This window comes from Coffea eugenioides, chromosome 1, assembly GCF_003713205.1.
Source record: "Coffea eugenioides isolate CCC68of chromosome 1, Ceug_1.0, whole genome shotgun sequence".
NCBI classification, from domain to species: domain Eukaryota; kingdom Viridiplantae; phylum Streptophyta; class Magnoliopsida; order Gentianales; family Rubiaceae; genus Coffea; species Coffea eugenioides.
This window is the reverse complement of record NC_040035.1, coordinates 41,296,935-41,357,882: the sequence shown is the minus strand read 5'-3', so window position 1 is coordinate 41,357,882 and position 60,948 is coordinate 41,296,935. Positions and strand designations below refer to the sequence as shown.

Sequence of the window (60,948 nt, the reverse complement as noted above, 5' to 3'; positions counted from 1 at the left end):
ATTTTTTTCTCATTTTTATTAGAAATTATAAATTTTGCTAAATTTGTTCAGGTAGACCCGACCCGGATCCGAGACCCGCGCGGATCAGGATCCGGAACATAGAATAAAAGACCCGTCTGGTAAACGGGTCGGATCCGGGTCCGGTATAGTAATTCGGGTCTGGGTCCGGAATAATGAATTCCGGCCCGGATCCAGCCCGTTGACAGCCCTATATCTGATGTGCACCATCATGGTACGACACCAAAAAGGATGCTTTCTGTAAATAAATATGGCTCTGTTTGGATTAGTTGTTTTTGGAGATATTTTTGAAAAATTTTACTGTAACAGAGTTTTTAGAATATATTTTGAGATATTTTTAAAAAATATTTTGAAATATTTAAAAGTAGTAGAGTTTTTAAAATATATTTTGAGATATTTTTTAAACATTAAAAAAAATTTAGACTACCTTTTAGAGTATTTTTAAAAATTTTTTATAGTATTAGAAAAATTAATTTTTGAAAAACTTAAGGATCCAAGGTTGCCGAACACGCAATTAGTTCCTTGTAAGATTGAGATTATATCAAGGTTGCAGAACTAAGAAATGATTATAAATGATTAGTTCCTTGGTTGAAAATGGTAGTTCTTTTGATCTTTTCCCTTTTAATCTATTTATTCCAGTTGTGGTTTACTTCAGAAACCACTTATAGCTTGTTGATACTACCATAGTCGGAATATATATATATACACACATATATATACCTGCAGTTCAAAGACTTTTATGCTTGTTAAACCGCTTGCCAAATTCTTGGATGACTCCTCAGAGTCTCAATTTTATGGCCTTTCAACAGTAGGGTAGGTACATAGGGATACAACTTTCAAAGAGTGACAAGATGTGTTGTATTTTTCGCACGTTAGTGGTTTAGTGTCAACCTTTGTGATATCAATAATTTTCACGTTTGGTACACTATATTGGAAAAATTCTACCAAAAAACCTTACTTAAAAACTCTTACCCCAGCAGTCAATAATTTAAACTTTTAAAACCTGTTTTTCAAAAAAAAAAAAAATGAAATTATCTAAGATTGATATCTCTTTTTATACATCTAACAATGAATTGTTACCTAACGATATGATACCCAAACGATATGATACCCAAACTCGGCAAATATGAAGATATGTCAGAATTTAAGAGGAGAATTGCGAGAACCCTACAGCATCCTCTAAGAAAACTACCAAAGTGCACTCAATAATATGGATATGTGCATTAATTATCAGAGCTCAGGGTACTTGACTACATATTTTGACCTTTTCATTTCCCAAAAGATCCAAATTTCCTATTAAAAAAAAAACTACCAAAAACATTTCAGAAATGTACGACTAATCAGAGGCAGCGACCATCCCAGCAACTACCTGAGCCAAAGGATAACTAGTAATAAACTGCTGAGACTTGGCCAGAACTTATTGAGTCATCACTTGAGGACTATGACACGTCTTGAAGTTGAAGGTGCCCAAGAAATCTGCTGAAAGGCCATTTTGCTGAAACTTTCATACCAGTCATCATGCACGCGTCTATACTCTAAATACACGCATATATACGATGCAAAATATCCAACTTATTATATAGTAGTACTCTCTCCCTTTGTTTATAACTGACGTTTAAGGTTTTATACATCAATTAAGAAAAGTTTTTCATTACTTAAATCTGTACACTACTTTCCTTTTGTACCCTTATTAATTGTCCAATTCACCCATGTTTTCTCTCACTAGAGTACTAAATGGTGCTGTTTTACTAGGCCAAAAGCAATGCAATAATTACTAGGAGTAGTAATTAAGAACCCTGTATTGGAAAAGAGAGATAAAAGGGTAAAATTATGAAAAAATAATTAATACTGTATGGGGATAATAAAACGACAGATAAAAGTACACTAGAGCAAATTTCTTAGACGTCAGTTATAAAAAAAGGGAGGGAGTATTAAAGATTGTGAGAGCATTTATTACCAAGAAAAAAAGTGGTCTTAGGGCTCGTGGTTATCAAATTCATTTATCAATCTTGGAAAATAAAGCTGGAAACTACCTCAAAAGTCTCCCAAGTTGTGGGTTTTCTTTTCCGTATTAATTTGGATAAGATCACTTACCAGAACTGGACAATTTGGCAATGTGCTGCCAAGTTTCATCACCTTCTTAGCCAGCCTCAGTCATCCAATATTGACTTCGTCCTATCAAGTAGCTACCGTTCGAGAATAGCTAAACGATAGCTATTTGTACACGTTTAAATCGTCCAATCACCTACAGTAAAAATTTTTTACACACGTCATTCCACTAAAATTTTTCAAAAATGTCATGAAAAAACGCTTGATCCATACAAAGCCAAAGACCACAAACGTCTAATCATGTATAATAAAAGTTTCTCATATACGTCGCTATGTTAAAATCATTCAAAAATTATCTTGAAAAACGCTTGATCCATACAAAGCCAAAGATCATAGTCTGTACCTAACTAATTTGTTGGATTTTACTTTGGAGTGCTACCGACTAGTTTGTTTTTTTGGGACACCATTTTGTTATGCTAAAATTGACTTTTGTGGACTTTGTAGCAAGTTATAAGATATAAAACCGGTGGTATGGCACTTGTGACTTCTCGCCCCTCAAGTGGTAAATGACGAAGACAGCTTTACACGCTCGACTAGAAGCCCAAAATAACCAAAATAACATGCACTATAGGTCCAAAGCATATTGACTTGTTTGTGTAAAATATAAGAGTTATTACTTACAACTCCATCCAGTGTAAAATGAAAGGGATCACAAGAAAAAAAAAAAAGAGGAAGAAGAATCCCAAAGTGAAGAGAGACTTCTAAGATAGAGAAAGACAAAATATATATATATATCATTATATACTTCAAAATACATCGGTGTTATATACTTTTTTTTAGTAAATATGTTTTATGATAGAATAATTTGCATTATTGAATCAGATATGCAAGTTATTTAATTATCCAACATGAATATAAATATAGTAACATATATACTCAGTGTTACAAATGAAACATATGACGAATCTTTGAAGTAATTCCTAAAAAAAGTTACAAAAATATTTGAATTTGTGGCACATGTTAAAAGGAAAAGATTCTTCATGAGTGACTTTCTTGGTTTGATACCGACTACTGGGGTTGCCCCACTGGCTACTAGCCAACAATTAGAGTCTCTTTCCTATCCAATTCAAGATTTGAATCCTATATTTGATAGTTGAGGATAAAAATGACGCGAAAAATTACGTATACTAATATTCATGTCCCAGAATATTTTAGTTTTAGGTAAACATTTTGCATAGTACTTTTTATTTATCTCACTTAATTATTCCCAATGAACTTGAATTCTAGAAGAAAAAAATCACATGAATATTTATTATAAAAAATTTTAAAAGTAAATTTCATTTTGTAAGCTTTAGCCTTTCGTTATCTCACTTGGCACCTTGGGAGACATTGGGAAGTTTGAACGTTATCTCAAAGTCAAATACGGCTTCTTTTAAGAGCCCCAACTCATTAATTCTCCCTAATTCCACTGTACCATAAGTAGTAGTACTACCACTATCTTATAACTATTTTATTTCAAATGTTAAACATGCCAGTGTTGACTCTCCCATTTTGATCAAATCAAACCACTTTTTCCATCCTCCATGAAGTGTACATATACCACCCCTCAATCTTCAATTCTTCATGCTTCTCGCTCCTGAAGCAGGAAACAACTACTCCTCATCTTTTCTCTCAAACAATTGAAGCTGGTATATAGAAATATAGAATAGAATATTTGCTTCCTTCAAAGTCCAATTTCAAGATTTTGATCAATATTCAACACTTAAAACCAAGACCGACCAATGAATATGTCTTCTAGCTGCTCCACTTCCGCCGCAGCGACCTCCGCCGACGGTGGCGGAGCCACCACGATCACCGCTGTCCATCCGGACATCATCCAAACACATATCTTGACTAGGCTTGATGGCCCAACTCTTGCTTCTACAAGCTGTGCTTCTTCAGATTTACACAGCCTTTGCACGGAGGAAAATCTTTGGAAGACAATTTGCAATTCGAACTGGCCGTCAACAGCCCATCCATGCATTCAGCAAGCAATAGCGAGCTTTCCTTCCGGCCACCGTTCGTTCTATTCGGATTCTTTCCCCAACCTCCACCACCACCACCGGCAGCCGCCGGCCCACCGCCGGCCCAAGTCCAATGATAGTAGTCTTGGTCACTCATCAGAATTGATTTCTGCTGTTGACATTCATTATGGCAATGAGCTTGTTTACTCCAAAGTCGCCGTGACGGAGACGTCCTCCGGCTGGTTCATGTGTTCACCCTTCAGGGTTGACCTGCTAGACCCCAAAGAGATAGTTCCGGCACTGGCGAAGTTCGACGGCGAGGACGACAAGTGCATGGCTAGAGTGGAGGAGAACATGAGGCTGAGCTGGATAGTCATCGACCCCGCGAAAAAACGGGCTGTTAACTTGTCGAGTTTGACTCCGGTGGATGTCCGGCGCCATTGGTTAACAGGAGAAATTCAGGCCTCTTACGCGACGGTGATGGCTACCGGAGGTTGCGGCGGCCGTGCTGGCAGAGAGTTTGTTATCTGTAAAGCTGTGGTTACTTGTGGAGGGAAGGAAGGAGGGGACTTGCAAGTGAGGGAGATAAGCATGCAGGTGGAGGACTTGGAGGGGAAAATAATTAGCGGGAAGGACACTTTGGTAATTTTACAGGAAGCCATGGATGGGAACAGGAGTAAAGGTGAAGCTGGAGAGGAGAAAAGGATGTATGAAGTGTTTTTGGAGCTTAGGAGAGAATGGAGGGAGAGAAGGCAAAACAGAGAAAGGAGGTTGGATATGGTGTGCATAGCCACTGGGGTTAGTATTTTCATGGCTTTCTGGGCGTTTGTTTTGTTTAGATGATGATTGATGATCATTATATTAGCCCTTAAATTTACTTTCGTGGACAGATTACTTTTTTAGGTTATAGGAAAATACATAGAAATATGTGGAGAGATTTTTCTCCTATTATATTTATTCTTTTTCAGATACGTGAAGATTAAGTGTCTATAGGAAATTAGAGAAGCAATGGTTCATTTCATTGCTATATGATATTTGTAAGGTTTATTCATCCATCCACTCCAAGAATAATGAAATATTTACAGTACGTACAGAAGTTCAAATAAGTTTAATGTCTAGATTCAATTTTGATTCTTTTTTACTTGTTATTGGTCCATTTCATTAATTGCTTGTTTTGAATCTTATGAAGATGCAAAGGCATAAAGGCATCAGAGAGGAGGATCCAAAGGATTGAATGGTAAAATTGAACAAGTTGATCTGCATAAGATATTTTCAAGTATACTGGGTACAGACCATAACCATTTTGGAGACTCAAATGGCAGAAACTCCAGTTTTAAATTTGATATTAATGTAATTACAATCAGAAAAAGTTCTTTGAATGGTAATGTTGCACTGACTTACAGTTTAAGCACACATTGGCTTCAGGTAATTAAAATTATTGCACTCTAGGATAGGATTGAAGTAAGGCTGATCACTTGAAACCATTTTAAAGCGATATGGTACATCCTTGAATGCTGTAGGTACACTCTTATCTAACCAATCTGCATTTTCATTCAAACATTATAGAATTCTAGAAACATTCCACGTACAATGAATCTCAAGAGATTTTAGTAGGCCAAATTCAATTTCTACGAAATAACCTTCCATTTCAGCCGCCAACCACAGGATTTGGCTTCTTGCCGGTGAATTTTCTCTTCGTTCCTCACAACGTACGTGTGAATGTATGATACGTAGACGCATGTCATGCATCCAGATATACATTATCAAAAATGGAGAATGGATAAAGAATCCGCTGGAAAGGAGCCAAATTCGCACAACTGTTTTCTTGCAAGAAAACAACAACATTAATTAAGATTGACAACAACAGCACTTCCCTTTTTCTTTACCAAAAGATGCAATCGAAGAGCAATAGCTAGATTCCCTTTTGAATCAAAAACCCTAGGATATCAGCATTCCTAAACCTACCCTACTACATTAGCAGCAGCTATTCTAATTTACAAGGTGCACTGTTCGACTTATGATGTACCTCCAATTTCGTTACATGAGTTCGGTCTCGAGATGGTTATTACAAATTTCTTTTATTATTTTTTAATCGCTTTTTTACCTCACCCACACGGTCACGAAAAAAAGTTGTCATTGGCTTGTAGAAGCAATTAAGAGCGGGATATTCACTATTAGTGCGCGAGGTCCTCTTAATTATTTGCATTGTTCCCCTAATGACATGATTTTAACTTATGTTTTACATTAACATTCCCACTTTGTCATTAACAAATGCAAGAAGGAAAACAGACGATCTGCCGGTTTGGCATGTTTTCGAAGAAATGTTCTCTAAATTTGCCTCATTTCTGGTGCTGCGTAGTGGAGGAGCTGTGCTTTTCGGCTAAGTGGTCCTAACATCATAAAACTTCAATTTGAATTTATTGAGAAATGCCTTTAAGTCAATATAATCAACTCAATAAGGGCTAATACAATGTCATTAGTACCATTTGTATTGATAAATCTGCCTAAAACTTCGAACAAAGGACCCACTAGACTTCAAATCTGGGATTTATATTTATTGCTTATATTGTTCCTCCATTTATTTGATCTTTCAGCAGATGTCTATGCTAGTAGATTCATTACAAAGCCCCCTGGTTGCACAGTGTCTATGCTAGTAGATTCATTACTTTTATTTCTTGACAATAGAAAATTCATTACTTGGGCCACCAAATATCTTGAAAGATTTCGTTCAGATTGTAATGTGAATTACAAGAATATATATTTTAGTTGAAGCTAATTTGACAACATAATAAATGAGTAATTTTTTATATATCGACAATGTGTACATTATTATCGTTGGATCTATGATATATGTAAAAAAAAAAAATTAGATTTCAAATTTAAATTTTACATAGTTGTCATTCATTCAACGCTGATAATGAATACACTGTTAGCATATACAAGATTAATCCATAATAAATTGCATAATTCTTGGCATAGAGAAAGTGCGTTTGTTACACATCTTGTTGTTATAGCTGTGTTATATTTACCATGCGATTAAGGTAACATTTGTTCTCATGGGATTAAGGTAACATTTGTTACACATTCTTGGCATAAATATGAAGCCTCCTTTGTTTCCCACGAGAAAAATGCAAAAAGTGATTGAAAAATCAACTAAAGATGCATGTTTTGATTTCATTTTCCAAAGACACATGCCATTCTCACCTACCCCTTCACGTTAAACACCGACCATATCACAGCTTCAATTGTCCCTAGAAAGAAAAAAGATTTACTACTACGTTAATACTAAGACCTTAAAAAAAATTTAAGTAAGTTGAGTCAATTACGTTATTATTTTCATCTTGTTTGTATTTAATTCGACATGCATCTTTCAGACTGGAGCCCAGATCTTATATTAATTTGATCATTGGCAAGATTAAACCAGGAACACAGACGTGATAAGTATTGCACAGATATATGTGCGTGATGTGATGATTGGCACAGGACTTTTCATCAAAGTCTAATTTGAACAGTACTTTGCTAACTTTAGGTTGACTTAATGGATTGTTAAGAATAACATTAGGAGGTAATAATCAAGAATATAATTGAAATCTACACAAAATAATGGCTGAGGCAATGAAGGGAAATAAGTTCATGAACTGTAGAATACTTCGTGCTTCATATGCATTTAAGAATTATGACATCCAATTTACCTGCAAATATGGCAAATCAAGCTAAACAAGTTGTATTTGTTCAATCCATTAATTATAGGTCATACATCCTTATGAGTTCTTAGCTCTAAAGTGGTGGATAGTTTCAGAACGAACAAGTATAGAATTCATTAGCCTGCAGTTCTGATTCGACTTCAAATCTTCTACGTTTTCCTTTCCTCTTGAAGGTTTTGGAATCTCGTCTTAAATTAAAAAAAACAAGATAGTCTAAATGGATCTAATTACGATGCAATCACTAACATGACTATAGGGACATTGTCAAAAACAAAATTATAGTCTGTCAAGTATTTCGACAAGCTATGTTATCTTTGGAAAATTACCCCAAGAATGTCTCTGCAACTTCCATGGACAAGAAACATGTTGGTTTAGCTGTTGCATATCCAAAAGCAAGCTTCTTATACTCAACACAATTGATCGAATATGAAAAATCCCTGACCACAATATTGCTAAATTCTTCAAAGAATCATTACAATCAATACTCAGGACAAACAAGATATTTGTACTCTGCTGCAAGTTTTTTACCTTAGAATAACTATTTTTCCTAAACGAAACCAAGGTTTAATCTCCATAAAAATTTTGCAGGATCAATGCCACGACCCAAAATTGGTCCCGTTTTAAGTGTACCCAACACCTGTGGCAACCAAGGAGAGAAGGGTTACTGTACATCCAGTCAATCCAAATCAGGGTCCATTTTATCCATACAACTCCACATGGCAAGATAGCATTGCTTAGCAGCCAATCCATGCAATCCATTACTCGCTCAAATCCACTTGTGTTGCAACATGTATTGCCAAATATCTGTAAATAACCATCCAAATTTCCCCACTATTTTTGCTTCATCAGATCAAACCCAAGCCTTTCCTCTATTGAAACCCAAGCACAGAAAACTATGGCTACCACATTTGCTACTGCCTCAACCGTGGCAGGCTTGGGAACATCTTCTTTGTCATCGCCTTCTCGGGCATCTTCACCAAAGAAAGTATGCTTGAACTCAGGTAAAACCCTGTTTATTTTTTACACTGACAATGTATTGCGTGACAGATGGTTCAATAACATGTTCGGATATACAAATTATAGCGTTTTCTAATTTTTTTTAGTGTATGATCTCTTTCTCTAGGCTTCCTAAAATCTCCCGTAACGACTAGGAATCCTTTGAGCCTAGCACAAATATCAGGAGGGAAGTTTACTTGGTAATCATCTCTAAGGCCAAAAATTCCATAACAATCATGTCTCTTAAGTACTATTATGCTGCTATGTAATTCATCAGGGTGATTTCCTTAATTTGGTTTTGCCTCATTAACGTGTCTTATACTAACTGATTGAAGCTTTGAGAGAGACTGGCTGAGGACAGACTTCAATGTGATTGGATTTGGATTAATTGGTTGGATTGCACCTTCCAGCATTCCAGTAATTAATGGGAAAAGCTTGACAGGGCTCCTCTTTGAGAGTATTGGAACTGAGCTGGCTCACTTCCCTACTGGTCCTCCTCTCACTTCTCCATTCTGGTAAGCATATAACCCATTTCCCAATTCAATTTTAGTTTTTCAACTACATAAGCTTCCCCATATGGAAATTACATCTGCCAAAACTGTAAGGCAAAAAAACGTAGTAAATAAATAACGGATCCTTTAAAAGAGTAGCAATGATCTTTCCATTCACTCGGATGGATCATTTACATATTGGGCTGATGGCTCCACCTCAAGTACTCCTTGGGCTCGGCTTTGTGAACAAAATAGGGCCTGCCAGGATAGAGTCCATTGATATTTTGTTAGATGAAATCTAGTTTTGATATGCTTCACTCAAATAATTGGGCGGTCGTCCATGTTCAGAAGCCTTGTTGACTTATGGTTACAGTACTTTTTCTTTTTCTTTTTTTTAATACTTTTTTTTTTTAAAGTAGTGATCCTTCCCTACCGAAATAAGTATAGAAAATTTAAATAGATTGATGAAATATACTCTCTAAATAATAATAGTCAAAATAGTCGACACTAAATTTGATGCCCTTGCTTTTGGCTTAGAATTGGATTCACTTGTGTACTAATTAATAACCATCTTGTTCTACATGCATGAACCCTGAATTTGGTCAAGAGACTCCGACAAAGTGATGGAATTTGTGTTAAAGTAAAGTAATAATTTGTCATAAACCAAGACGAGCAAACACCAACTAAGGTACTATAATTGATCCTTAGTTCATGAAGTCCAATGAATTAGAGACGTTGGATGTTGGGTTCAAATTCTTCTGCCATCTTTCTCGCTTCTTAAATCTCATCATTTTCCTACTAAAAAAAGCATTATAATCTCGAAGAACATTCAATCATTTGACAATATGCTCATGAAATATAAACACTAAGCGGTAAATTAATTGCTTAAGTTTTTAGGTAGAATCTACCTGAGGTATTATCTTCATAAATGTGCTACTTATTACTTTTCCAACATTAAGTGTGGTAACATCTTCATATAGTCCAACTTATGATGTAAGCAAAGCAACCGGACAACGGATTTCGGGCATGCCCTGCAAAGAGACTACAAGCATAAATATCATCAATTAACAGCCCTTGCTTGGCCCAAGTCCAAAAGTAGAACTTCGAAATTTGGGAATACTAAAATTATCTAGTGAGGTATGAATTTCAATTCCCAAAGCATATGGGGACTGTCTAATTTGGATAATCGAAGGCCACCGTTCAATTCGATCAACATGGAGGCAAATGATTAATTTCCACCTCTTGATCATACAAAATTTTCCATGTTAGATTGCCTAGATGAGGCAACTTGGAGAAATATTAAGTGCAAATCAACAAATAATTTTGCTTAAGTTTTTTATAGCACCATATGATTACAATCAACTCAATCTATATTAGTGGGATTACCATAATCAAAGTACATTCCAATAACATTACAATATGCCTTGCTCGCCAACTCTTTTTTTTTTCTAAATTTATTTCGGCAGAGGAGAGATGAGATTTAAAAAAACAAGAAGAGGACAAGGGGATTTGAACGTAAAACTTCTGATTTTTTAGATATAAACTTTAGCAATTAGACTAACGTCTCCTCAACCCTTGCTAGCCTACTTGGATAACTAGAGGATTTGATTATTTTGCTTAACTCATTATGTGATTAGTTCATTAGTTCATACTAATTAGATTATGTATATACTTTTCTTTCTCACTTGGGCATAATGTTTTTCTTGATGATCGGGCAGGTTGTGGATGGTCACTTGGCATTTGGGGTTGTTTATCACCCTTACTTTTGGACAAATTGGATTCAAGGGGAGGACTGAGGGCTATTTTGACAAATGATTTACATGTTATTAATGTGTATAATATGACCCATGAATTAAGTATCTAAAGTTTGCTTCTTTCTTTTAACTTTCATTTCTTTTAGTTCCCAAGTCTTGACTCCCTTTGTTAGTGAATATGAATTCGTGGTGTTTGTACTCTTGTGCCCATGTACATAATTATTTTTGCTGCAAAGTTCATTTTATTTCACTGTCAAAAAAAAAAGAAAAAGAAACTGAAGAATATATATGTTCCATGACAAAACGTTCAAAATCAAAAGAGCTGCTAAACTTTAGCTTTCCTCAGATATAACTAAAAAATTTCAAGGAAATGTCTTAATTAATGCCTATCAATCACCAAATAATTTTCTCCCACCAAAGTTATCAGCAAGTGGGCAACTGTAGTAAAATAAAATAGGAATTAAGAAAAAGGGTTATTATCACTTTACCCCCTTAACGTTTGGTGCCACTATCAATTTCCCCCTTAACGTTATCTTTTACTCACTTTACCCCCAAGACTAACGGTCAAACTTAACGGAGTTTGTTAATTGAAGTGAAAAGACATGTTTAACCCTTAAAATTATTATCACTTTACCCCTATAAACTATAGTCTCATTATCAATTCATCCCCTAAATTTATTTTTTAGACAATTTATCCTATCATTAAACCAACTTAGCAAGTTAAAAAAACTTGAGAAGCAAAAAGCCTCATCTTTGCATAATAAAAAGAATAAAAAGTTTAGAGTGGCTCTTATCCTTTTTAGTATCAAGAAAAAAAGTCAAAAAATTAATTTCTTTCTTCTTGACAATCTTATTAATATTGAAAAAAATAGAAAGATGGAAATGGGGAGGGGAGAGAGAGAGAGAGAGCTCAATTCTTTTTTAAAAAATTACAAATAAGAAAGAATTGAATACTTTTATTATTTTAAAGTTATTTCACTTTTCTGTTTACTACCAAATTCCAATCCTAATCTCGACAACCTTAAAGTAATACGATAATATTAGATTTTTCTTTATTTTCTTTCTTTGCAAAATCTAATTTTTTGTCTCCTTCTTTCCTGTGTCTTTTTCTTTTCTAAGTATTAATAAGTGTGAAAAAAAGAAATTTGAGAAAATTCTTTTATTTTTATGTATTTCGATCTCTTAAAGTGAAAAGAAAAGGAAGAATAACCATTCCAACTTTTTTATTTTTAATTATATATAAAAAAGGGCAAATATATTTAAATTTTTTGACCATACTAGTTACATTAACGATGAGGTAAAAAATGTCTAGAAAATAACGTTAGGAACTAAAGTGATTATATAACTATAATCTAAACGAATAAAGTGATAATAACAATGTAGTAATGCTATAAAATAAAAGGATATTTTTGTCCAAAATTTCTTAACATGTTGAGTTGAATTACTTATAGGGGTAAAGTGACTAAAAGATAACATTATGGGGTAAATTAATAGTAGTGATATAGTTTAAGGGGATAAAGTGATAATAATCCTAAGAAAAACAAAAACTTTCTATTTCCAGTTCCAGTTTTTAATTGAACTTCTAATTTTCAACTTGTAGATTTCCAATTCTTTTCCAATTTGTCTTTCTGACAGCTCCAAATATTTGAGATTTCATGGTTGTACATTCAATAGTCCCAACAATATCCTGATGGACCATACTGCTAACGTTCACAATGTTTTTACAAATCGATGCATATCTTTTATTGCTTTTGTCATTTTCTCAACGTCTATGTACATCTACTTTTGAGTGTTTCACCTTATGCATTATTGTGGTAGATTCGATGCAATTTCAATTGATCCAAAAGGGAGGCATCAGCTCCATGCTTAACCTGCAAAAGATCTTTACACAATCAGTCGGATAATTTTTTTATGCACTGTCAGTATATGTATAAGTAAATATAGATATATGTCACGTAATATAATTTCTAAGTAACATACATCTGCACCTGTTAGTAAGTGTAAAATTTTTTTTTCTCTATACCAACAGCATATAAAAACTTAATCCAAATCAAAATGTCTCAGAAAATTCTTATAATCGATCCTTGCTTCTTAATCATCGAATTGGGTGAAAATTAAGTAGATGTGGAACTACAACGTTTAAAGGATGAAAAAAAGAAGAAGAAGAAGCCCTTTCTCAGTTCATTCTCATCAATGTAGATCACTTCAATATTAAGTGTTAAAGAAACAACGTGAAAAAGAATTACAAATTCAGGAATTGTTCTTTTTATTGGTCATGAATCAGCTCAGTAGTAGTTGGGGAACTCTATTTACTGTAGACCACCCTACATTGTAATCACAATCAAGTTCTACAGTGTGATAATAAGAGATGGAAATAGGATGGTCCCTGCAAACACTCGTGGAAGAAAGTACGGATGTTTTGACAATTTTCATGCAGCACAAGGCAGGCTTGATTAAGTGATTAATTAGTACAGTTGAATCCAATTGTGGTCCATTGCTTCTTCACCAGCCCCTTTTTAAGCAAAACCAGAAAATGACACTTAGAAAAAGGCCTTAACTTCAATCATATGATATCGACCATGCTAACTACTTTGCGTCACTCTTCTATTTTCCATAAAGCTGTTGAAACTAGGGTGCTGATACGTACTATAGAAGAAACCCTCATGCCAATTTATATGTGAGATAAAAAGGTGATTAATCTCAGTACTCTGAATTTTTTTTTAAAGGAAGTTATTTGAACCGTTGAATTCTCATCTTAGGCTCGGCTGCCAAGCTGCTGCATCTGGCAAGATAGTTGTTAAAAAGCCATAGGAAAAAGAATGTAAGTGATACAAAAGAAAGAATCCTAGAAAGTCTCAAGAAATTACATCCATTCCTAAAATTATTCTTTGGACTGCACCCACACCTAGATTATTCTTGGGAATTTATTATCCTACCACCATAGTTTTAGTAGTTTTTTAACTTCAAAATGATATCCTACGAATCAAGCTAGGAAGATGACAAGTTAACAAGATTATAAACGTCTGGAAAAAGGTTTCAGCTAGCTAGTGCTTTCAATTACAACAAAGCATAAATCAAAGTTCTATTCAAAGGGAAGACAACTTAATCGGGAATAAAAAGAAAAGGAGAGAATCTTCACCTTTTACCAAAATTGACAGGGTACCTTGGCCTTTAATCATTTGATGATTCTTTTCTAGATCCCAAACATTGACCAAAGGCAATCAAAATTCAAATCCTAATAAAAGGTTTATTTCTTGCCGAATTAAGAAAGCAAAAAAGATGTTCTCTTCTCCCAGTGTTTTCCAATTACAATTTGTGATCATAATTGACCAAAAAAAAAGAAAAAAAGAAAAAGAACTTGTGATCATAATTTCTCAACGTTACTTCCCTAGTATATTCTAAATACAGCTTATCACACGTATCCCTTCCCTAGTAATATGCATGCATATTATTATATTTATATGATCATCTTGAGAAATTCTTCATAATGATGAACTGATCATGTGGTAGGGGCATCTTGGCGGGGTCCCAATATAACTATATCTTATCAGGACGTGGTTGTTTTTATACAATTTGGAAAAATATGATTCCTCAGTACAGCAGTGAAATCCCTGTAAGAAAAAAAATAGAAAATTTTTAGCCGTGAATGGGGCCCGACCTCGTGGCTGCAGGAATCCCTCCTGTTTCTCTGAGTTTTCCTCCCCTTTTGATTGATTGGAGGATATTATGATCCTCTGCAAATGTAACGTTAGCAGCTAAAATGTTGGCAAGATTTCTTCTTACATTCCTTACTTACCTTATACTAGTAATCTATTGGGATATTTGTGTATGATACCCCTTTGTCTACCTTAAATTGACTTGTACGTCTCGTTATTTTGGAAGACTTGAAAGAGGTTACTCATACTGCGAAGTAATCCCTATATTATTAGTAGCTAACATCAATTAAAACTCTATATGATAAACCCTCATTTTGCACCCTCATTCAATTGAATAAGTATTTACTAGTTTTCGATGTTTTTACTATAAGACATCTATTGATTGAAAACAGAACTCAAGATATGTAACAAATTTCTATTGATTGAAGACAGAGTTTGAGATATGTAGCAAACCTCATTTCCAGTTAGATTACGGACTTGAGAATAAACAAAAATTAAAGATTTTTTAAGTGCTCGGATTCCCATTTGGTCAGTAACGAATATGTAACCTATAGCACTCGAAGTAGAATTAGGGCAAGAAAACCATTTGGTTGGTCTTGAAACCTGAAATCTCAAAAGTAGAGGCCATGGTTTCAAAATGCAAGATACTTCAAAGGGCTGATTGCTAAAAAATCAGCAACTCCACTGTGCACCCCCATTCCTTCACACACAACGGCTTAAAATATGGACGATAGGAAGCAGAGCAGGCCAGAAATGCATGGAACCTAGTCAAATGTAGTAACCGTCCAGTTTATACAGCCACGTCCTTAATTGCTTCTTGCTCACGTGTATGCCACGTCCTTCTCTCTTGCTTTTTATCCCTGCACAACTACCGATCTCTGATCCTCCTAAATAAGACCTATCCCACTTAGCGACTTTTTCTGTTGGTATGAAAAGAGTGAAGAAGAGATCAGATTCACTAGCCCTTTAAGTTTAATTCCCTCCAACTTCTTGCATTGCTTTACATTACTTTTCCAACTCAGACTTGATCATCAATCTTCCTTACTTTCACAGTTTGCTTCATAACTTCCTTTCATTTCCATCCATTTCCTTTTGCCAGCTGCTATCTTTGTTTTTTTGTTTTTTGGCCCTGTCTCTCACTCTCTCAAACACACACTTTCATGTGTTCTTTTCCCTCTATGGAAGTTTGAAACAAAGCCCACTTTAGGCACTAAATTGGATACACTAGTACACTACCCCATCATCATTTCCCAAAAGACAAACTGGACTTGTTCTTCTTCTAACTAGTGTTCTTAAGGTGCAAAAAATCAAAAAGGGTAAGTTCAAATTTCTTTGGTTTTTGCTCTTTTTGACTGTAAAGCATGTTAGAACAATCTCTGACAGTTCTTCCACTTCCAAAACTGTTTCAAGAGTAGTTTTCTTTTCCTTTTTTTTCTTATTCTAAAGTGTTCAAAAGTGTATGATGGTGATATCTTGTGTGTTGCTTTAGATCTGCACAAGTTCAAAGTACTAGGAAATCTTATGATTGCTGTACTTAATGATTCCTGAGTTTGAACAAAAGTGATCATTTGGATTCATATAACTAGAGGAAGATTCTTGAGTCCGAGTACGGTTAAGGCTACCAGCCATATATAGATTAATATTGAGGTTTTACCACATAGAGAAGATAAATGCTGAGGAAAAACTTAAATGTGGATGGAGGACTTGTTGGAGGGCAGAGCAAGGTGAGAAAGAGGGGAAGTTCATCATCATCTTCGTCTTCATTAGTTCGAAATTATCGGTTGAAAAGGGCAATTTTGGTTGGAAAGAAAGCAGGTTCAAGCACTCCTGTTCCAACTTGGAAGATGAGTAGTAGTTCAAGATCACCTTCTCTGAAAAATGTCAAGAATATTCTGCTGGCACCAAAGGGTGGTGGCGGTGGTGGTGGTGATAGAGGGAAAGAATTGTCGGTGTCGGCTCGAAAACTGGCTGCTACCTTGTGGGAGATTAATGGGGTGGTTTCTACTGCTAAAATGAAAAGCCATGTGGAAGATAGAAAAAGTGAAATTGATCAAGGGGGTGATAGGAAAGATAGAATTTTGAAGTCATCCAAAGGCGGTTCAGTGCCATTTTATTGTTCTGATCCATCTTTTAGTCCTTTATCTGAGGTGGGGTGAAAGTTTTTTGACATATATATATATATACACACCATCAAATAATTCATGCATGAAAATCATGAAATCTTAGTCTGAATATATTTCTTGGTTTAGGTTCTGATAATTTTTCCTTATCCAACTTGCAGAAAATGGATCAGCCTAATGCGGGCTCTCATCGAAGAAGAGCTTCAGTTGGTTCTCAGAAACTTCTGCCATCTGACTGCAACTTGGGTGGCTTTACCTCTCTTCATAATGCCAGCTTAATGGAGGTAGTTCATACTTAATTGCCAGAAAACACGTGGGTTTCTCGTCAAAAAATTAATATGATGTGTACATTTAAGCTATGTATTTTCAGTTGCTACAGTTCAAACTGTTAATAGCATTTTCTATTTCTTTTTTAACCAGAGGATGTGTCTTTTCACTGGCTATTTGCCTAGTGTAATTGCAGCTTTTGCCTTGCAGCTTTATATTGCATTCATGGTACTTGTGGCTATTTGGACTGTTTAAAACATATCTTAGGAAATGGACAAACCCTTCTATTGGATCAGAGCGGCAGAGAACATGATTTGATTCTATTTTGGGTCCACCAGATACAAACATGTCTTGTGGCTTGTTTCTTGCCCATATGTGGTGTAACATCTTCATGTATGCGCATTAAGTGCAAACATTATGGATTGTCATTATCAAATTAGAGTTCAAGAATTTTGAGCAGTAATCATTAATGAATGTTCACAGCCTACAGTAATTTTATGTTTCCCCCCCCTTAACCTGTTTCTGTCTATAGTACGAGGGATATTGGTGATCAGATTCTTAGGTTATGCAGGTGGATCAGAATCAGTTACATGTTCATAGCCGAACTCCCCGCGGGAACAAAGTTAAGCACCGGTTGAAAGATTTACTAGGTGCTCTTACCACATCCAAGGATCTGTTGAATGTATTGAATCACATATGGCGTCTTGAAGAACAACCACCTGCTAGCTTGTCCCTGCTTTCAGCCTTAAAAGTTGAGCTCGAACGAGCTTATATTCAGGTTAATAAGGTGATTCATGAGCAAAAATCAAGTCAGCACGAGATTGATTTTCTGTTGCATCAGTTTCAGGAAGAGAGAGCCACTTGGAAAATGAAAGATAAAGAACGGATACGTAGTGCTGTTAAAGCAATTGCAGGGGAGCTTGAGATAGAGAAGAAGCTGAAGCGTCAAACAGAGAGACTGAACAAGAAACTAGGAAGAGAATTAGCAGACACAAAAAAAGCTTTGGCGAGGGCTAACAAGGAACTCGAAAGTGAGAAGAGGGCAAGAGAGATTTTAGAGCAAGTATGCGATGAATTAGCTAGAGGAATTGGAGAAGATAGAGCTGTTGTGGAAGGACTTAAAAAAGAATCTGCTAAAGTTCGTGAAGAGGTGGAAAAAGAGAGGGAAATGCTTCATCTGGCTGATGTGCTGCGAGAGGAAAGGGTCCAAATGAAACTTTTGGAAGCCAAGTATGAATTTGAAGAGAAAAATGCTGCTGTTGATGAATTGAGGACTGAGCTTGAGGCCTACTTAAAAACCAAGGTAGACGAAGAGCAAGAGGCCAGCTCTCCAAACTATGAAAGGATAAAGGAACTTCAGAAATATTTAAGAGAGACCCTTCCAGTTTCAAGTCAATATCAAGATCAAGAGAAGAATGATGTGGAAGTTGCGTACAAGGAGGAGGTAGAGGAAGCAGAAGATTCAGGTGATAGTGATCTTCACTCGATTGAATTGAACATGGATGATAATAGCAAGAGTCACAAATGGAGTGATGTTGTTCAAGATGGCTCGAAGAAGATGGCAATCAATGGTAAAACTACAGGAAGGAAGTCCACCTCTGAAAAGAGACAAAGGCAAAGCATTTCCATAGAAAGGCAAACTCCTGATGGGATTGAGTGGGAATTTTCTCCCACACGACACAGAAATTCTGATACGCTTGCAGGGGGGAAATTGTTCGAATTTCCTTCCAAAGCTTGGAAAAAAGAATGTGAAGATGAAATTGAGAGATACAACATGATCAAGGACCTTAGAGACCATATCGTTTCTGGTACAAGAATATCATCATCTCATGAAGTTGCTAGCCCCCAAAAAAAGTTGCCATCTCAAGATCCTAGCAGGGTGGTATCGGAAGCATTTGCAGTATTGCAACGAGCACTTTGAAAGCAAAGCTAAAGATCTGATTTCAACAGTATCAGAAAATGGCTTCGTTATGTTGTGGTTTACTTTTATTGCATAGTGCATATTTTCTACACGTACTTCATAGAGATGGGCAAATGTTCCTAATGATGGCTGCATTTGCCTCAATGAGTTGTTTAAAAAGTGAGGGAACTTGAATGGTAAACAAAGAATTTTGTGATCTGCAGGTTGTGTAAGATAAAAAAACTGTACAATACTTTTTTCTTTGTCAATGGCAATAAAGATGCTGAAGTTACAGCTTGGAATGTCTTCCCTTAGTCACTCCATTCCCATGTTTTGTTTTGAGTTATCAATCTGCACTAACTTGTGAGGTTGAAGAAATGACGTTGTTTCAGCATTTCACAATACACCTAATGAGCAGAAATATGCATTACACTCTCCAAACTTCGAAACATGATTTTAGTCTTTTTCTAATAAGGAGTTGCCACCAATCACATGCTTAACACTAAACCCGTACATATTTCTTCTAATTAATCATTACTAGAAAACCCATTCTTGGATTGTATATGCTCCACCCATGTGCACCATGCTTATCAAGAATCATAAGATGCCCCCTGAGACTCTGTACAGTGCTTGAAATATGATAGGGAGTAAATCTTGTATACACTGACGGTGTAAACACTATCACCGTTGGATCCATGACAGTGTATACACTGTCAGTATGGGAAAGATTAATCCATGTGATAATGCCTATATATACATCAAACTTTTTTTTGTTGCTCATTGCATTTGGGTACATGGAACATTGGTTGTTAAGAGTCAAATTATGTCACTTAGCTCAGAAAATGCACCCAATACAATTTACAATTTGATCAGACATGATGTATACGTAATGGAATGCAATGTGGGATGGTTATGCTGAATCTGAGCCTGGAAAAACAATGTACAAAGCACAAGAGTCGTCTTCTTGCCCCCACATTATTGAATCTATCATAGCATCAAATTGTTAATCCATTCGTACAATCCAGCATGGATTACATCAGGAAAAGCGTCTTGACTATGTTCTGTCTGACACAGTAGAAATAAAGTAGGGATCATGTCTCAATAATTCCCTCGCAATTATAAAACTTGTTTTGGACTATTTAGACCACATGCACTCATATAATTGCCAGCTATAGTTTGAAATTGGGGTTTGTGAGACATTCAAGATTCATACACAGAACCATCGATTGCATTGTGATAATAGGCATGTGTGGTTCTTATTATTTTAGGTGGTTGCCACCTCTATCTTTAGACTTTCAATGTTTTGGCCAGGGAATGTTGACAATGCCCTATTCTCACATAGTTCAAGGTACATTTGTCCCCAAAACCCAGTAGTTTAACAGTTAAAGAACATTAATCAGTTGACCTTCAAATCACTTGTTTCACAATTTATCTGTGTCCCATTTTTCTTCAATTCATTTTTATCTTTCTTTGGGGCAAGAGATGATATAATTTGGATAGGGGCTAAAGGCAGTCTTTCTGAACAATTACAAACTGTTCATAGGGCCATTACTATCACTGCAAGGCCAACAGAACAGTCATATTTTTAGCTGATACTAGAGTTATTTTAAACTGTTCATAAGGCCATTACTATCACCCAGGTAGCTGATACTAGAGCTATTTTTAGTTGCTCGTACACAGAACAGTCTTATTTTATTTCAAGGCCAACACTTGGGTAGACCGGGCAAAATTTGGGGCACCATGGTCTACCCAAGTTTTTGCCCCATTTCAAACCTTGGATAGAATCATAATTCCTTGACAGGTTTCTTCTGCAGCTTTCTGCAGGGCATTTAGGATCTGTAGTATACTGATCCTGGTCCCAAGAGAATCAAGACTATATCTAGTTGTGCTCTCAGTAGAAAAGAGGCAGCATCTATCATGTTGAAGTTGTCTGTCTATGAAAGAGACGGGGTGTGGGGGAGAAAGGGGGGAGGAGGGAGACTGCAAAAATCTTTGGACCACTATAATATGAGTCACTGATTTGCCAAAAATAAAGTATACAGGATAGTAGTCCCCTGTACCACTAAGAATCAGGTCGAACTCAAGCAGCATTACTGTAACCTGACAGTGATTAGTTGACAGGGATACTAACATGATTTTTGGTTAACCAGAATTTAATGTTATTGTCGCGCTTCCATAGATGGACAAAAATAAGCCAAACCATCAAACATCAGGGGGATGCAGACGGATATATTTACCAGGGACCACTTCAGATAAGCAGTGAAGTTGCCACCAAATCAAGAGGTAAACAAGTAGTTAATCTGCAATAAAACCATCGCTACTTCTGTGTGCCTTCCCCTTTTTCCGATTCTGAAGTGAAAGTTACTGGTCTTGTAGGATGGTCTCTAACGACTAGGCTAAGCACTTCAGGCCTTGAATAATGCCCAACTACATCGAAATCAAACTTTGCCCGCGCTATTGCTCCGAGATCTACGAATTGTGTAACCAAAGAAAAGGTGAGATTAATATGCTCCAAGTAAAAAACAAGAAGATTAGAAGAGAAAGCCACTACATCAAGATTTTGTAGTCACACTAAAGCTTTGTAGTATAACTGCAAGAAGAGAATGTGCGTTAAATGAGCTGAGCGCTTCACCAAAATAATCCAAACTACTTTATGATGTATGAATCAGAGGATATTCATGTTATTTACATGGCTAAGAGAACGGAAGACTTCTGCATAACAGGTAGCATTTCACCACTAGTAATACAAGCTTTGAGGAAGGGGAACATTAAACCTTTTGTCAGATACAAACATTTATTTCACAATGGGAAGCGGTCCTAAAGTTGTAGAGAAAGGGAAATTCAGCCACTGAAAAAGTATATAAGAAAGCAAATGTCACTTCACATAGTATGAAGGTTACTTGTTTGAGTTCACATACAGGGAAAACAAATGAAACCTAAAAAGGACACAAGGTGGTAAGAAATTCATATTCATTTTTACCCCACATAAAATAGAGCTTTTGCATTCGGTTAGAAGTTCAACAAACCATAACATACCCAGATCTGCAGAGATGAGTGCTTCCCCTTCATAGTTTGGTCCAGCAAGCACAGTCCCTGATGGTGAAATTATAACACTTCCACCAGCACAAACAACAGAGTCAGGATCTTCTTCAGTGCCTAAAAAGAGATATTCAGGCGGAGGTGGGTAATCTTTCCTTCGGCAGAACTGGTTGGCAGATAAAACAAAACATCCACCCTCAAGAGCAATATGAGTCATTGATGCTTGCCATACATCTCTCGAATCAGCAGTAGGTGCACAATATATTTCAATGCCTATAAGCAATGGAAGAACATCAGCAATCGCATCAACAATCCAACGGAAATGTGTTGATTAAGCAGGGGTAGAACTTGAACCAATCCCACAAAAGAAAACATTAGTGATTACAGTAGAAATTTGACAGATTAAGCTGTAGTCAATTATCTTTCACAAAAAATGTACATAGCATCACAAATTTCCAGTGGTTGTGATCAGATGTAAAATATTCCATTATTCCAATATCGTGGATTTAATAGTGAACCTGATGTTACTAGAGATAGCAGATGACACTAAACAAACATTTGGAACATCTAGTACAAGAAACAATCTAAGAATTTCAAATGCAAACAGAGAAATGATTAGATTCAAATTCGCGAAAGAGCAGTAGAAATTAACAGTCAATGACTATCATCTCAACTATGGAAGTCCAGAAGTAAAAGTTGCGGTGTACACCAACAACAGTAGTAGCGAAATGACATTTAATTGACCCATATGATAATAGGGCTTATTCAACCCACCTTACAAGTCCAGAGAATATCAGGACCAACTTTTAGATAAGAAATGACAAGAGTCCAAGTGGACTCCAAAAGAGGATTTTGTACAATGCATGCATCTGGAAAATTACTTGAAAAAGCACAACATGCCATGCTCATGTACACAAAAAGCTAGACAAATGAAATCCTTCAACTGCCGCATCTGCACAAGCTCATTTAACACCTCTCCCTCTCTCTCCCTCTCTCTCAATATGCTAACTGGAAAATTACTTGAAACAGATTGGAAGATGGATGTAATTTGAACCAAGTTCTCATTTTAATAAGAAAAAGAAAGAAAGAGAAAAGTATAATTTTAAAGAAATAAATGTACAATAGAATAACACGCTCAGCCTGGAAGATGTCGAAACATGACATTCAGTTTTTTACGTTATATTGCCGAAAGGATGATCCTAAACCACAAAAAGTTAGACAAGAAATCCTGACTGCACTGTAAGGACAGACATGCAAAGTGCCAGAAAGGATAAAATCTACTATTTTCTGTTTATACTAAGATTGAAAGGCAAATTACCTTTAGCATACATTGCCATCCTTAGTAGTGGCATTTTATTTTCCCAACATATTGCAGCACCTATTTTTCCAATTGGTGTCTCAAAAACTGGAATTGTAGATCCATCTCCAAATCCCCAGATTACTCTTTCCAAAGCTGTTGGCATGACTTTACGGTGCTTTCCAAGGTAACGACCTTGAGAGTCAAAAAACAGTACTGTACAGTAGAGTGTGTATCCCTCTCTCTCAATCACACCCATCACTAAATACACTTTATATTTTCCAGCCATGGCAGCCAAACGATCAACTTCAGGACCTGAATCACAAAAAACAAGTTCTATTAACATGAAGATAACCTAACTTCTATCTTATAGAACAATCACTAAGAAACTGACAGTCAAAAAGTATATAAGAACAAGAAACACAATCACAAACTTTATGCTTCTGAATCAATTTCCATAGAATTGTCCAATTTTGTCAATTAAGGCCACTACTTTAGTATCTCAATATTATCAACATAAGTTCTGTACGCAGAAATTGGTTCTTCCAAAAATAGCTTATTTTGGTAATGTCAGTCATCAAATTAATTCTCCTTACCTGTGGTTTCCCTCTGAAAAATATAAAACAACGAAATTGAAGAGTCAACATGCAAGAAAAAGACAAAGTTCTGTGTTTTTAATAATGTACTTGACACAATAATGGATCCAGTAAGATAGATCAAACCATCTAGCATCACTAGCAACATGGCTTGAGAGGATACTGGAACTTTTTGGTATATGGAGCCAATGTTAGGATTATGCAAAGAATGGTGGACCAAGAAGAGCAGAACAAATTCTTCTAATAGTATAGCAAAGCAAAATGACAGCCAAACAGAAAACGGAAGCAAACATGCTTCTTCAGCCCATGAATATGATCCAAACAAAATCAAGCTGAACTCGAAATAGGATGATTATTTTCTTATCAACCACCCTTTAGTCCTTGGAACAGAGTGGGCACTATGACTTGTTAAAAACATAACCAATTAGAGGCTCCAACCAAGTATCCCACAGCTCAACATGTGGCAATTAATATCCCTCAAACATGTTAAACTTGAATGCAAGATGCTTCTGCCACTATTAATCCTAAAATGGTCAGTTCTTGCAGCCACAATCCTGCAATCAAATGCCCCTCAGTGATATCTATCAGAAGTAACATATATCTCATTTAAGTGCTGGTGCACTTTGAAGTTATGAGTGCAGTATAGGTGAAAATTAGACTTTCCATGTCTTCTTGACAGCTATATTCCGCAGCACACAACAATATGAGGGCAAAATATACATTTATTTCCTCTAGCATTGATAAGAGTATCCCTTGCTCTTCACTTGTATCCCATCTACTAAAAGTAAATCCAGCATCATCAAGAAGGAGCATGAAGAATGCTCTTTTAACTCTTGACCAGAAAGAAAGTGCTGCTTACGACACTGCTTGTTAAAAAAATCAAATGCGCGCATTGAGGCAAAGGGAAGCAAGAAAGAAAAAACTGTCATCTCCTTTTTTATATCTTTTTATGTTTTTATCTTCTGTTGTTTTATTTCTTTATTCTAATCATCTGCTTGCAGAAGAAAAATAGGCATAAGCTCTTACCAGGCACATCTATGGCTGCAGCATGATATTTCCGGAAGTCTTCCTTACCCTTTGCTGTACGATTACCAACTGTAACACCAAAATTTGATCCACGAGGATAGCCACCAATAAACGCTTCAGGAAATACAACCAATTGGGCACCATAAGAGGCTGCTTCAGCGAGCAGCCTTTCAGATTTATCTGAAGATAGACAGAAAAATTGTAACTAATTACAAGTAAGATATGATGTCGCTCATTTAAAAAGATCTAAGCTTATGAAGCTTGCATCCTTTTCTAAGAGATTCTTGAATTGTATAACTAACTCTCTAATTCATGTACCAGTTCTGGAAGCTGAAAATCATAGCCAGTGACTGTTATAAAGGCCCCAGATAATGCCTTTCTTCTTCTTTTTATTTTTGAGCTATTGTGATTGAGAGTGCATATCCTATCACAACCAGTAAATACAAAAGTTCCCTCTGCAGCAATAATTATAAATGCAGAAATAAACTTTTCAGTTTGTATGGAAGTGTCATTCATCAAAATAACAGCTTTATTCATGGTAAGACTCAAGCTTATGCATGTGCAGACACACACCAAGCAGTACCATTCGCATTTGTCTATCTGTACTACTTCTAGAAAGCTATTGAGATCCTAATTTTACTAGGCAGTCACATTGATCATTTAGTCAGCGGATAAGAGAGATTGCTTTGTAAGCTGCTCTTTTGCCATGCTTTTCATCATTCTTCTGCAACATACAGGTATGTATGTGAGTGTGGGAAACTACATCCCTGTCATTTGCACAGTGCAGTTTAGAATGCTTGGTCCTGATACATGAGATTAATGTAGAAAAATGTTCTTAATTGTTCCCATGCATACTAAGTTGACAGAGGTTTCTCAAGTTTATATACAAATTTTCTGTCAATTATTGCAATGCTAGTTGACTTGTGACTTCCTATGGCCTCCAATCATCAACTTGAACCCAAAGAAGTAGCAGATGCAGCTTCCACTTTATTCAGTCCAGATGCTGAAGAATTTAAAAGATTTTAGATTATAAAACTTTAAAATGGGGACATACTTTCGTGCATACCAAAATCTGCAGGCAATTAATTAAATGCATTTGAATTATGTAATTCTCTGACAAGTATCAATCTGAGATCCAATATATCAGCATGCAGGATGTTGTAGGTTCAAATTATTGAGTTCTTCAACTAACAATGAGATTTTTTAGGGCCCTAAAGCACCCTATGCTGCTACACCAATCATTCAGGACTTCACAATACCCGGAGATTCGCTAAAACCCAAAAGAAGAAGGGGTCGATTATGAACAAATTTAGATACTTATCAAAAGGGTCACTCAGAAAACAAACTAAAACCCAAGATTTCAGTCACCATTAAAGCTCCAGATACAGTAGATATTCAAGAAACAAAACATACTTAGCAAAAGGGCCATTGAAAAAGCAGTAATTGGACTAACCCAGGGTGGCAGGGGTATCATAGAAAATGGTAGAGGCCTGGACCACGGTGGCACGAACAGAGGTTGCAGAGGAGTCAGCACCCATGTCCACTTCTGCAAACAAGGGTCCTTCATTGACCTGGGAATGGGAATTTGTGGGAATTAAAGCCATATTCTTTGGCCTTTTTCAGTTGTTTTTTCAGTGTCTTGATTGTCCAGAGAAACTGATTCTGCTGCTGATGTTGAAGATGATGATTTTAGTCCGGTGCTTTGCATATGGTACCTTGGACTAAACAAAATATTATCTTAGGCTTAGTTTGGGAGTTTAGGATAGAAAAGAAAAGAATGGAAAACTTAAGTTATGATAAAAGAGAAGAGAAGAGACTGTTATGTTATTTGGGAGTTTTAAAAATTAGTAGAATGATTTTAGATATAAAAGTTATTAAATATTTGTTCAAAACTTTTTTAAGAATAAAATAGGTATTTAAAAAAATTTAACAAGCTTCCTTAAACTTTCTTCTCATTTGTTTTTGGGAGGAAAAATTTTGACTATAATTCATCCTTTTAAGTCCTTCCATTTCTTTTCCTTTCTTTCCTACTAAATTCTTCCATTTTAACTTTCTCTTCTTTTTCTTTCTTTTCTGTCCAAATCCTCCACTCCCAGACGAAGCCTTAATTTGTTGTTGCTGTAATAAACTCTAGAGTTTTCTAGATTCTCTTTTTTACTTTTTATATTGATTGGGAAGTGATGGGACAAGGTATTAAGGTGTGCTTTGTGGTTTGGAGAAGGAAATGGAGTGACTAAGCAAAATCTGCCACGTGGCATACAATTTGAAGATTAAAAAGAGCATACTCCGGAGTGCAAATAAAAAGATCATGCTCTGGAGATTAAACAGCAATTTACTGTTTTTGAACTAAACGTGACTAGAAATTGTTAATTTATGTATTAAATGCGTCCTGTTGAAAAATTTGGAAACGAAATGTATCTTCCAACTCAAAGTTTAGAAATTGAAAGTGAATTTTTTGTATCTAACTATAGACAATTGTGCATCTGTACGGATTCCAATTATACCTAAGCAAATGGTAGCAAAAAGGTCTATCACCAGTTCACATCAATTACATTGCCAAACTAGTAGTATTTCATCATATTTCTAGAACCACCAACGGATAGCGATTAATGACGAGGGGCTGTTCTAAACGGAACTTCATTAGGCCTAGTTTGGGAGTTACGTAGAGGAATGAAACGAAGAGAAAGCTTTTGAGCTACAAAGAAAAGAGGAGAAGAAAGGAAAGACAATTTCCATCTTGAGTTTAGCAGCTTCCCAACAATAACCTGAAAATGATAATCAACTTTGATAGCGTTAAGTTAATGCGATAACTATTTTCAAACAACCAAATAACTTCCATGAAACTTCTAATAAGAAACATGGCTAGATAATGCAAATTTTAAGGTTCAAGATGATTAATTTCATCAGGAAATCCCCCAATCAGAAGTACCATCTATCTTCCACAAGTGGGTATAACTCTACTGATTGTCCAGAAATTTCAGCATACCTGGGATTCACAAAGATAAACTGTTGTATATTCTCCATCTAGAATTGTACGAGGTGAGGTCAAAAAGTACCTCATGCAACAATCCAGTTCAGAAAGACCATTAACAGGATAAGTTCTGAAATGCCAAATAAAGCAGCATTCCATGACATCTGTATAAGTGGTCTTGGAGTTGAGCTCCGATACAGACGGATGAGGATTCAAAGAAAATCCTTGCAGTTTCTAACAAAACACCCCAAACCACAGATGCAAAAGATGTTGTCAAGATAAAGTTCAGGTCTTTAGAACCTCCACCTTACCTAGGATTGTCATCAAAGCAATGACAAAATATCTGAAAGTGTGCACAAAAAGAATACCTAACCATCAGACAAGACCATTGCTGTATGAAGCAGGAGGTGAAGACAGAACAGGGCCAAGGGGATGATTACGGCTCCCACTAACAACAAAGCCATAAGGTATTGCTTAGCTTTTCTTCTTCTCTACTTGTTATATTTTTGCCCGACAAGCTACTTCCACATAGCAATAAAGGAACACAATTTAGCAGGGTTGATCAAGAAAGGAGCATTATGTATCCAAAAAAAGACATCTCACCGCTAGATAAGTAAAATCCAGCTCAAAGATAATTTAGCTGAAAAGCCAAAAACAAGGGACGAAACCATCAAGCAAATTTCTGAAAACTAAAATGTTCCAGATATATCTAAAATCTTACATGATTCGAGTTCTCAGTGACTCTAATCAGGAGGTTGATCTGCTTTGTGACCACATAATTCTGTTACATGATCAAAGCTGCTGACTTTTATACAAAACCCATCGTAGTTTCAACATTACGATATAGATCCTAGGAATAACATAGGTACATCTTTGCAGAAAGAAATATATCAGGATTAAAATACTCTTTAAATACTTAAACAGAACCATAACCAAACAAGAAGTGCGACAAGAGTACGGGGAGTTACTGGCAGAAACAAGCTAAATACATCATGAGGCAGCAGGGTAATCGTTACAGAATGTCGTTAAACTGCACAGCAGAAAAGAAGAGCGAAAGGAGAGAAAGATGAAGCAAATAGTTGGTAATACAGCTTATGATGTGTTTACCAAAATGCTACGTATAAGACAAAAATGAAAAACACTGGCATAAATGCTTGCTGACAATGGTGACACAGATTTCTGAAACTCTTATCCTAGTTTCTGCTTGAAAGATCAAGAGACAAGGAACTCGGGTGCAAGCTTTGTGCCAACTTTTATTCATCCACAATCACAAATAAGAATCTCGTATACAGACAACATATCAACAAGAATTACAAAAACAAGTTGCTAAACACCTCTTCCTGAACTGTATTTACACCATACGTTTTAATGTATTCCATTATAGGATAAATTAAAGTCGGAACAATTTGCAACTTTAGATTATTGTTAAATTGTCATCATTGAACCTTCATCTTCCTAAATCTATCAAGAAGGGATTCTATTGACTTTTGTATTTTGGAGCTTTCAGCTTGCCGGACTGCCTGAGATGCCAGGTGTAGACTTTGGACGCCACGCCCTAAACTGGCAATTGAAGGAGCGGCAGGAACAGATTCAACTGCACATTCTATTCCATCTCCATACATAAGCAATCCTGCACAAGTAGCAATACTACATCCAAAGGTAGCCCATGGCAGAAAGCCAACCGGCTGAACGTGCCGTTTCCTCATTATTTCATAGAATGCAGTTCTTGTGGCAGAAAGGCTAGTTTTCTCAACAGAAGCTATAATGCTATGAGCTACAGCACGAATTTTCTCAGCAGAAGCAGCTGCCTTCAGAAAAGACGTTTTGACTCCACTTGCCACTCCAGGTGCGATCACTTTTGAAGGACCAACACTTTTACCAAATGTAAGAGCAACAACCTTATAGGTTTGAGTCACCATAAGTTTAAGCGAAGCAGGAACATTGAAGGTCAAAATCTTGACCAAAGATGATGCTGGAACGACTTTGGAGAGGGAAGATGCTCCTAACACTGCTGTTGCACCTGCCCCAACTGCTAATATTGGTTTTGCTGAGAGCAACGCCTTCTTGTCGCTGAGTATTTTCCTGTCATTCTCACAATTAGTAACCAGCTGTTGAACCATGTTCTTAATTTCCACTGGAACAGGAGTATTCCAGTGTTTTCTCAAGCCTGCTAAGCCATTAGCATCAACTAGTGCTACAATTGATTTGAACTTTGTAGTCTGGCTTTGAAGAGCTTGTGCAATGAGTGCATGGGACTTTTCCTGAACTGGAAGCTCCGAAAACTCACATTTAGAGGGGAGAGGGTTCCCCAATTTGTTAATAGGGAGCCGAGCTGCATCATTCAAAGCAATCCGCAATCCCTCAACAGCAATCCGAAATACATGAACTTCTGAAAGGAGCTGGCCATCAACAGCTTCTCCCTTATTAATAGCAGAAAGCATCTTTTGAGCATGAGCTAGAGCACTGCCCATATATGGGATGTCAACAAAAATATCATGTAAATCAACGAGTAAGGGATAGATGGATTGTGAAAACTGTGGGGCCTCATAATCAACCCTGGGTTGAACATCTTCAGAACCCACCTTTAGAACAGAACTTAAGTTACTCAATTCTCTGGACAAGGACTTCACCATCCAGGATTGAACATCATTCATAGCAGAAAACCGCCTTAAACTCATTGACGCCATTGAGATCCCTTTCTGAGGAACCAAACTATTAGGTTGTATACCAAAGCCACGAAGACCAGTTCCCAACCCAACCTCCACCACCTCCTCCTCCTCGTTGTCCATCTCCGAAGAGCATTTACCATCACCACTACATTTCACAAAAGGTGACTCCAGCAAAAAGAATGCCGCACCAACTTCCTCAGCAGCCCTCTTAGCCGAGAAGAAATGACCATTAAAACTGACCCCGAAAATCTCCCTCAATACCAAACTCCCAGCCACATTCTCATACTTCTCCTTATTAATTTTATGCAAAAAACACCTCCTTAATACCTCAAATGCCGATGTTGGCAACAGAAACTCATTACCCCTCCTATCATCACTCTTAGCACTAAAATAACTATCTGGGCTACTACAAGCTTCAGATGCAATTTTCTCCATAGAAAACTCATTCCCCTCGATCGAGGGACCAACCTGGGCGAGCACGGCATCAGGTTTAACCACTTTAATAAGGCATTCAGCATCTAAAGCTGACCTTTCTGATAAATTCTGAACACAGAGAACATATATCACGGCCCCTGATTCAGGCTCTTGGATAGCATAAACAAACCTTTTTGTGCTTTCGGGTATTGGCAATTTCTTCACTAAACTATTTGAAACCCTCAAATCATCTTTCAAGATAGAAAAAGGCCATAAATTTTGCACATAACTCAACACAACCGTGGCCATAATCGAACAATAATCAACAAATTACAAAACCCTACATAATATTTTATCAACTAAACCAAAAACCCATCAAAACATCACTGAATTCAGCCAAACCCAGAAATAAACCGATCCAAGTTGGGATTTTTATGTAATCCAGTCAAGTTAAACACAATAATCTTTTTATGTATGAATCAAGAACTGCAAATACGGTGATCGTTTCTCTGTATTTTGACTTGTATACATTTTAAAAAAAATAATAACTATGGGTTTATTGAGTTATAATTTTACCTGATTCTGATGTACGAATGTGAATGAAGAGGTCTCTGGAGTTCGACTTGATGGGGTTGACGGAGTAAGGAAAACTTATTTACTAAGCCAAACAAAATCGATAAGAACACTAGTTTTTTTTTTTTTTTTTTGAAACTATAGTCTGTATGCAATTTCTTTTTTTTTATTATTATTATAAAGAATACTAGTTTATAGTCTTCATGAAAAATCAGGAAATACTTTAAAGTTTAAACTGAAAATGAAAACTAATACCTTAAGAAGATTAATTGGCCTTTCTTCTTTTTTTTTTTATTTTTCTTCTTTTTTGTGTGAATGATACTAGTATGGTTTTTGTTTCCTAGACAAAGGGTTAATTACAGAAAAAGAAGAAGAAGAAGTGAGTCCATTATAAAGTAGAGATTATTGCCCACCTCCGAGTAACATACACTTTAGCACAAAAATCATTTCCAACAAAGTAATCCACTCTTTAATTTATGCCTTTGTGGCACAATATAAAAGCCCTAATATTACTAGGAGCAAGATCCAATATATAATTGGTAAACTATCAATTGAATATTCATTAGAATTTGCAAAAAGGGATATGTTTTTGTGTTTTGACACAGAAAAAGGAACAGAGATACATGTTTGCGTTGGATAGCGTGTATTTAAACATATAGCGTTTAAACACAAGAAAAGTTCAATGATATTTCAAAATATTATATACTTAGGCTGAGTACTTTATGCGACCATTATGATCACAGTAATAGATTTTATACTGTGGAAACCTCAATAAAATTGAGATTTTAAGTATTTTAGAGTATTGAGCTCAATATTAACTTTTTTTTTTTTTTTTGTTTAAAGTTTGAGATCAAGATACAATGGCTTTAAAATGTGAGTGACCAAATGTAATAATTTCAGTGTTATACGGTTTTTTTTTTTGGTTTTGGGACTATAGCACCAAGGCCCAAGCCATAAATTCAACACCGTGTTTGGATAGTAAAAATTTACATTTTATTTACACCTTATTGACACACACTGATTTGCTTGTATAATCAACACATTTTCCAATCATCTTTTTATCTCACATATATCATATCAAAAAAGTGCTACAGTATTTTTTTTACAAAATTATCTCAAATAATTTACAATCCATAGAGTGATAATTACCTAATCTACTGCAAATAAAATCGTCATTAAATAAGGCAAGTGAAGTTTTCACTTTCCTGCTAGCATGAACTTCACTTTAAAAATAATTTCGGCACTCCTCCTAGCATGCAATAGGATTTTGGTGTGTAATTGTCATTTGTATAAAACAATAATATGTCAATTCATGATTTGAATATCATCCAGGTGAATGAAGTTAAAAAATTCTACCATTGTAATCCAATTCAATATAACCGCATAATTTGGTTTGCTTCTCCTTTCAGACAATTTCACGAAAAGCTTACCGTTCAGATTAAATTTACCAACTGGATGATGCAAATGAAGCCATGAAAAGCTTACCGTTCAGATTAAATCTGCCAACTGGACGATGTAAATAAAGCCACGAAAAGTTTAAAGTTCAGATAAAATCTGCCAACTGGATGATGTAAATGTAAATGAAGCCACAAAAAGCTTAATTGGAACAATGTCATTCTAGGCCAAAAAAAAAAAAAGAAACTCATAAATAGGGAAATAGGAAAATGCCCTTCTGTCATATTTTGAAAAAAAATTAGAGTAGGAAAAGGAAAAGTTACAGAATAACCCATTGTATTTTGAAAAACTCCATCAGAGAGAAGGAAAAGAGAGAAGTCGTGACACTAGCAAAGTCATCAAAGGAGCGAAAATTTGCAGCAAAGCTAAAATTTAACGAAATTTTGATTCCCTGATTTACTTGAATTCGTCAGCAGATAATTTGTTTTCGACTAAGAAAAATCACCTCCAAAACCTTGAGGCCTACAAAGTACGAACAGGAACAACTCAAATTTCGACATCATAGCTTCAAACATGGTATGCCCTTCTATAATTCTCTAAAATTTTCAATATTTTGCGAAAGAGTTTAGTTCTAAATATATACTATTTATTCATCAACAATTTTGAGTCTTGCGGATGAGGATCTTATATTTTCTTGTCTAAAAATGTATAAATATACTAGAGGTTGAAGTGATCACTATTTAAGAGTGGCGATAAGATCAAAGTTTTATGACACATAAATCATATGTTTGGAAAGTCTTTTTTTTTTTTCAAAAAATTTTTACAATTCTTCATGAACACATATTTCAATTATCTTTATTCCTCATATACATCAAATTATTACAATACATTCATCTACGAAAACTCTAGGAAATAGCAATTCAAACGGATATTTTGAAAAAATCATTATTTAATGAAGCTTAGTTAGTTTGTTTTAACCTTAGCTAGAAAAAACCATTCATCTATTAAACAAACCTTAGCCATTTTTTTTTTTTTTTTTTTTTTAATCAGCCGGTAGACGGAATTTGATTTAAATTCTCACGCCCGTCTTCCCTCCCGGCATACAACTCTTTCGACCCAAATGTCCGAGCCCATTTTCTCGGGCCTACAAAATCCGGTTCAAGGCTCCAACCTGGTCGACCCGGACATAGCCTTGAACGATCAAATACTTCCCGACCCGCTGCTAGAAACCGGTTGGTTTATCGACCCCGACCAGAAGGTCGACGACGCAGCATCAGCAGAGGAAAAGCCTGCCCCGGCGGAAACCAGTACCAAACCTTCAGCCACTCCTATGGCCTCTGTTGCTATAGAAGTAACTCCACTGTCACAACGGCGGCCGAGAAGACCAGTAGAGGAGATGGCGGAGCGGCCTGACTGGTTGCCGGACGATTGGAAGATAGAAGTGAGAGTCCGAACCTCCGGCGCCACTGCTGGAACATCTGACAGAGTAATTCTCTCTCTCTCTCTCTCCAGACAATATCTTTCACTTTTGTTTAGAAGCTATTATTAAATTTGTTTTTTTTTGGTTGTGTTTGTGTTTTAGGTGAAATGTAGTAGCTTTGTATCGATAATTGTATTGTGGATATTGAGGATGGAAATTTTTGCCTCCATAACATTGCAGTTAATTGCAATGGTCACTGTTGAGTTAATTTTTGGACTTCTCTCTCTCTCTCTCTCTTTGAACTTTAGTAGTAGTGTGTTATTTTTGGTGTTTTAGTTGACACAAGAACCTGCGAGAAATAAGGTGTAATCAGGAATCTTAGGACTCATCTGTAAGCCTTCATAACTGCAAATTTTGTGCTAGGCGGGCTCGCATCAATGACCTTTTTTTTTTGGTGTGTGTGTTTTGGTTGGGGGGGGGGGGGGGACTTTTCTTGGAGTAGTTAAGAGATGTGATTTTGGTGTTTTTTGCTAGTTAGCCATTAAGTGCATACTTCTTTATCTATTACCAATTATTGCTGATAAATTTTGTTCTTTGTGACCATCTGTGGTCACTGTCAATGTAGTTTATTATTTTAAATTCACACAAATGTTAATGACATTGCATATAACACTGCAAATTTTACCTAATTTTCCATTGAATGAAGCCAATTATTTTTATATTAGAACTTGGAAGAGTTTTAGTGGAATGCACTTGTGTTTTGCAGCTGCAAAGGTTGACCGCAATTTCTTGATATGTTTGATGCATAGCAGCATAGGAGATTGAAAGATAGTCAAACTTATTTTTCCTGTGAACTAAGTTCTTGTTAATGTTAAATCTGGTAGCAAAGGATTTATCCATTTCCTTCCACCTGTGCCTTTGTTTTTTTTTTTTTTAGTATTTTTAAACTCATAATATGAAGTGAAGCTATGAAACTCTGTTGTATACATCTAGTTCAAAATGCATACATTTTTTTCTCAACATTATCACTTTGCAATTTGCTGATTTTTGTGCTAATTTTGGTGCCTTTTATTACTATGGTGCTCAACCATTCTCAAAATCATTACTTAATGGGATTTTGCAAGATATCTCTGTTTAAAAAGCAGAGTTGATGGCATACTTACTACTAACTTACAAGGATGATCACAGTTACTTTAATCCAAAGACTTTCTTTGTGGTATCTTATAGAACCTAGGATGCAATCTCTCTTTGATACTCCCTTTCTTCCTGTATTTGGGTATATGTATGTAAGAAGTAGTTAAGGCCAACCAAAATGCTTTACAAGTGATTATATCTTTTTAAATAGCTGAATATCAACTGAAATGTCATTTGTTCTACAATCCTGTCAAGAAATCTTTGAAATCTATTTGATAAGAATGTAAGACAAACCATAAATAAATATATCTAGCTCAGTGGAATACTTGTAACCTTGTCATTTGAAGTAAAATACCTCAAATCTATTTGTGGAGGAAATTTATTATTGAAGCCATAAGTCCTTTAAACTTTTTGACTTCGAGGGGTTAAAAAGCTGCCACACTAAACTTAATGTGACTTTGGTAAAGCTGTTCTAGAATACTTGTGGATATCATTAAGCCATAGATTTATCTATTTCCAGAAGCTGAAGAAATCTCCTGAGTATTTGGTTTATTTGAACTTCTTTTTTTAAGGTAGTTCCTTTGGTTGAAAGCTTCTTGTTCTCCCCCTTTTGCCTTCATGTTTTTTTGTTTCTTCCCTTGCAAGTTTCTATCTAGGAGGTTAAATTGCACAAAAAATTTGTCTTCAGGTTTAGTTGTTGTTGCAATCTCTGGTTAGATGTAAAATGTGCCTAAGAAAAAGTGAAAGAAGACTCATACTTGAGTTCTTTGCTGAGACAACTACAATGTTCTTACTTGTGATAGTTGAAATTATTGAGATCTTGTTATATACATTTTTTTTTTAAATTTCTTGATGAGTTATGGATTATCCACAACTCGTTATTAACATTTTAGAGTCCCTTGCAAAATATGGGGTAAGTATGAGAATACTGATCGCAATAAAGAGAAAAATCACTCCCATTATGAGGTTACTGGATACTTTTCATCAGGCTTGCAAGATTTTAGGACACATTGAATATGATAAGATTGAAATAAGCATAAAAGTTGAAGTTGCATTATGGTAAGCATTAACTGAATAAATATGGTAAGAAGATGAAAGATGACTGATTTCTTTGTGAAAATTTTCTCATTGACTGTTTTTCTTTTTACACTCGCTTGTATACGTATGTTTTTCATGGTTATTGATGTGCTGTGATGGATGACAAGCAAAAATCATGAAGTCATTGTATTCCGACCGATATCCAGTCCTAGATTCTCTTTTTATTGCAACATAAATGCCCATTTATCGCATATCTTTAATTCACTGCATTGTGCTTGGTCCAAGAGTTGCCATTCTGATCCTGTAGCTGTCAATCAAACTCATCGCTTTCTGGAACCCATCTCTAAGTTTCTGATAGATTTAGAGCTTCACAACTCTCCAACATGGCTGACCGCTTTTCACACAGCTACCATTTTGTAGCACCTCCCTTGAATGATAAGGCCTTGATTGACCTCAATGCTTCTCCCGAGGAGCAGATCGAGTTACCTAGGGAAAAATCTCATGATGATAAAGAAAGTAATCTTAAACTAAACCAAGGTGGGTCTCATGAATTTGTCGGTCATGAATCTGTTGGTGATAATGGCATGTATAATGAAACTTTGTACCATGCTGAGGGGCAAATGAAGATTGGTTCTATGTTGGAAACTGCACCTGCAACTCTGATGTTGCAACAGCTAACAAAGATGGGTCCTCAAGCTAGGAAGGGTTGCACTGCATTGGTGGTGAGACCAGACTGGCTGCCGCTGGACTGGGGGTTCACATGGAAAGTCCGTACTGCCGGTAAAACTGCTGGCAACACTGACAAAGTAATTTCTTCTGTTAGTTGACTTCTATATGTAGATACATGTTATCTTTAGGTTGTTCATTTCTAATTCTGGTGGGTGTCGTCAAGTGAAAGTAGGAGATCAGTTCCACCTCATTGGTAACTGTTTAGGAGGACTTATATGTAAGTTCTGCTCAAGACTCTTTCTGTTTTTAACTGTTTAGCGATGTGAAGACTGGCTCTGCATCTAGAAAATAAATGACCTTGATCAAAATTTATAAAAGTTTTGAAAGGATATGCTTGTGATTTTCCCTCCAAAATTGATTAGAAAGGCAGGGTTATGGTTTTGGAGGTTGTCTTCTATATGGAATACTTCCACTGTTTTTTCCTAAGATAATTCTGATAGGGTTGTTGATGTGAGCTTTACGGTTTCCTTCCTTTCCTTTATTCTTTCTTGTCTTAGTAGTGGCTATCGTGTTTTTCTAGTTTCCCATCATTGGTGTTGAGAGTTTCTCCTGTTTGGCTATCGGCTTTACCTGTTAAATTATTTGCACATTCATTTTGGTCAATAATTCACGGTTGACATGAGCATTTCATTGTGGCAGCATGCAACTTTTGAAGGCCAAGTGACTTGGGTGGTTAAACGGTGTGTATTAAAATACTTTGGACATATAAATTGCATTAACAGTCATGCAACGGAAGAGGTTTATGGCATTAGATCTGCTATTGGTTTTTTTTAACATGCGATTTAGTAGTTAAAATTTGTGGGAATATTTGCTCAAAATCTTTGAATATGCTCTTAATCTTTTATTTGTGAGAAGATATTTTTCATGCAACGATAGATCCCCATGTGGTGTTCCTAGAAGATAGTAATGGTTTCACACGAATGCCTGCTGGGTGGCCAATTGCATACTCTTCTCATTTGTTTCTCTGAACATTGGCATATATCTCTGTGAATCCAGGCTATTTTAAAATGTTAGCTAGATTCAGCTAGTTATAGGCTGTTGATTGTTGTAGTCAATCTTGGTCAACCGCATCTGCAAATAAAGTTGTTTGTGTGTCTGCTATATTGAGTGAAGTATGGGTATTCTTATTTTTAGCAGTTTGATTGAGCACTCATAGTTTTTCTGCACTAAGTTAAGTGGAGTTTTTACATATTCATAGTTTTTCTGCAATAACATCTCAGGAGTTTGCATTGTAGGGGATGTCAATTTTGTTGTTGACTTTGTCATTAGTTTGTTTTACTGCCTTTCCTGGCGCTCTGATGATTCTGTACAAATATGCAAATTGTATTATGCCTATTCAGCAAAGTGCCTGGAAGTTGATCTATGGCGCTTTAATAATACCAATTTGTGGTTTTTATTGTGCAGTATTTCTTTTCGCCATCAGGGCTAAAATTCCGATCAAAGGTCGAGGTCCTCGAATTCCTGGAGACAGGAAGCAGGCGCAAGAAAAAGTTGAAATCTGATGCTAATGCTACGGTCAGGCATAAATGTTTGGTTTGGTGACAATCTTCCTTCAGTCATATTGATAGTATACCACAGCCCTCAAAACACTAAATTATCTCATCATAATTTGGCATACATGTGTGTGCTTTTATGAAGAAAATGAAACTGTTTGATTTGTTTTGCAGCCTTCTGATGGCCCTTCCGATCAAAGGAAAAAGACATCCAAGCAGGCTTCTGGTAACCCTTCAGATCACCAGAAAAAGAAATCCAAATCAAACATTAGAGACTTTTCTGATATGAACTTTGACTTCCGAAACCCACCACGGTCTCTCACGTGGGTTCAGGCAAATGATTGCCCTGATGATTGGCTACCTACTTTCAGCAATGCAACTGTACCCAAATCTGAAAGGACTGAATGGGGAAATGTTTATTCGCGTGTCACACAGCTAGACAAAACCAACGGTGCTTCTTGACGTATGCAGTGGACTGAAGTTTACACATGATTGTTTCTTCTTTGTTTAATGTTTTAGAACAAGTGCAGAAAACTGGCAGTGATCAACTACAGACCTTTCATTTTTCTTTTCTGCATTGAATTCTGGGGATAATCTTTGATACATTATTCAAAATTTTACTGCCTACTTGAAAGGCTGTTTGTGATTCATTACCTGTCACATTTGTTGCTGGTTTTCTTGGGGTTCTGCTTGTGGAATATTGTAGGGAAATATCGAGCTTCTGCTTTATGTTGAAAATGTGTCCTAAATTGCATGCTTGGTGTAAATATCTGACCTGTGGCAGTGACTGTTGGTGGCCCTTCCATGAAAGTAGAGAATGGAGATTTAGGGTTCTCCACCTTTTGCTAGGCAGAAACCAGACCGTAGACTGCAGGTTCATGCAGATAATTTAATCAGTACAGAATTCTCTAGGATTTAGGAATGCGTTTTACCTTGTGTTTATCCATTGTTTTGTTTTATGCAGGTGAAATCGATGGAGGATGCTCATCCCTTTCAGATGTTTTCTGCAAGCATCGGCCAATTATTGAATTTGGCACAAGAAGAAAACATTTGAGCATCCACATTTCTTTACATTTTAAATCTCTTTCTTTCACTTCTTTCTTTATTTTAGTATTTTTTTTTTCAATTAAGCCCTATTGGGCGAAGCATTTGTTTGACATTTGCACGTGAGCAAATAATAAACTAGTAGCAAAAAATAAACTAAATATCCAATAATTTTAATGACAGGAAAAAAAAAAGCGAACAATGTGTAATTAGAGTGAGATAAGAATTTAATGTAGGTTCTTGAGCTATTGCATTTTAATAAGGTTGGTTTTTTTTTCTCTCTTTTTTCTTATTTTTTCCTTTGGGAGATTTCATGTTGTATGGGCAGAAAGTTGAAATAAGAGAGCTTGAAGGTAATGCAAGTGTCTAAACTTTTACTTTTGGTAATGCTTGAGTAATGTCGAAATTCAAGAGACAAATGTCAAAATTCAAGAATTGAGTACTCAAAATGTCAAAAGTCAAAACGAAGAATCAATACTCCCTAATGATAAAGTGATTGAGTAGCAAGTTGATTAGCTCTTTTTTTTTTTTTTTTTGCCTATAACAATAACCATCTAATTTACTCTTACTAGTATAAATACCCGTGCTATGCACAGTAGATTATATTTTTGAAAAAAAATTACAATCTATAGAGAAATTTTAAAAAAAAAGTAAAATATAATAATCACGGGCATATGAAAGTATATTTAAAAAATGAAACTTTGTAACAATAGTTCAATATATGATAAAAACATCTCCATTATTTATAAACTATCACTTTGATAAATGTTGGATCCTGAAAAAAAAAATAGAAGTCTATATCATAGATTGAGTGACATAAGGGTCCAATTAAATATAATTGAATATTTAATTTGATAAGTAAATGAAATACTTACAAATATTTTGCCTCTGATTTGATAATCTTCTACGAAGGTGTAAACATTTTTCACACCAATCACCTCTGAGTACGAACGCCAGTATTGGGGATTTAATTAATTTTGTTGATTTTTGTGGAGTTCGTACTATAAATGAGAATTCACGATTTTTGCATGAATTAATGTGTTGGTCAAACAATGCACCTCTATTTTCCTGACAATTAAAAGCATACATAATTCAAAATTATATTTTGTTTTAGACAGTTTGTAAATAATATTATATAAAAATATATACATATAAATAATGTATACCTTTGTTTTTAAATCTCTAAGATAAGAAGCATCACAACGAAATATGAATCGTGCATGCTTGTCTTGAAGAGTGAGGTATAGGTTACCACTGGAATTTCTAACTTCTATGTTAACATTGTATCTGTTAAGAAGAAATTATGATGTATCATGCAAAAAATTATATTAAAATTTAAAATATATGAAAATAATTACCTGACAATAATGTCGACTACATTATAACAATGGATACACACCATTTTTGCAAAATGAGATTGACATGATTGTCCACAATTTTTGCATAACTCATGGAACATATTATCCATATTGATACTTTGAATGTAAGCAAGTATCCGAAAATATTTAACCTAAAACCATCCAAAGAATGTATAGATTACAATTATTAATTCGAAACTACATATAGATACTTGTTCATCACTTAATTAATTGAGAGGAATTGTATCGTAAGTAGAACTGTATATTCGAATATCCATATTCTCTTAGCATTTGATATCAACGATGCTTGGGACATTGTAAATTTGCATGACCGCAACCACGTCACTAATTTCTGAGCACATTTATCATTCTCAAACCTGCAAATTTTTCAAATACATATTCGTAAGGGTATGAAATATTATTAATAATTTAATATTTTGGTATTTGTAAAATTTACCAACTGTATAGGTATTGAGCAAAATCTAAGTAGTAATTGACATACAATTTGCTTGCTCGAATAGTATAAAGTGACGGTCCTGCACAATGTGCTATATTATTGATAAACTATAAAATAAAATAAAATAAAGTGAAAATAAATTGAATTACCTTTATAATTTCTCACACAAATACCACAGGCTAGCAAAATATTGTTTTTTATAACAGTTTGATGCAAGTGTTCACCATCATTAGTTGCAAATTTATCACATAAAGTCAACCGAACTACTGTCAAACTTCATTTAGAGAATTTTGGTAAGTATCAATCAAAATTTGCAGAATATAAAATATTTTAAAGATATTGAATCTATTAACTAACCTTTTGTCAAGTAAAAGTATGTCACACTTAGTTTTGTTATTGATAGATGTTTGATAGTGTGAACCAACAGATACAACTAAACCAATTACATTTGCAAAAGATCAAAAAGTATAAGTAATACCAGTTCAAATATGCAACTTAAATAGAAGTATGGTTAATGAAGAATGAAATACCTATCAATTGTAAATCATTGTCCATGTGTTGTTCTGTATCTCATAGTTTGACCAGATTAAACTTGAAACGGGGTATGGTTCCACAATCATCTAAAATATTCACTATCTTCATATCGTTTCCAAATGATAATTGGTACTGATGTGATGCAAGCCGATATTTAAGATTTGCCGGAATTACATATATATTTTGAAACCAGTATACCTTGCCTTCATAGAGATGATCTGTGAAAATGTTTATTGTAGTGGGAAAGTGGGTGAGGAGTGTTAGTTGGAGTAAGGTGTGTAAGGAGTATTGGTGGGAGTTAACTTCTTGTTTGAGGGAAACGTGGGAGTGTTAGTTGGAGTTAACTTCTTGTTTGAGGGAAACGTGAGGGGTGTAACGTGCCCATGATATTTTTTTACGAAATAAATTAAATGTAAAATGCTAGAAAAATAGAGTTGAGAGTGAGAAGGTTTGTGAAGGTTTGTTGCTAAAAATTCCTTCTCAAATTTATATAGATATAGATTCTACGAAAGACTCTAAGGGTGCGTTTGGTATCCCATAGAATTGGGGTTTAGAATTGGAATTGGAACCCCAATTCTAATTCTTGTATTTGGACGCTGCATTTTCCATAGAATTAGCATTGAATTCTAATTCCAAGAGGTTCCAATTCCACAATCTCAATTCTTTGCCGGACCAAAAGAATTATAATTCCAATTCCATAGCTGAATTCCTAATCGGGTCGACACGCGGGTCTTGTACGAGTAAAAACTCAAAAATGGGTCAACTATAAAATGGATGGAAAAAACGCAAACCTCTCTCCTTCCCTTTCAATTATCGATCGCCATATCAGAAGCTCTGATGGAGCATTCTTCGTCGCCGCCGCCTCCTCCTCCAATTACGTTGATAGAGGCACTTTTGCTGCCGCCTCCACCCTTCCATGCCCCACTCCCTGCCTTTTGCACAACTCAAGTTGAAATTATGGGGTTCCAATTAGTTTCTATCAGTTTTTTCCTTCCCCTCTTTGTGTTGACTTGTGCCTCCACCTCCGCTGGCCTGGTGTTGCCCACATTTGTCGTCACCGTGCATTCTCTCATGCTTCCTCTCCTGGATCGCTAATTCCTCTCTCCCTACTATTCCAGATTTTCCAGATAGATTTAGAGCTTACGAAGGTAACATCAAAATTTAATTTTTGCCAATTAAACATTTTTTTAGGGGTTTTTTTTTTATAATTTGTGGTATTGATTCTATACGGTTATTATTATTATATTAAGCTTATAATTTACACTGTTATGTGAACAAAAGAACAAGTTGGTCTTTGGTTTCGAGTGTCTTGTTTGTTTGAGTCTTAGTTAATTAGTCAAAGTTTGGCTTGGAACCTTTTCGGAATAATGCCTGAATGTTTAGGATTTGAGGGTACTTATGTACAAGTTAGCTGCTAAAATTTGTCAGTTTACCTTGCAATTAAATAAATGTAGAAAGTAGAAGGTGATGCTGATGTTGTGGAAAAAATCTATTATAGTGAATTATATCTCATCCAATATATTTGTGTGTTTACGTCTTTCAATTTGATTATTGTTGCTCTAAACATTTCTTTCTTTCTCTTACATGTGGAGTTGCAGAAGAAATTTATATTGATGTTTGTACTTCTAAGAATCAAGATTGCTTCTTTGAACTGTAAAATGATCTGCTTACCGCATTTCTTTGGGTACTTGGGCATTTTTTTATTGATTATGAGGCTTTTGGAAAAACCACCTTTGGTTGGAAGTAAACTAATAATACTACTAGTACTATCATTTTATTCATCTCTTGATTTTCTATCTCTTGCTTTTAGCTTGATTCCCAATACTAACTAGTAGTACTCCTTAATTGCCTCTGCTTCTGGCGTTTAAACATCTCCTATCCTAGTAATTCCTCAGCCTATCATGTTTAATTACAGGTTAGTGCCATCTTCTCGCTATTGATGGGACCATTAGCTTACACCAATATATAACTAAGTCCGGACTCCACAGATGGACAAGAATTTAAAAGAATAGTTTCACTAGCCATGCTTGTCAAGATAGATTTCTGGAGAATGCTAACATAGATCTAAATGACTAACTTGTAATACATTTATGATGCAGTTTAGAGTTATGCCATGATCCTCACACATGCACAGACAGGGAGAGGGGAAGTTGGCAGCCCTGTAATTCCAATGGTGTGAATATTGAATGCTGACCATATTTGCCAAGACAGAAACTGTTGTCTTGGAGACGAGCTTGGCCGTAGGTTTGTACACCACATTGCGTTTCCCGTCTGCTTTTAAGTCCTTAGCAGAGGGAGAAGAAACAGCAGCCCCGCATAGATTAGCCTGGAATCAGAAGACATGTAACAGTAAGATATCTACGTCTTGGGGGGAAAATGCAGGAGAAATTTCTAATTTTGTGATGAAATTTAAAAAAATTCTACAAAAGGGGTGATTTTGATTGGGTATTCCGTAGGGGGGGTCTTCGCATTTTGCGAATGCGAGCTCAATAGAGCTCACCCTGATATTTTTTTTTTTTTTTGGGCTCTCATTAAATTTTTTCCAGAAAATAGTAAGAGCTAAATAAAATTTTTCAAATAGCTCGCATTTGATAAATTTGACCTCCAAAAATTGTATTTATCAAATAAATTTTTGGGCCCTCAATAAATTTTTTTTATCAAATTCTAATTTTCCTTTGTTATTAATGAATCGTATTTATTTGTTGACACCGACGAATTTTAGTTATAAGAATCTAATAGTTAATAGTCATTAATATCTGTTACAATTTCAACTGTAATTTTAGAAATTTCATAACGCAATGTTATTTAAAAAAATTATATAAGTTATTTTTATGAAGTGCATGTTATTTATTTTCTTTGTTTTGCTGTTCGACAATTCCGAAATCTTTGTTTTGATGTTCGGCAGCTATGTTTCGATATTGCGTTCTGCTTCTCCCCCACTCTTTTTCTTCTTCGAAATTTTTTTGCGGTATGTAGTGCGAGGATGCGCTCAATGAGAGCTCGCATTCGCGGAATGCGTGAGCTCGCATTTTCAGAATGCGAGCTCAATGAGCTCGCATTTCCAGAATGCGAAGACCCTCTTTTGTGGAAACAAACCCAAGAACCGCCCTCGTTGTAGAATTCTTTTTTTTTTCCATCATAAACTGAGAATTCACCCAAAATGCAGTGAATGGGAGGAGAATTACACTCGATTGCTCGAAATGTGATTGAAAGGACATTTGGTTTGTTCAAGAAGCGATGGGCCATTTTGAGAGATGCATCTTTTTTTGATATCAATACTCATGTCATGATAATTAATGAATGCGCCATCTTCATAATCTTATTCGAGTAGAAGAACCAAATGATCCTTACTTGGATGAGGTTGATGCTGAGATGTGAAGAGTACAACATGAGATTGATGATGAAGAAGAAGATGAAATGGAAAATGAAGATGAGGAAGATGGAATGGAAGATAATGGTCCAAATAATGATGGTGGCATAAGAATGTCCATTCTGCTTGTAAACATGTGATTGTTGACTTTTACATTTTTGCTGGACTGATCGTGACCTATACTTTCTTTAGGTGGATTGTGAGGTAATTTGCTTTTATCATTTGAATCTTGCTTTCAGGTCTCTGAGTTTGCAACTTAAAGGTGCAAAACATGTTGTATATGGCTTGATGTTTGTTTGGTGTCGATAGACAACTAGACCCTTAAATATATCAACAAGTTGTGAGAATATAAGATCTTCAGCATTCTTTGCAAAAGGTCGAAAACGCTCTCTTGCAGGAACTGGAGCAACTTCACTTGTGCAACCATGAACCATGTGATTAATATCAGATTATTTCACTGAATTTACATATGGGTTTATGCATGCATAATATCTGTTTATGCATGTGGATTTGTGTACGTTTGGCAACACACCTTTCTACTGATAATTTTCTCTTTAAAAATCAACGAATTGCACAAGATGAGATATTTATGGTTTGTTGGTAACAAGTGATGCAGGTTTTTGTTCAAAACTGTTCTTGAAGTTTTGGGTCAAACGTGTCTGCATGAAAAGGCATGTTAATGTGGTCTTGTTAAGAGATACTTTAGACTTCATACTTTCTTGTTTTCATTTTGTGAATAGTTACTTTCTTGTTCATCATTATGCAGAAGCTTTACTTACATACACAATGAACTTTATCTTGTTGTCTTACATACCCCAATTAGTTTTTTATCTAATATAATTTAATTAAGAATAAAGGAAACAAGAGTAATACTATATTTTTTTTCTAGAAAAGGAACTAATTGGTTTTTTTCTTTAAAGCTTTAATAACAATTGGTTAAATGCAAGAAAAATAAATTATTAAAGGCACTAATTGATTTTTTCCTTGAAACTTTAGTAACAATTAGCTAAATGTTTAAAAAATTATTCCATATGAAAAAGAAAAAAAGAAAATTTTTATGTAAGCAAATGTTAGATGGAAACAATTCTAATTCTTAATGAATTCTTCTCGCATCCAAATTAACAAAGAATTTGGAATTCCAAATGAATTCTGTATCAATTCTATGCATTTCCCAAACAAAAGAATTCCAACGTTTTGGAATTCCAATTCCTAGAATTCTAATTCTACAAAATTGGAATTGAAATTCTATAGAATTAGATGTGAGCTCACTGAAAATGCGAGCTCACTGAGCTCGCATTCTGAAAATGCGAGCTCACTGAGCTCGCATTCCCGGAATGCGCTCACATTGAGCTCGCATCCTCGCACTACATACCGCCAAGACCCATTTCGAAAAAAAAAGAAGACAAAAGTGAGTGGGAGAAGCAGAACGCAATATCGAAACATAGCTGCCGAACATCAAAACAAAGATTTCGGAATTGTCGAACAGCAAAACAAAGAAAATAAATAACATGCACTTCATAAAAATAACTTATATAATTTTTTTAAATAACATTGCGTTATGAAATTTCTAAAATTACAGTTGAAATTGTAACAGATATTAATGACTATTAACTATTAGATTCTTATAACTAAAATTCGTCGGTGTCAACAAATAAATACGATTCATTAATAACAAAGGAAAATTAGAATTTGATAAAAAAAATTTATTTGATAAAAAAGGAAAAAAAGTTAGTATTTTATTCATAAAATATAGTCAATACCTTACATGTTAACAATTTCATTCTATTTTTTCATTGATATATGAAATAGAAAGAACTATGCATGTGTACTTTTTCCACCATTTAAATTATTATAATAAAATAACGTATTTTCAACCGTACAATTACCAATTTTTTTTAATATAAAAGAAATATGATTTTTTTTAGAACACATATTTGATGACTTTAGGCACGTGCAAGTTTTAAAATAAAAAAATTTATTCCTCTGCTAATTACAGATTTTAAATAACATTTCTTTAACATTTCTCCGAATTATAAGATTTTAGTAGAGCTTTTAAAATAAGATTTTACTACCGACAGCATTTTAGTAAAGGCAAATTCTACAAAACAAACAACATTTTCTGAAAAAGATACATTTTGGTGGGAGCTCGTAAATTTCATTTTAAATTTTTTTTCTAGCAAGTTTGAATTTAATTTTCTGAAAGTCATACTTATAAATGCGAAATCTAACAAAAAAATTAAATACAATTTTTGGAGGTCAAATTTATCAAATGCGAGCTATTTGAAAAATTTTATTTAGCTCTTACTATTTTCTGGAAAAAATTTAATGAGAGCCCAAAAAAAAAAAAAAATATCAGGGTGAGCTCTATTGAGCTCGCATTCGTGAGCAGAGCTCGCATTCGCAAAATGCGAAGACCCCCCCTACGGAATACCCAATCAAAATCACCCCTTTTGTAGAATTTTTTTAAAATTCATCACAAAATTAGAAATTTCTCCTGCATTTTCCCCCCAAGACGTAGATATCTTACTGTTACATGTCTTCTGATTCCAGGCTAATCTATGCGGGGCTGCTGTTTCTTCTCCCTCTGCTAAGGACTTAAAAGTAGACGGGAAACGCAATGTGGTGTACAAACCTACGGCCAAGCTCGTCTCCAAGACAACAGTTTCTGTCTTGGCAAATATGGTCAGCATTCAATATTCACACCATTGGAATTACAGGGCTGCCAACTTCCCCTCTCCCTGTCTGTGCATGTGTGAGGATCATGGCATAACTCTAAACTGCATCATAAATGTATTACAAGTTAGTCATTTAGATCTATGTTAGCATTCTCCAGAAATCTATCTTGACAAGCATGGCTAGTGAAACTATTCTTTTAAATTCTTGTCCATCTGTGGAGTCCGGACTTAGTTATATATTGGTGTAAGCTAATGGTCCCATCAATAGCGAGAAGATGGCACTAACCTGTAATTAAACATGATAGGCTGAGGAATTACTAGGATAGGAGATGTTTAAACGCCAGAAGCAGAGGCAATTAAGGAGTACTACTAGTTAGTATTGGGAATCAAGCTAAAAGCAAGAGATAGAAAATCAAGAGATGAATAAAATGATAGTACTAGTAGTATTATTAGTTTACTTCCAACCAAAGGTGGTTTTTCCAAAAGCCTCATAATCAATAAAAAAATGCCCAAGTACCCAAAGAAATGCGGTAAGCAGATCATTTTACAGTTCAAAGAAGCAATCTTGATTCTTAGAAGTACAAACATCAATATAAATTTCTTCTGCAACTCCACATGTAAGAGAAAGAAAGAAATGTTTAGAGCAACAATAATCAAATTGAAAGACGTAAACACACAAATATATTGGATGAGATATAATTCACTATAATAGATTTTTTCCACAACATCAGCATCACCTTCTACTTTCTACATTTATTTAATTGCAAGGTAAACTGACAAATTTTAGCAGCTAACTTGTACATAAGTACCCTCAAATCCTAAACATTCAGGCATTATTCCGAAAAGGTTCCAAGCCAAACTTTGACTAATTAACTAAGACTCAAACAAACAAGACACTCGAAACCAAAGACCAACTTGTTCTTTTGTTCACATAACAGTGTAAATTATAAGCTTAATATAATAATAATAACCGTATAGAATCAATACCACAAATTATAAAAAAAAAACCCCTAAAAAAATGTTTAATTGGCAAAAATTAAATTTTGATGTTACCTTCGTAAGCTCTAAATCTATCTGGAAAATCTGGAATAGTAGGGAGAGAGGAATTAGCGATCCAGGAGAGGAAGCATGAGAGAATGCACGGTGACGACAAATGTGGGCAACACCAGGCCAGCGGAGGTGGAGGCACAAGTCAACACAAAAAGGGGAAGGAAAAAACTGATAGAAACTAATTGGAACCCCATAATTTCAACTTGAGTTGTGCAAAAGGCAGGGAGTGGGGCATGGAAGGGTGGAGGCGGCAGCAAAAGTGCCTCTATCAACGTAATTGGAGGAGGAGGCGGCGGCGACGAAGAATGCTCCATCAGAGCTTCTGATATGGCGATCGATAATTGACTAGGAGGCATAAAACGCGCGTTGCGCGTTGGGATAAATATAAAACATGCCCTCTTAAATATATGGAGTCATAGAACAAAAATATTTGTCGGTTAATAATTTTATGTACGCAGTTAAACATAAATATACATGAATAAATAAAAGGTACAATCGCTTCACGAAAATAGTATGAATATTTATTTAGATTTAGATAAAGGTACTGCTGAGATTTAAAGCTAATATTTTTTTAGCTTGAAATTGAATTCTTGTCTTATCTTTACTCTATTGCTCGTTTAGCATGAGAATAAAGTTCAGCATTTTTCATGACATGTAGAAGCATAGAACATGATGATTTGCATATATCGTACGTCATAAGTCGTACGTTATAAGAGAAAAAAAGTACCGTTGAAAAAAGGGGAAGTGGAGGATTGCTAAAGAAGCTGTTAATGAGAGGGAGAAACGGCATTTGCAAGGAAACAGTTTCATAAGCTGAACTAATGCTAAAACTGAAGTGCGGAATCCAGTAACAGTGAAAATCGGTTTAATATTTTTTTGGTTAGAATACTACAGTGTGATTTTTGCCTTGCATATCTGTGTGTGAGAGATGATGGGTGTCTCTTTGTTACTTCTATTATATATAAATTCAAAAGAATACATTTCAATTGAATTAGAATTAAATTTTTTTATTACACCAAGAATACAGCAATTTTGGGAGGAGGAATAATCTAGATCATCTATGTTCAACACATAGAACTTACAAGGATAAAGCATTCATCGAAAGGAATATTCAAATCTTAAGTTGGTCATTGGAGAGAGAGAGAGAGTATGCTCTCTATAAGAGGTTTTAAGATTTTTGCAGAACTCAGAGCCAACGGCCTGCTTGTGCAGGTGACTTGGCAGGCAGAAACTTGGTCTTGAATTCAATAGAATGTTATAATCAACCTGCTTGTGCAGGTGACTTGGCAGGCAGAAACTTGGTCTTGAATTCAATAGAATGTTATAATCAACGTCATAACATAATCCAAAATATCATCTTCGGACGTAATTCCAGAATTGTAGGCGGTAGCAGATTACAAATTTGGAAATGTACATGAAAGCAAAATATGAATATGCCAAAATCAACTTCAATTCAATTTCTGCATGGCACAATTTGGCAATTTCATGGAACCCAACTTCCCGATAACATTCAACAATTCGCTCAATAGCCGACAATGATATATGGAAAAAATGTGTATTCATGTACAGCTTAAAAAAAGTAAGTGGAAACAATATATGAACCAAAAATAGATTGTGAAAAAATAGAATCTACACTCGTACAAACTACATATTTTGGTAATTATGAACTAAGCATTATTATTGGATTCCATTATGACATGACTATGAAAACTACCATCCATAAACCATTCCCAATTTGAAGAAAAGTCAGCTCATTTAAGCACCTTGTTCAAATCCACAAGAAAATTTTAGCGCCATCAACCTGCAAATTACATACAAACAATCTCAAATTTGAATGGAATCAACCATAATTAAAGCAAACTAAGGACTACATGTCATCATGCACCAAACTTAACAAAAAAATAATAACTACTATCACCTTTTCGGGCAAAAACATTATGCATTATTATCATTTTCATATCCAAAAATCTACCGTTACCAAACATACACCTCATTATAATATAATTCCTTTCCCCTTTAACCAACCCCTATAGCATTATGTAACTCACTGTTTACATTATCATCAAGTAAATAAAAAATAGCTCATTAATTGAAGTCAGCTCACTTGAGGAACAAACACTTGCATTACACAACTCTATCCCTCTTAAACTTGGCATCAGACCCCATCAATTTGCATAAACCATTATTCTAAGCAATTATTTCATGGTACCAGATATAGGCCATCAATGTACACAACTAACAAACGAAAAACTTGCATTTTTCATGTAAAAATGTGAATGTGGCATTTTTCTCAAGGGCTGAATTTTATCATACTCAACCTCACCATTTACTAGAACACTTATTATTCTTGCCTAAAATGTAATAGAAACACCTTTGGCGGTAGGGTAGGCAGATTATATAGTGTATTGCTGGCACAATAAAGTTCTGGTAACTTAACAACATTGTAAACCTGCTAATAAGTATTCATTAGCCAAAATGAGTCTCACTTTGAAAAATATTCCAGAATATTTTTTTTTTTACATGCATGTACCTTGGCTCTGCATTTTCTAGAAACTATTGCAATGGCAAAATGATAAGAAATGTCTTGCAAAGCTCATCTCATCTGATTCAAATAGGAAAAAGCAACAAATTCATTAAGATTAAATCTAATCTTTGGAAAATAAAAATTTTTCATAATGAAAAATGATGGAGAAGAAACCTCATTGGAAATGAAACTAAGTAAGGTCAGGTCTTCAACGATGGATGGAAGTGTACAGTTCATGTATGCTCAAGATCAGGAAGAATTAACGCCAAAGTTCCAGTATCAGGTATTTAAGGTGATATTTCAGCACAATGAATCCAAAAGAGATTGGTGATATCTTAAGGTGAAGTAAATTTCTAATCTTCGTAAGTAATATGGATTGGATTTTAACAACCTTGTGGATTATTCAACACTTCTACCAAAATATGGTTTAACGTAAATCTACCAAACTTGTTAGCATGGATTACACTTATGGACCACAAAACACAAGCCAGCTAGACAATAACATTACCTCCTTCACTATTCACAAACTCAACAAGGGCTTCTGCAGGTCGTGCACCTTCATACCTGAGAATAAAAATAGATTCATGAGGAATACAATTGTATGAACTCAAGGCATGTAAGTTATATTTACATAGAGTCAACACCAGGATAGATATCATTTCAACAGAGCAAGTAAGGAAAAACAAAGACCTTTTGAAAACTCCAGCATTTCACATAAACTAACTTTTTGGGCTCCAAAGAACCTTTTGGAAACCATTGGATATAGGGTAACCACAAACACTATATCTTATGCTCATTGCAGTTCACCTACAACAAATATAATTTGATAATAAGTTCAAAAATTAAACTTATTTTGCTATAATTCATAGCTAAATCGTTGATTAATCTTTTAAGTATTGACATTAAATCAGATGCAAAATAGAAGATTCACAATAGCTAAGACAGTTAAACTGATGTTGATGCCAACAAGCAACCAGATAGCAATGGACCTCAGGTTCCACTTTCTCAAGATTTCAGTGATGGAAATCAAATAGAACATATCCAGTTTGCAAGGATAAAAAGAAAAATGTAAGCACTTTTTCAACACGAAATAACCGTATAGTTTGTCTGAGAGAGTTTTGCCGTAGCATCTTGCTCTATATTAATGTAACTTCCAAGGATGGCAACTCCTAAGGTGATCAGAAAAAGCACAAAGATAGATGATTCAAACAATGACAAAACCCTTAATAATGTACAACTCCAAAATTCATTAAAACAAGCCCACCACGATAGCATGGCAAAAACCATGAATTTTGTATCATATATGAGTTCTCTACAGCAATGCAATAGTAACATTCCCAGAAGTTTCAAGCTTTAGATTGTACCAACTTTAGCTAAACTACTTAATAACCCATGGCAAATGTCCTAATTGATATAGCAACACTACGAACCTAGAGTAAAAATGAGACTTTTCCTACCATATCTGAAAGGGTCAATGGATCATAAAAGAGCTGAAAGGCTAACCTTTCCAATCAAAACAGATTTAACTTTCGTGAAACTTGCACCAACCTTCTCGTACTCTGGAGCAAGCTTCTTACAGTGCCCACACCTACAAATTCATCATGGGGAAAAGAAAAAGAAAAAGAAAAAACTTCTTTACATCTTCCCTTACAAGAATAGCTCAAAATCACTTCAAATCAGCAAACATAATGATGTCAAAAATCAATTTCGCATTCCAACATAGTAGTTTTCCATGCTAGTCCACCTATCTCCTAAATAGCATACACGGCAATAGACGAAAAACTGGCAGTGCACACGAATCCATACACAAATATACAATAGAGCAAAAGCACAACAAAGATCCGAATTCGACTATTACAACCAAAAGAAAAGAAAAGTCACGGATCTAAAAGCAATTAAACACATAGGACTCCAATTCATCAAAACCATCAAAAAACTTACATCCAATTCACCATGACCAAAAAAAACCTCTAAAAAATAACAAATGAATGAAATCACGGGCAATCATCTTGACCCACCTCTTTCTCAAAATTCTCTTCATAGGGTTGTTCGTCCCAGATGGTGTTGCACCCTGTTGTTGAAGCTGTTGAAGAAAAATCCCCTGAAAAATAAAAAGAATACAATCAGCCAAGATACAAAAAAAAAACCACTAAATGACCATCTCTTAAGCCATAGAATTTCAAGATGTTTTGGAAAACCAAAGCAAAACATCACAAAAAAGCAAAGGCATCTTCGCATGTAGACTGGGAAACAGGAAAATAATCGAAAAGCCAAAAACACCGAAATACTGCCCAATATTGATATTCAGGCTGCAAAAAAAATGAGGAGCAAAAAATTTAAAAATAAAATTGAAGGGCGAGAGAATGGTGATTGAGGGAGGAAGAGTAGTAAAAAATGCTGATGACTGCGAGGATCTTGTGGTGGGATCGAAAGTCCTCCCAAAGGCTGGAAGAGGATCCAACGACGATGAACTTGAAGCGCAGGGAGGTGGAAAGGAAATCACAGGGAGGTGGGAGAAGGGGGACTCGTGATGTTGGGGGTAGCAGGAGCTCTTAGAGGAGAGGGAGACGGTGTGGTGGAGAAAGTCAGAGGAGAAAATAAAGAGGTCAAGATCGAGTGAGAGAGAGAGAGAGAGAGAGAGAGAGGAAGAAGAATGATCAGAGAGAAAGGTTGAGGAGAGAGACGGGGAGAAGAAAGGGAAGGGAAGAGAGGCGGCGTTTTGGTCTGACCTAGGGTTAGAGTTCGAAGAGTCATGCGCGAGGAACACATTAGCAAACAACACAAAACGACGTCGTCACGAACCACGCACAGCGCACGTGAGAGGACGACGAAAACCATCCAGGTCATCAACACTCTTCGGCTCTTATTCTACTTATGTTGAAAGGGAAGGAGAGAGGTTTGCGTTTTTTCCATCCGTTTTATAGTTGACCCATTTTTGAGTTTTTACTCGTACAAGACCCGCGTGTCGACCCGATTAGGAATTCAGCTGTGGAATTGAAATTAGAATTCTTTTGGTCCGACAAAGAATTGAGATTGTGGAATTGGAATCTCTTGGAATTAGAATTCAATGCTAATTCTATGGAAAATGCAGCGTCCAAACACAAGAATTAGAATTGGGGTTCCAATTCCAATTCTAAACCCCAATTCTATGGGATACCAAACGCACCCTAAGGGGTTTCAATGAAAATTGGGAAGTAAATCATCAGATTAAATAAATTAAATAAATGCACTATTCCACTCTTTGAATTTTTTTTAAAAATAAGAAGCACTATTTTTTTTTTTTGTGATGCACTGGATGGATGGGATTGAACCCCCGATTTAGTATTCAAAACCCCTTTGGATTTTCAAAAAATAAGAAACGCTATGTTTTTTGTGTGATGCATTAGGCGGTGGGTTGAACCCCAAGCCTAGTATTCAAAAGTCAAAATGACAGGAGAAAGAGGTGTACTGAAATTAAACCCTCGATCTAGTATTCAAAAGTTTTTAAATCTTTAAAAAATAAAAAAGAACAATATTTCTTGTGTGATGTGCACGGAAGATGAGATTGTAACCGAGAAACAACCCGATCGATCGAGCATTCAAATGTCAAAATCACGGGAGATGGGGGTGCAAGTAAAAAGCCTCCAAGGCCTTCCACTCACCAAAAAAAAAAAAAAAAATGAACGTCAAAACGACGAATCAAGACAAGCAAGTGGATTAGCTTTCGGCCATGCTGAAATCACCAACAACACTTCTACAGAAAAGAATCATAAACATTTACTAATACTTTTGCTTTGACTTAACTTTGACTAATGTCTCTAAACCGATGAATGAATAAAATAATTGTCCGCTGAATTGTACACCACAACTAGGAAAAAGCATTGCCACGTAGCATTGCCTCCCGGCTGCAAATGGCTGCCAAAACGCTGAGTCAATATGCATTTTAATTAAACCACTTTTCCAACGTTAAAGCAACCAAAAGCACATTGACACTAGAAAAAAAAAGAAAAAGAAAAAGGAAAAGTAGAGATTTCCTGCAAGAAAAAGGAGAATCAGAATCCTAGAAAACTTGTTCATCTTCTGATCAACAGATTCTGTTCCTTCTCTCCAAGACTTCTAAATTGGTATCTTTTCCTATTAGCATATAAATTATGTTTTCTATGGTTTTTTAAATGTACGTGGGGTTCAGACGATATGGGGGACCAACAGGAAAATGAGATTACTAGTTCTTCTTCGACAAAGAAGAATATGGAGATTTCAATGGCTGAAGCATCATCTATGTTTCCCGGGTTTCGGTTTTCTCCTACAGATGAAGAGTTAATATGTTTTTACCTGAAGAAGAAGGTTGAAGGGCTAGATAACTCTGTTGATGTCATTCCCGAAGTTGATATTTGTAGATTCGAGCCCTGGGACTTACCAGGTTCTTGTTTTTCAGTTACAATCGTATGATAGCTAGTTGATTTATTTGTTTCTCTTCCACTTTGTCCTATTGTTTCCCATTATTTGGAGAAGAAGAATGAAGGGGTAAATGGTTTGCAATGCTGTAAAGAATTAAGCATATAAATGTTTCTATTAGCAAGCATCATTAGAACATAAGTTGGGATGATTTTGTAATTTGTGTGTAGGTAGATTTCATTTACATAATTTGCGCCTTTCCTCTCTAAATTTCAATTGTTTAGAGAGATGACATAAATTATGAATGCTTATAATATTTGGACTTGTAACCTTACAAATGTTTTCTCTTCCTTTATATTTCCTTTTTTTGTTTTGTGGGGGGGGGGGGGGGGGGGGTTAGTGGGAATTATTTAGCTAGATAGGTCCCTCGTTTTTGTTGGACCATTGGTCTAGTTACTCTGTTATTGTGGTAAAAATTCGGTTCTGAAAGCGCTTTTTTGAAGGGAGGGGGCTTTAGAAATTGTGAAATTCCTTATGAAGGACATGAGACAGCAGAGGAGAGTCAATTGGAAAAAATGCATTGGCATGTTTGTAAGATATTGGAGCTGGATGTGATATGGCCATTATTTGGCCTGAATACTCTTGAAGACGAATGCTGTTGATTAAATCCTTGCAGGGGAAGGGAAAGGAAAAGGAAGGAGTAAGTATAAACCAAAGGAACGAGTTCCTTACTTGGAAAAGCATTCTAAATCTTTTTTTTGAGAATTTGGATACTTAGGTATGGGTACGGTTTCTTCATTTGATGAGTTTAATTCCTTGCTATGAAGGTCAGATATGGCTGATGCGTGAAGTTTGTTGAAATCTTGGAAGTCCTGTTTAGCATAACCTGTTCAAAAATTGCTCATTTCAGGCTTTCCTATGCCCAAATTACCTTTTTTTGCTCCCCTATTTTTAGTTTAGTAAAGAGAAGTTCATGGAACCAAAGAGTCAAAAAACACAAGCCTTTTCTTCTTGATATGGAAAATTGAGGTTACTAGGGTTGAAATGAAAGTATGAGCTGGACTTCGAAGATTAAGGCTCCTAGGAGTTGAAAAGAAAGTATCAGCTGGACTTTCAGTAGCTGCTTTCAGGAATAACTTTAGTGTCTAGTACGGGTGATTTCTAAGGCAGGAAGGTAGCTGTAGCACCACATAATTTGAATTAGTTTCAAGTCTTATAAGTACCTTAATATGAATCAGCTGGAGGCATTATCAGTTGTAGAAAACTTCCAAATTGCTAAATAAGCCAAAATCAGAGCAACTTCAAGAAAACTATGTCAGAACATTCTGATTTGTCACCTGTGCAAAGTGAAGGATTAAGTGGATATTGATGATCCATTGGCGTAAGTCTAAGCTGTTTAGAGTGAATGGAGAAACAGAGATGAAACAAAGAGCATAACAAGGTGAACTTATTGTCAAATGGAAACACAATGTCCATAAAAATCTGAGGCCACCTGACATTTGGTTAGTACTTCATCTCAAATGAATTTATTAACTGCTAACGGGTAATTGATGTGACTAATTGCTCTATGCAGTAGTTCTTTCAAAGTCCTTTTATTTTTATTAGCATGGTTTTTATAGTTGATTGCTTCTCATGCTTGCCTCTGTAGGTAAATCTGTCATTCAATCAGATAAAGAGTGGTTCTTTTTTTCTCCTCGTGGAAGAAAATACCCGAATGGCTCCCAAAGTAAGAGGGCAACTGATCTTGGATACTGGAAAGCCACTGGAAAAGAACGTAATATAAAGTCAGGTTCGACTATAATTGGCACAAAGAGAACTTTGGTGTTTCACACTGGTAGGGCACCAAAAGGACAAAGGACCGAATGGATAATGCACGAATATTGCATGAGTGGAAAGTCACAGGTTAAATGGTGCTTTTGATGTAGCATTTTTTCCTGATTGCCTTAAGTACCTTTTATAGGATGAAGCACCTTAAATACTCTATGGGTTTCTTCTTTCTTGGTGCAGGATTTCATGGTTGTGTGCCGCCTTAGAAAGAACACTGAGTTCCATTTAGATGACTCACCACGAAGGAAACCTCAAGAAGGCAGACATCCATCAGCTGCAAACAACAATGCTGCTGCTTCATCCGGAATTGAGCAAACTGATGCTTCTGAAGGAGCCCTGTTAGGCGACTGCTGGTCAAAGGAATGTAGTAGCAGCAACAATTCGCATTCAACTGAGCAGATTGAATCTGGATTTGAATGTGATGATAAAGTACCCAACGAATTGTCTCCTTACGCGTCTTCCAGCCACCAGAAGGTATGCTGTTGCGTGTCTTTTTTGCCGAGGGATGCATCTAATGATTTATACCACAATAAATGGGTTGTTTGTTCTGTGTTACATAATATACCCTACTCTCGGGTTCCTATAATATCATTGTTTAACTGGTCGAAATTTCAGTTGGTGTCATGTGCTGATAAAGCAGTAGAAAAAAGAGCTATTCCATTAGCAGTATGTTTATTTTTATTTTAATTGGTGCCCAGATGCTTATTCAGTCTTCAATACCCTTATTAGCTATCTGTGTCTTTGAGATCCAGGATTGTGACAGCATTGAAGAGGATTATTTTGCTGACATTATGAAAGATGATATCATCCAGCTAGATGATTCTGCAATCTACGCGAGTCCACAACACCTGCAAACGGTTGCACCAGAACCTGAGTCGCAGAATAAGTCTAAGCAGCCAGCCGAAGATACCCCATCCTGCAGCCTTCCTTTCCAGGGCACAGCAAATCGAAGGCTCAGATTGGGAAGGCAAAAACTTGAATACAATGAAGCTCATCCACTTAACAGGTACAGAGTCGACAAAGCTAACCTCCCTCCCAAGCTCGTCAGTCACCCAGATTTGCAGCAGCCGCCAAAATTGTTGGTTAGATTATTCTCTAACGTGGGGTCTGAGCGTTTATCCATATTCTTCATCGCTCTCATAATCCTGGCTGCGCTCTTCATGTATGTGCAAGTTGGATAGTTCCTGAAAAGCAATTGCAGCACTTTCTTTGTACAAAGGAGCTCCTGTAAAATAGTCTGTATAGAAACTGGGATGCATGTACGTACATGTCCTTCCACTTTATGGAGGCAATAGATAGATCAAGAAGCTTGCATTACCATTAGAATAGATTCCTACTAGCGTATATTCTCAGCTGTCTATATAGACAAATGTACAGGGCTGTACAGAATTGTAGTAGATGTAAAACAACAGATAGCTCCTTTGAAAAAATATATCTTTCTTTATTAATCCCGTATTTTCCATGTGACAATGACAATTTTAGGATTGCCTCACTTTCGGATATCAAATGTGACTGTGTGGTGCACATTTCGCATGCAACTTATGATTGCTAGTAATATCTCATGCGCTTTGTACGTGATGATTGTATTAATTCAAAGTAGAGCACTTTTAAGATATTAAAATTCTTTGTGAAATTTCGATTATTAGTTTTAGAAAGAATAATTCTTATACATTTCAGTTCATTTAATCAATTATTGTAAAAACATTTTAAAATTTTGAAATCTTAGATGGGAATATTTTTTGAACTTTTTTTTGACTTCTTTTCCAGATAAATCCTGTCTCATACTTTAACATACAAGTATTGATTCTCCACGAGAAATGAACATGCACATGTCGAGTTGGGAGTGACAAACAAAATTGATAAATATTAGTAAAGTAAAGACTTAAATTATAAAAATAATTTTTAGAGTGATTGTTTATATTTTCTTTTTAATTATGGAATTATTTTCTTTTTTTTAAAATTTAATTTATTATTATATATTTTTATTTTGAATACATATACATCTAATTTATCCTTTTTTCTGAAAGGAAAAGGAAATATGGCATTGAAATAGAATTAATGGTCACTTGTTTACTGGTGAAGTATATGAACAGTTTTGTTATTTGATTGGATGTGGCCAAGCTCAACCATAATCTCAATTAAAACTAAATTACTTTTTCATTTGTTTTTTTCCTTTTGTTGTTTGTCATGTCAATTTAACTTTTCTATTCTTATGATGAATTTGAATCACAATAATTGAGATGCAATGTTTGTAGAACTTGGACTATTTGCAATTTTTTTTGTTGAATTTTTTTTAGTGCAAGTGAGAGGATTCGAATATGAACTTTTCATTTACACTCCCTTTTCTCATCATCCAACCCATCCCTCCCCGGCCCCTTTTTGCTCTTTATTTGATAAGGGTGTAAATAGTCCAAGGGATTTCTGTTGTGCTTTTTTTCATTTGTATGTAAAGTATATAACTTGACTCCTGATCTTCTTATAAAGATTTTTCAAGTCAATAAAGTTTTTTTCCCTTGCATGTTTTTGATTTGTGCTAAGAGCTTGTGTATTTTGGCATTAATATACGACAATCTTAAACTGTGGCTATTTAACATTTTCTCATTTGCTTTAAACAAGAAATAATTGAAAATGGAGTGTAAAGGTTGATAAATAGTTTTAAATGATAGAAATTCTCATCTTCATTACTAAATTTATTTTTTTATAACAAAATATATAACATTAACAGATTGCTGGAAATCGTCCAACACGATTGATGTATATTGTTGGCCTAATGGCAGATAAAACATGCACTAAAATAGTAAATCTGCAATTTAACAGATACAAAAGACCTGAGAAATTAAGAACAGATTTAAAAAGTACCATCAATTTTAAAATCATCTCCTCATAAAATAAATCGCTGCAACCCACTCTGTGCATGTTGCAATCGTCAGATCTGCTAATCAATAGTTGTAAGTTCCAATAAATATGATGAGATCTGTCGACA

At 35.4% G+C, this 60,948-nt stretch overlaps 7 protein-coding genes across 7 annotated transcripts; 5 read left to right on the top strand and 2 right to left on the bottom strand.

Moving 5' to 3' along the window:
- Positions 1-3,598: 3,598 nt before the first annotated feature.
- Positions 3,599-5,157, top strand: LOC113778420 (F-box protein At2g27310). The gene has a single exon (XM_027323829.1). It carries the CDS (start codon positions 3,849-3,851, stop codon positions 4,911-4,913), a length of 1,065 nt encoding a protein of 354 aa, XP_027179630.1. The 5' UTR covers positions 3,599-3,848; the 3' UTR covers positions 4,914-5,157.
- Positions 5,158-8,588: 3,431 nt separating this feature from the next.
- LOC113761490 (photosystem I subunit O) lies at positions 8,589-11,217 on the top strand. Its single transcript, XM_027304505.1, has 4 exons — positions 8,589-8,775; positions 8,898-8,970; positions 9,106-9,285; positions 10,980-11,217. Exons 1-4 carry the CDS (start codon positions 8,670-8,672, stop codon positions 11,074-11,076), a joined length of 456 nt encoding a protein of 151 aa, XP_027160306.1. The 5' UTR covers positions 8,589-8,669; the 3' UTR covers positions 11,077-11,217.
- A 5,062-nt stretch (positions 11,218-16,279) lies between these two features.
- LOC113781246 (myosin-13) lies at positions 16,280-19,239 on the top strand. Its single transcript, XM_027327154.1, has 3 exons — positions 16,280-16,818; positions 16,953-17,075; positions 17,630-19,239. Exons 1-3 carry the CDS (start codon positions 16,342-16,344, stop codon positions 18,977-18,979), a joined length of 1,950 nt encoding a protein of 649 aa, XP_027182955.1. The 5' UTR covers positions 16,280-16,341; the 3' UTR covers positions 18,980-19,239.
- A 1,710-nt stretch (positions 19,240-20,949) lies between these two features.
- Positions 20,950-26,658, bottom strand: LOC113783323 (bifunctional nitrilase/nitrile hydratase NIT4B). Its single transcript, XM_027329425.1, has 5 exons — positions 26,370-26,658; positions 24,917-25,096; positions 23,316-23,609; positions 21,995-22,270; positions 20,950-21,427 (listed from the first exon to the last, which is right to left on the bottom strand). Exons 1-5 carry the CDS (start codon positions 26,518-26,520, stop codon positions 21,276-21,278), a joined length of 1,053 nt encoding a protein of 350 aa, XP_027185226.1. The 5' UTR covers positions 26,521-26,658; the 3' UTR covers positions 20,950-21,275.
- Positions 26,659-29,115: 2,457 nt separating this feature from the next.
- LOC113768765 lies at positions 29,116-31,615 on the bottom strand. Its single transcript, XM_027313273.1, has one exon. It carries the CDS (start codon positions 31,277-31,279, stop codon positions 29,324-29,326), a length of 1,956 nt encoding a protein of 651 aa, XP_027169074.1. The 5' UTR covers positions 31,280-31,615; the 3' UTR covers positions 29,116-29,323.
- A 2,443-nt stretch (positions 31,616-34,058) lies between these two features.
- LOC113779333 (methyl-CpG-binding domain-containing protein 6-like) lies at positions 34,059-39,426 on the top strand. The gene is made up of 4 exons (XM_027324928.1): positions 34,059-34,424; positions 37,157-37,336; positions 38,664-38,774; positions 38,927-39,426. Exons 1-4 carry the CDS (start codon positions 34,059-34,061, stop codon positions 39,212-39,214), a joined length of 945 nt encoding a protein of 314 aa, XP_027180729.1. The 3' UTR covers positions 39,215-39,426.
- A 16,334-nt stretch (positions 39,427-55,760) lies between these two features.
- On the top strand, positions 55,761-59,380 carry LOC113781102 (NAC domain-containing protein 60-like). Its single transcript, XM_027326953.1, has 4 exons — positions 55,761-56,163; positions 57,787-58,040; positions 58,146-58,439; positions 58,718-59,380. Exons 1-4 carry the CDS (start codon positions 55,938-55,940, stop codon positions 59,144-59,146), a joined length of 1,203 nt encoding a protein of 400 aa, XP_027182754.1. The 5' UTR covers positions 55,761-55,937; the 3' UTR covers positions 59,147-59,380.
- The last annotated feature ends 1,568 nt before the right edge of the window (positions 59,381-60,948 follow it).

Bases quoted from the DNA above. Each gene is read 5' to 3' on its own strand.
- LOC113778420 (XM_027323829.1), top strand. From the start codon at position 3,849: ATGAATATGTCTTCTAGCTGCTCCACTTCCGCCGCAGCGACCTCCGCC.
- LOC113761490 (XM_027304505.1), top strand. From the start codon at position 8,670: ATGGCTACCACATTTGCTACTGCCTCAACCGTGGCAGGCTTGGGAACA. The intron at 8,776-8,897 runs GTAAAACCCTGT...CTCTTTCTCTAG, and splicing joins GAAAGTATGCTTGAACTCAG to GCTTCCTAAAATCTCCCGTA. The intron at 9,286-10,979 runs GTAAGCATATAA...ATGATCGGGCAG, and splicing joins CCTCTCACTTCTCCATTCTG to GTTGTGGATGGTCACTTGGC.
- LOC113781102 (XM_027326953.1), top strand. From the start codon at position 55,938: ATGGGGGACCAACAGGAAAATGAGATTACTAGTTCTTCTTCGACAAAG. The intron at 56,164-57,786 runs GTTCTTGTTTTT...TTGCCTCTGTAG, and splicing joins CGAGCCCTGGGACTTACCAG to GTAAATCTGTCATTCAATCA. The intron at 58,440-58,717 runs GTATGCTGTTGC...TTTGAGATCCAG, and splicing joins CGTCTTCCAGCCACCAGAAG to GATTGTGACAGCATTGAAGA.
- LOC113781246 (XM_027327154.1), top strand. From the start codon at position 16,342: ATGCTGAGGAAAAACTTAAATGTGGATGGAGGACTTGTTGGAGGGCAG. The intron at 16,819-16,952 runs GTGGGGTGAAAG...TCCAACTTGCAG, and splicing joins CTTTTAGTCCTTTATCTGAG to AAAATGGATCAGCCTAATGC. The intron at 17,076-17,629 runs GTAGTTCATACT...TAGGTTATGCAG, and splicing joins ATAATGCCAGCTTAATGGAG to GTGGATCAGAATCAGTTACA.
- LOC113779333 (XM_027324928.1), top strand. From the start codon at position 34,059: ATGTCCGAGCCCATTTTCTCGGGCCTACAAAATCCGGTTCAAGGCTCC. The intron at 34,425-37,156 runs GTAATTCTCTCT...GGGCAAATGAAG, and splicing joins CTGCTGGAACATCTGACAGA to ATTGGTTCTATGTTGGAAAC. The intron at 37,337-38,663 runs GTAATTTCTTCT...TTTATTGTGCAG, and splicing joins CTGCTGGCAACACTGACAAA to TATTTCTTTTCGCCATCAGG.
- LOC113783323 (XM_027329425.1), bottom strand. From the start codon at position 26,520: ATGGCTTTAATTCCCACAAATTCCCATTCCCAGGTCAATGAAGGACCC. The intron at 25,097-26,369 runs GTTAGTCCAATT...GTCTATCTTCAG, and splicing joins TGATACCCCTGCCACCCTGG to ATAAATCTGAAAGGCTGCTC. The intron at 21,428-21,994 runs GTATGTTATGGT...CACAATTCGTAG, and splicing joins ACTCATCTCTGCAGATCTGG to ATCTCGGAGCAATAGCGCGG.
- LOC113768765 (XM_027313273.1), bottom strand. From the start codon at position 31,279: ATGGCCACGGTTGTGTTGAGTTATGTGCAAAATTTATGGCCTTTTTCT.